This window comes from Poecilia reticulata, chromosome 12, assembly GCF_904066995.2.
Source record: "Poecilia reticulata chromosome 12, P_reticulata-male-v2, whole genome shotgun sequence".
Taxonomy (NCBI): Eukaryota; Metazoa; Chordata; class Actinopteri; order Cyprinodontiformes; family Poeciliidae; genus Poecilia; species Poecilia reticulata.
In genome coordinates this window covers 31,673,225-31,745,313 of record NC_088841.1, presented here as the reverse complement: position 1 = coordinate 31,745,313, position 72,089 = coordinate 31,673,225, and the positions used below count along the sequence as shown (strand labels likewise).

Here is a 72,089-nt window from a genome sequence, read left to right as displayed (position 1 = left end):
GATGTGTCTGCAATGGCGGATGTGATGGTGAACAGAAGTGACGGATGTTTGTAGCTCATCTGAAGGAAACAGAGGGGGCTGATAGCCAAGAGAGGACTCAAAAGGTGATAGGCCAGTGGCTGTTGAGGTGTGGCTGTTGTGGGCATACTCCACCCAAGGCAAGTGCACACTCCAGGATGAAGGGTGTGACGAACAGAGACAACGAAGGGTAGCTTCAAGCTCCTGGTTCAGATGCTCAGTCTGACCATTAGTTTGGGGATGAAACCCAGAACTGAGGGTTACCTTAGCTCCAAGAGCAGTGCCAAACTCCTTCCAAACTCTAGAAACAAACTGTGGACCTCTGTCTGACAGAATCTCAGAGGGGATACCATGCAGAAGAAACACATGTTTAGTTAGAAGATGGCCAGTTTGCATGGCAGTAGGAAGTTTACGTAAGGGAACCAGATGGCAAGCCTTAGAGAAGCGGTCAATGATTGTTAGAATGGCGGTGAAACCCTTTGAAGGTGGTAGCCCAGTAACAAAGTCTAAAGCTATGTGCGACCAGGGACGTTTGGGAACTGGAAGAGGTTGAAGCAACCCACTGGGGGGTTGATTGCGGGTCTTATTGCGAGCGCAGATGGGACAGGCAAGCACATAGTCCTTGACATCTCTATATAACGACGGCCACCAAAAGTTTCGTCTGATCAGAGAGACTGTTCTGTTAATGCCAGGATGACAAGAAAATTTTGCAGTATGGGCCCAATGAATGAGACGAGCTCTAACGGATGAAGGAATGTACAAACGGTTGGGTGGTCTATTTATGGGACCGGGTTCAGTCTGTTGAGCAGCCAGTACCTGGTCTCTAATCTTCCAAGAAAGAGTTCCAACAACACATGATGGTGAAATAATGGTGGTTTCAGGCATGTCATGATCAGGGGAAAACTGTCTCGAAAGTGCATCTGGCTTGGTGTTTTTGGATCCAGGTCTATAAGAAATAGTAAAGTTGAACCTGGAGAAAAAGAGGGACCAGCGAGACTGTCTGGGATTTAATCTCTTGGCCTGTTGAAGGTAGGCTAGATTCTTGTGATCTGTCAAGACAACAATGGGATGCTCCGCCCCCTCTTACCAGTGACGCCATTCATCAAAAGCCATCTTTATTGCCAGGAGTTCTCTATCACCTGGTGAGAGACGACGGGAGAAAAATGCACAGGGGTGCAATTTGTCATCAATGGAAAAATTTATGACAGGACTGCCCCTACCCCAGAATCAGAGGCGTCCACCTCCACAACAAACTGTTTAAATGGGTCTGGTTTAATGAGGATGGGTACATTGGCAAACCTCCTCTTCAAATCTAAGAAACTTTGTTCAGCTTCTGGTGACCAACTGAAACTAACCTTGGTGGAAGTGAGACGGGTAAGGGGAAGAACAGTTTGGCTATAGTTTTTAATGAAACGACGGTAGAAATTTGCAAACCCCAGAAAACGTTGAAGTTGCTTGCAAAATGTGGGAGTAGGCCAGTGCAAGACTGCTTGAACCTTTGCTGGGTCCGTCTTCACCTGCCTGCTCCCCAAAACATAACCCAGAAATGTCACTGATGAGGCATGGAACTCTCATTTCTCCGCCTTGACAAACAGCCGATTCTCCAAAAGACGCTGAAGAACCAGGCGGACATGTCTCTTGTGTTCCTCTAAAGATCTTGAAAAAATGAAAATGTCGTCAAGATAAACAAAGACAAACTGATTAAGATAGTCCCTGAAGACATCATTGACTAACGCTTGGAACACTGCTGGTGCATTCATGAGGCCAAAGGGCATAACTAAATACTCAAAATGGCCAAGTGGTGTCCTGAACGCTGTTTTCCACTCGTCTCCCTCCCTCATTCTGATCAAGTGGTAAGCATTACGGAGGTCAAGTTTGGTAAAGATGGTGGCTCCCTGAACGAGTTCAAAAGCTGAGGCAAGTAATGGCAGTGGGTATTTATTCTTTACAGTGATTTGGTTTAAGGCTCTGTAGTCAATACATGGTCTGACTGTTCCATCCTTCTTACCAACGAAGAAAAACCCGGCTCCCACAGGTGAGGTTGATGAACGAATGATGCCAGCAGCAAGGGACTCACTGATGTATTTCTCCATGCTCTCCCTCTCTGGTTTGGATATACCGTATAAACGGCTGGTGGGTAGTGGTGCTCCTGGAAGTAGGTCAATGGTACAATCGTATGGACGGTGAGGAGGAAGAGAGAGAGCTTTAGACTTACTGAAAACCATGCGAAGGTCATGGTATTCAGATGGAACACTGGTCAGGTCAGCAGGAGAGGGTTCATCTGCAGGATGAGAAACAACTGAAGGGAGAGCAGAGTGAAGACACGATGAAAAACATTATGTGCTCCAAGACTCTACCCGGCCACTCCTCCAATTAAGGTGTGGATTATGGCTGAGAAGCCATGAATAGCCTAGAACCACTGGTGACTGAGGTGAAGGGAATACAAAAAAGGTTATTGCCTCACGATGATTTCCTGAAACTAAAAGCTCAATGGGAACTGTGCGATGAGTAATGACAGGTAAGGCTTTACCATTAAGTGCAGAAACCAAGACTGGGACTCAAAGAGGAATGGTGGGTATCTGGAGTTGATTAACAAGGTTATTGTCGATAAGGTTTTGTTCACAACCAGAATCTATTAAAACAATTGTCTGAAAGGACTGATTACTAGTAATCAGGGAACATGGTAGAGTTAAACGGGAAGCCTTCTTTGAGTTGCCCACCACTTCTCCCATAGCTAATGATGGGCTTTGTCTTTTGGCAGGTTCTTACAGTTAGCAATGTAGTGCCCTGTTTGACCAGAGTAAAGGCAGGCGCCTGACCTCATGCGTCGCTGCTGTTCTTTGGGAGTTAGTCTGGTTCTTCCTATTTGCATAGGTTCCTCAGGGGTTTGATCTTGATTTGTGGGGGTAACGTTAAATTCCACTCTGTTTGGGCAAATATTCAGTTCTCTCTTGGATCGGGTTCTGTCTCTGACCCTATTGTCGATCTTAATAGCCATTGAGATTAGATCCTCTAATGAGGCTGGTTCATCTCGGTAAGCTAGTTCATCTTTCATGTTTTTGTTCAGAGCTTGTAGAAAAGCTCCCTTCAATGCCTCTGTGTTCCAACCAGAAGAGGCTGCCAGGGTTCTAAAGTCAATAGCAAAATCCGCTACCGCTTGACGACCCTGCTTTAAATTCCACAGCTTGCGGGTAATATCAGAACATGATTCAGTATACCCAAATGTCTGTTTAAATGCGGACACAAACGAGTCATAAGTCCCCTGAAAAAAGACTTGCTGTCCAAACTTACCCTCCGCCCATCTTAGCGCTCTTGCCCTTAACAAACCAATAACATACAAGATCTTTGCAGCATCTGTCTGAAAGCTTTGGGGCGAAAAAGAAAAAACTAAAGAGCATTGTAATAAAAATCCCCCACATTTACCTATCTCACCCGAATAGGGCTCAGGTGTGGGTGGGGAGACCTCTCTGAGACGAACGGACACTGGAGCCCAGTGCTTCCGCAGGGCTGGCGGAAGCGCTGGCTTGGGAAGGGAGTGGATCTGCGGCAGGAGGTGGCCCCAAAGCAGGAGGTGGGCCAGCAGAAACTAGCTTTTGGTGAAGCTCTTTCAACATTCCAGCAAATTGATCTAAACGCTGGTTAGTAATAGTTTGTTGATCGTATAAAGAGTGCAGCATAGAGTCATGACGGACCAGTACAGCATGATCTTGATTGGGGTCAGGAGTTGATTCTGCTGTGTCAAGTTGGCTGAATGATTCTGCCATGTTTGGCTTTAACCTTCTGACCCACATGCAAAATCAACTAGTCTGAATAAAGGTAAGGGTTTTATTTCCTTGCAAAAACAGACAAACAATTCTCCTTGATCCTTCCAGGAGCGGTTGAGTAGTGCAATCGGAGGTGCCTGGAATGAGAGCAAGGTTACTGGTGGCCCAAAATGAGGTGATCGGCGATACAATATGAAACGCTTACTTTAGAATGGTTCTGGTTGAAGCGTGGGGGAATGTGCCCAAGGTCCAGTGTGGAGAATGGTTCCTGAGATGAGCGTGAGGATGGTGATGAGCGGGAGCCAGAGAATCGATGGAGCGGTGTGGAGGGAGCAGCGGGCAGGCAGACTTGCAGGTGAGATCCACAAGACGAGGAAACAATGGAACTGATCCAGTTGAAAAATCCAGAAGCTGATCTAGAGACAGCAAACACAAGGACTTTGAAACCACTGGAAAATACTGAAGAGACAGATCAAAAAAACAAATACTGTAGACTACAGCTAGAGAGACTACCGGTGCACGTTAATCATCCAGCACTGAGTGAAGGTTCTGCTGCTTCTTTATCCCCAACACTGATGAAGCTGATGAGATCCACCCGTGTAGGCTGCCCAGGTTCTTCACCAAGATCTTCGCTGGAAAAGATCCATCACTCACACTCAACACACACACACAGGAACCCTGACAGTCTATTGCTTTATAGATTAATAGTTTTACTGGACAGAAATTACAAAGAACAAATCTGGTTCTTAATCAAATCCTAATGAGTAAAATTGAAAGTGTCATGGAGTCATCAGCCTCATGACATTAACACTGACATGAAAAATAATATTGAAGAAATAAATCTATCAAATCTAATTAAAAACATAAATAAGTGATCAGTTCTTTACTCTTATGGTCTGTAAGACATATTTATTCTCAGTATTAGATGTGGTCTCAACAAACCCATGGCACTTCAACAATATTATTTTACCTTTTATGTGGAAATAGTGTCTGTTTATTCTTGCCATACAGTCCTCTGTATTAATTATTCCTCGAAAGGTCTTGCCATACCAGTTTATTCCTCTGTATTTACTTTAGTTTATTAGTTTATTCTTGCATTTTGTTCTTCATTAATTTCCATTTAGTTTCATTTGATTATTATTATCCTCTCTTGGTTTATGCTATGTCCACTTTAGTTTCTTTCCTGTTGCTACATTTATTGATTGACGCTCACCATACAGTAATCTCATCACCTGCTGCGCCGCAAATCGTCCTGTGTTTCACATCATGTGTTGATTTTTCACTGTTCAGCGTCGGATTCTCTTTTTTTATGCCATAATTCACATCTAGTTTCTCGCTCCGTTTTATGTCCCGCTTCTCCTGTTTTGGAGTTTTGCTCAATGTGCTCCTCATTTTTTTTACCCCGTATGGTGCAGGGCAGTCGGAAGCGTATTGTGACGGTCCGACCAGTAAACCAAAAGGACAAAGGCATATATAAAAATATTTTCTATTTATTTTTTCCAAAGAATATCTTAACAAAAAGGTTCAACAACAAATCTAAAAAATATAACAAAATGGGCCCAAAAGAAATCAACTGAGGCAACATAACTCAAGATAACAAACCAAAAGACTCACTTAACAATGAACACACAGAGGGATTTATACAAACAGGCTAGCCTACACAAACGAGGAGGGGTAGGGAAGGTGACAAAGACAAATAATGTATAAACATAAATGACTAATTTAAACTAAACATTTTAACTTTATCACAACTATAAAAACCAAAATAAACTAATACCAAAAAGGTTTTAGCAATTATGCCATTAGTGGAGAGAGGCTATGCTAGATTGATGTGAAACAAGTCCCCTGCTTCCAGCAGCCTGATGGATTGTTCCACTTCCTGGTTTTCTTTTGAGCCAACCCCCTTCTGCCAGCCAGTCCTTAAACTCAGCAAAACAAAATAGTTAATGATCTTAAATAAACATAAGGTGTTTACTAACTGTGTGCACCCAAATTAGTAAACAACCTTATGCAATAACCACCACCAAAGAAAAAGTGAAATTCTAAATATATTATATGAAACACTTAAATACTAACACTTAGGAAAAGATGGAGGATCCTCCACACGTATCAATGGAGAAAAGCCAGACTGACATAAACCTTTTAAAACAACGGCAACAATTTTGGTATTCTGATTATTGAAATTTAAAAGTGTTGTGATACCGTTGTTCTATCACCCCCGGTTCATACCGGACCACTTACAGCACCGGTGTTAACGCTATAAAATGAACGCTCTCTATCGTGGTATCACCCATTGAGGGATTTCTTTATTTAAATGGGTTCATTTTTCAGAGGGATACACAGTGAGGGTATCGTGATTTTAGTAATTACATGTTTATAAGAGCAAATTTCTGTTGTCCTTCCATGGAAGAGGGCAGCCTTCAAACGGAAATAAAACACTTTTTAATGTAAGTTGCTGCTTTGACATGATCGCAGAACTGCCAAAACATATGTACAAAAATATCAGACAAAGTGAATCACAGCAACGTCATCAGCCGGTGTAACGCTGAACTGATGCGGAGAAGCTTCTAGTAGCAGGTGCGTAGCTGCGCCAAAAGCTACAAACACTGAATAGAAGAAGAGCTGCCATCAATACAGTTGCAGCCAAGCATGTTTTAATGTTACACAATACAATTTTACCAAGTTGCTCAAAGTCTAAACTGGTATTGTTGTCCATATAAGGTGGAAACTTTACCTTTTTTGACCAAACGCCCCCCAAAGGAATCCCAGCACCCCCTTTTGTAAAAATGTCCACCAGCGCCCCCTGCCATCCTCTGAACGCCGCTTGGGGGCGGTACCGCCCACGTCTAGTGCATAGTTTTTTTTTGTCGCTTTTACTACCACTAGATAATGGATATGTGTGGGATATAACGTCAACAGCGCTGTCAGAAATTCAATGAGTGTGCAGCAAGTGTCCAAATGATCCAATTGTCTTATTGTTGATTTCAATAGTACTTTTCCAGAAAAGCAGGTGCTGCCATGTGGGCTCTACTACAATCAAGAGTAGCCACACAGGCACAGCCTCCAGAATAGTGATTATCATTGTGGGCGGTATCGCCCCCCAGGGGGCGTACAGAGGACGGCAGGGGGTGCTGACTGACATTTTTACACAAGGGGGGTGCTGGGATGCCTTTGGGGGTGTTTAGTCGAAGATAAACTTTACACCTTAAATCCACAACAATGCCAGTTTAGACTTTGAGCAACTTGGTAAAACTGTATTGTGTAACATTAAATCATGCTTGACTGCAACTGTATAGATGGCAGCTCTTCTTCTATTCAGTGTTTTTTAGCTTCTGTTAGCTTCTTGGCGCAGCTCCGTTCTCCTGCTACTGGTAGCTAAAATCACAATACCCTCACTGTGTATCCCTCTGAAAAATGAACACATTTAAATAAAGAAATAAAGAAATCCCTCCATGGGTGATACCACAATAGAGAGCGTTCATTTTATAGCATTAACACCGGTGCTGTAAGTAGTACGGTATGAAACTGGGGTGATGAAACAACACAGCACTTTTAAATTTCAGTAATCAGAATTCCGAAATTGTTGCCGTTGTTTTAAAAGGTCTATGTCAGGCTGCCTTTTCCACATTGATACGCTTCCCAACTGCCCTGCACCTTAGGGGCATAAAAAAAAAAAACGCGCACATTGGTCAAAACTGAAACAGGAGAAGCGGGACATAAAACGGAGTGACGAACTAGATATGAATTATGGCATAAAAACAGAGAATCTGACGCTGAACAGTGAAAAAATCAACACATGATGTAACAGGAAAGAAACTAAAGTGGACATAGCAATAAACCAAGAGAGGATAACACTAAACAAAGACATAATGTCTTGCTTTCAGACTGAAAATATGTGCTCTCAACTTAGGGCAGTAAAATTCCCCCAGAAAACTACAGAATGAACCAGTTCACAATAAAGACCAATATAAAAATATATCAAATAAGGGAGGCCCTTAGCAAAAGAACTTAATTGACTGTAAAGAAATACATAAATTTTGATGAACAGATTTTCTCCCTTTTCTCCTCAGACTGAGTGACTGTAACCTCTCAGAGAGAAGCTGTGAAGCTCTGTCCTCAGTTCTCAGCTCCCAGTCATCCAGTCTCAGAGAACTGGACCTGAGTAACAACAACCTGCAGGATTCAGGAGTGAAGCTTCTCTCTGCTGGACTGGAGAGTCCAAACTGCAACCTGGAAACTCTCAGGTAAAATGTGACCAATCCTGGTGAAACCAGATTTCTGTCCTTTTCCTGCTATCAAATATGATATAAAGATCTTAGCAAACAATCTGCTGTAACTACAGGTAACATAAAGGTCAATAGGGCAGAATAAGTTATTGATCTGAAAACTATAATTAGGCTATTTCAATCAAGACATGTTGCAAGGTTTTACAACTAGCATTTTTTATATTTATTTTCTTAACAGTATGGATACAGCTCTGTTTTAGACATAACCAGAATTTTGTTTGTTTTTTTAACATATTAAAACTGGCTACAGACTTTAAATTGGCAGTGAGTGAGTTCCAAGCTGCAGATTCTCTGACAGAGAGAGAAATTCAAGCAAAAGTGGTTCTACAAAAGGGAACCTTACAATTGCCATTCATTGTTGCTCTAGTAGATCCACTGTTTCCCTGTAATTTAGGTACAAGTCTGTTAAAACATTTAAAATAAATTTTAAATGGTTATGACATATAAAACCAGAAAAATGCCAATTTAGCCAGAATGTAAGAGTGATTGAATCTGACTGGCTTTTGATATAAAACCTTCAAGGCCTGATTATAGACTTTCCTGGCTTGAGTATAGTTTGGCTAGTCTGTTCCATAGGACAGATGTCAAAGGATCATTGGGTTAAAGAAAATATCTGCATGGAGTGTTAGACCATTTCTAATAATTTTGAAACGGTTTACATTTGTTATAACAGCTTTGTGGATTTTATCAACTTGGGTCCTAAAGTTTAACTGAGCATCCAATATTGTTCCTAAATATTTTTCTTGTGATACTTGTTCAATAGAATTGCCATTGATCTGAATAGAACTGCCATGGTGCTCTCTTTATTAAAAAAGCAAATATATTTTGTTTTGATAAGCAGTCAAACAAGAATCATTTAGCCATTATGATAATCTCCACAAGCTGTTATACCTAGGTGGGGAGGAAAAAAAGGATTATTTTTCTAGGTGATCAGTTCTAATTTTCTCAATACACAAACTTGTTTTGAAAAATACACCAGGAGTGTTAGTCTTTAGGGCTTACTTGATGTCATAATATTATTTTTACCAGCAAGAGTTCTCTACAGTAGAAGGTGGGACTGGATATTTCTGAGTTGCTTTTTCATTTGTCTGCCATATTGGATTCAACAAAAAACATTTTGCACTTGCAGTGACCAGTTGTTGATAGTGTATTGCATGATGCACTAGTGTCCACTTGGTGCTCTCTGTGTTATAAATAAACATAAAATCCACAAGATACTGCATAGTGCAATGACCACTATGCATGAAAGAGTTTATTGGGGTTAAGCACCAGTTTCTTGAGTTTTTTCCTCTCCTATAAATGTCCAGTTCAGACCTTGGGCTCTACCTCAATGTTCTCATCTTCTCATCATGTGATGAATTGTGTGTCTGCAGCTTATCAGGCTGTTTGGTCTCAGAGGAAGGCTGTGCTTCTCTGGCCTCAGCTCTGACCTTTAACCCCTCCCATCTGAAAGAGTTGGACCTGAGCTACAATCATCCAGGAGACTCAGGAGTGAAGCTGCTGTCGGCTGGACTGAAGGATCCAGACTGGAGACTGGAAGCTCTCAGGTATGGAGGAACCTGCTGCAGGAGCAGAGAAGGTCTGATAGAGGAGGAAGAGGAGAAACGACTTTAGTCAGACTGATGGAAAATGTTTAGTTTAAGATAAATATTTAGTTTGATAATTAAATATTTAGTTTGGAAAAATGCCATTTACAAATGAATGAATAACATGGTAAAAATATGAAGTGATATTCTGAACCTCGTTGTATTCTGAACCATGTGCGCAGGTTACAATATGATAAACAGATCATGGAGGATCTTTTCCCTGATCTGTTTCCCAGCAGTCAGTGTAAAACTTGAGAGCTGGAGAAGTTTCCTCCTGTTGCTGCAGCAGCAGAGATGTTCTGCTTCATGGACTGAATCAGGTTGGAAAGAGGAGAGATCTTTACTGAGCTGCTGCTGATCAACGAAACATTTCAACTCTTTCTGGAAACTCATGAGACAGAAAAACTGGATGTTTTTACCATCCAGAACCAGTTCAGGTCAATAATTCAGTTGTTTCTGTGGAAGATGAACAGATTTGATGTGAAATGATGAAATTTTTCATTTCTATATGATGTTCCAGCAAATCTGTAGAAAATGGAGCTGCAGCTCTCAGATATTTCAGTCGTCATGTTTTCTACCAATGAATCCACTGATTAAAGCAGGAATCTGATCTCCATCTTCTCCTCCAGAGGTTCCCAATGTTTGTTCCTGGAAGCTGCTGCTGGTTTCTCCAATCCAGGCTCCGCCCCCTTTAGAGGAAATCTGTCCATATATGGAGCTGATTGCAGCAGCAGGACAATCCAACATTTTAGTCTGACTTCATCTGGAAATGTTTCTTTGACCTGAATCAGTTTGAAGGCAGGCCAGCTCCTCATCAGAGCTGAAATCTTCTCTGTCCTCCATGCTGGAAATGTACAAGTCCAGCAGCTCCTGGTCAGTGACATCAGAGCGTGACATCATCAGTAGAGTGATGATGTCATTTCCTTTCAGAGCAGCTTGGAAATCTGAGAGGAAAGATGCAAACAAAGACACTCTGGACTGTTGGATCTGCTGGTTCTGGTTCCAGATGCTCGTTGGACACTTTCACAAGCCATTACTGCAGCTGCTGGATTCAGGAAGCTGCTTCTTCTTCTTGGTCTCATTGTAAATGTGTGCAGCGCCACCTGGTGGTGCTGGTTGGTAGAGGAAGTGCTGAAAGGTTGGAGGTGTTTGTCAGAGGTGTGTGATGATGGAAGCCTCTCCCTGGTTTGTGAGTCTGAGCTCAGAGATCAAATCTTTGGTTCTTGTTGAACTCTTTGTTGAATGTGATGCAGCTTCTCCTTTTTAATGTTTGTATTTCTGGATATTACAGTGAGGCCACAGCAGGTTTTCAGCAGCAGGGCTGTTTAGTGTTTCATTCCTTCATCTGTGTTTGGGAGTGTGGATGGAGCAGGTATCCAGGTGTTTAATGGTTCTTTCTCTGGATTCTTACAAGTGGATTTTTCCAGATGTTGGACTGTTCCTGTCTCAGTGGAGGACAATGTGTGTCTGAGAGACATGTAATGTCCATGTTTGCTGCTGAAAGAGACTGATGGTCTGACCCCCCTCCTCCTTTCAGGGTGGAGCCTGCTGGAGGCCGATTCTTGACACCAGGTCTGAGGAAGTGTAAGTGTGTTTTTCATCTGATTCATGACAACAAAGCAGCTCACATTCAACCATCTTCAAACTGTCACATCACTCATTCAGGATCATCATCAAAGATCAATAAATGATCAATAACTGCAGCTGGATTGTGTTTGTTCTCTCCATCAGATTCCTGTCAACTCACCATCGACACAAACACAGTGAGCAGAAAACTCAAACTGTCTGAAGACAACAGGAAGGTGACATATGTGAAGGAGCTTCAGTCATATCCTGATCATCCAGACAGATTTGATGATCCTCAGCTGCTGTGTAGAACTGGTCTGACTGGTCGCTGTTACTGGGAGGTCGAGTGGAGAGGAGATGTTAATATATCAGTGAGTTACAGAAGAATCAGGAGGAAAGGAAACAGTAGAGATTGTTTGTTTGGATATAATGATCATTCCTGGAGTCTGAACTGCTTTGATGATGGTTACTCTGCCTGGCACAATGACACAGAAACTCGCCTGCATTCCTCCACTTTCTCTAACAGAGTAGCAGTGCATTTGGACTGTCCTGCTGGTATTCTGTCCTTTTATGGTGTCTCCTCTGGCTCACTGATCTGCCTTGGCACCTACATAAATCAGAGGTTCACTGAACCTCTGATTCCTGGGTTTAGGCTCTGGTGGTCTGGTTCCTCAGTGTCTCTGTGCTGAGTTGATTATTTGCCTCTGTTGCTCTTGATGAAAGCGGACGCTTTTTTCCTCTGCTCCTTCCCTGCAATTGTCTGCCCTGCTTGCTCTGTTTTTGTCCTGTCTTTTTCTATATTTTTGGAGCCTTTCTTTGCACTTCCTCCAAACCTGCAAATTATGGATCTGGTCAACCGGTCTCTCAATGCAATTGATCAGATTTTCTCAATGAGAAGACTGGGCACAGGAGAGCCTCTTGTCCTGAAGGGACACACCCGGCAGGATTCACCTTGGATTTATTAATGCTGACAGGATTTCTGCTGTTTAGCCCTACCGGGCCGAAGCCCGCTGTGGAGCGGGCAAGCACGTGACACATTTATAAGACTTCGTAATTACACAGACGGCATACCGAGTGTTCATTTCACCTCTGGTGGACAGTATGGATTTCAAACTTTATAAAAGTTGTGTTTTTAGATTGGTTTTGTGGTTATTTACTTGAAAATAAAGCCAGGAATATGATCGATCATTTCCGCCTTACTGTGTGGGGGTCTAACTGTACCACATTTCGACACAACCAATGAAAATGTGTTGACGGTCTGTTGCTAGGTAGAACGGAGACATGTGGGGACAAACGAGGGGGGGGGAATTTGGATACGGCAAGAGACTAGGGAGTATTGATGCTGTGGATTTTACTAAGAGTGTTCGATAGGTTTTTTATACAGTAAGTATGTTATTTAGAGTTTGTGGTGTGTGTAGTGTTAGTAGTAGTTTTGCTAGCGATCGCTGCATGGCTTCGTAGCGAGTTCTGACGTACTGAGAAGAGAAAGACTGCGTGCCGGAATGGCCATTTAGACCTTGGCCTACAAGGGTTAGAGTTTGCAGATACCTGGCTTATCGACAAATTTGTGACAGACTTGGCCAAACTAGCAAACACTCAGACTGTTGATGTGGACAGAGACGTAAGTTGGATGTGAGTCTCTCTGAGACTCGCAGCCCAGGACTCTTAAACTCACTAACAAAATGGAATTGATCTTGGAGAAGTTTTTAGTTTACGTTCAGAGGAATGGCCAAAGTTATTCGGATAATTGGGAACTGAGATATATTGGAGAGACTTTAGGGAAGATTGAAATTTATAATCAATCCAACCTAAGACATTCTGTATCTGAATTGACATTCCCTGTGTTTCCCTGGAAGGGCTGCATATTTGTAATCTCCTTGAAGATATGTAAACACAACACTCCTTCCCACTTCTTCACCCCCCTTCTGTTATCCATGGAGCTTTGCGCTGTCAAAGACATTCCCTGATAACATCTTATCAGACTTCTGACGGGACGCTGAGCAACGTGGTCTCATGGTCCTGTGATGTCACCACCTTCACTCATGTCTTTGTTTTGTCTGAATGTTGCCATGTGTCCTTTCCTCTTTTTACTTTACTTTGTTAGAAACTGTGGAGTAGTCAATTTTAACCTACAAAAGGAATTAGAACAATCTTGGAATCCAGAAACTCCAGAAAGTCACTCTTTATCTTATTTTTTAGAGTACTGTAGAGTACTCACTGCAATGATATACCAATATTATACTTAGATTAATTTTTAGATTATTATGCAGAGAGACTCCTATTATTGCAACCCAGAAAAGGACTTAGAACAAATTTAGAATTCATAAAACATTATTCCAGAACAGGAACACTTAGTTTTTATTACTACTTAGAAACTGTGGAGTATTCATTACTCATTAATTTTACAAATTTAGAGCTTACTTAGAAAGTTCAGAGGATACTTACTTACTTACACTTATTTAGCAACCCAGAACAGGGATTAGAACTTGGAATCCAGAAAAACTACCTTAGCAACTACTTTTTAGACTCCTATTTGTCATGTTGGTGTCGAGTTTCCTAACCCACATGCAGAAACACTCCAGAGACAGGGAATACAATGATTTGATTTATTTACAATGAATATAAACAGTGAGAAATTGAATCCAAGGTTCGTCTGGCAGATCTCAGGGCAGCTAGGGGAGGACAGAGATGATTAGTCAGGATTCAGGGAATTTGTCGTTTGGTGGAGGTTGGTGACGTATACCTGTTCAAGGGGGGTTTTGGACCGGGAGGGAACCTTGGGAGTCTAGAGGCTGGTCAGCAGGTCGAGAGCAGGGGTCAGCGGCGGAACCCTCACCGCTTGGAGACAGGAAAGACTCCAAGCGGTGAGGGTTCCGTCTCGAGGGTAGGCTGCTGACCTGATAATTCAGGACAAGGGCAGCTGAGGAGGATGGTGTAATGATTCCTCAAGTGAACAACACCTTCTACATCCAGAGGAACGAGTCTGGGGTCCAACTTTTTGACTGGACTGGGTGAACCAGTGTAACGAGAGGTTTCGCTTGTGAACGCATAGACAAGAAGGTCAGAATTTGGGAGCTGATCTAGGTAGAAGTAGCTCAAGGTAAGCCGGTACCATAACTGGCTAACACTCTGGCAGAGAAGTGTCAGCATCCTTCTCCACTTTATACGCCTCCAAATGAGTAGATGGAGAACAGGTGTGCAGACGCCAACCCATGCCTTCAGGAGGAAGGTCTCAGGTTCCAGCTAGTGAAGAAAAGCTGACAAACCTCTGGATCCCAGCACTATTGTTCCAACCCAGAAAAGGAATTAGACCAGAGGACACATATTTATACTTATCTAGCAACCCTGAATAGGAGTATTTATTTACTTTGGAACAATATTATTACCTATTTCTTCTTTTGCTCTTTCCTTTGATTTAATTAGTTTGTATTTCCTTTTAATTCCTGTAAAGCACTTTGTATTGCTGTGTTGCTGAAATTCTGCTATATAAATAAAATTACCTTTTGCCGTTGAGAGTTTCATCCTGTCAGAGAAACTCTCACTTTTGAATAGATGGTTCAGTCTCTACATGTCTGTATTGTTCACTCAGAAACATATTGTTAGATTCATGGATTTCTTTTTTCTTGTTATAACTCTTCGTCTTTTCTCCTTCTGAATTTGATTTATTTGCTGCTCGTTAAGTTCTGTTACTTTGTTCAAACTGAACATTCTCAATAAATTTATTTTAATGTCAACTTAGCCTTCCAGAAAGTCTTTAGTTAATGTAAAACATTCCCATCACATGAAGTTCAGAGGTCAATGCTTTAAAGAATAAAGTGGGAAAATCTTAACATTTTTGTTTCATTCAGAATATTTACCTAAAACTCAGAACCTGCAAAATACTCGGAGAGAATAAATTCAAGGAACTGGAAGATCAGAATGAAACTGGGGCCTTCATACCTGATAGTACCAGTTCCACCGGTACTATCAGGAGAAATGGACCAGAATGCTTTAGTGTTGCTATAGCAACATATGAGAACCTTGTGGAGTACATTTGACAAGTCAAAAAGTATAAGTTAAATTCTTCCAAAACCTGAGATGGATGAAAACTTCTTAAAATTAAGGTATATATATATACCTTAATACCTTAATTTTAATATATATATATATATATATATATATATATATATATATATATATATATATATATATATATATATATATATATATATATATATTATATATATATATATAGATATGTGCCGATCAGGTTTTTTCCTGCCGATACCGATTCCAATCACCATGAGGGCCGATCACCGGTACCAATCACATAATAATTTTGTTTTTAATCAAACACTGCCGGATACATTATGTGGAAAAGGGAACCATGAATTCACCTTAATTGAGACAAAAACTTGTTTTTATTAACTTTTTCCAAGAAGAAAACTAAACAAAACAGGCGTTGTGCAAATTGTACTGCTATCAGTAATATCATCTTTAACAGACTGAAAACATATGAAGGCGCTGAAGAGGCTAAATAATACAAAGTCAAAATAAAACCTCTCAACATTGCCAAAAAAATTCAAGTATAAAACTTAACATTCAAAGGCAAATGTAGGTTCCATTACAATAAACAATCCTGAGTTACTGAATGAAAACTTCCTGATAGCATGGCGGCTAGCTGATTACTGTTAGCTCTGATTGGCTGTTTCTGACTGAGCGAAGTAATTATGCAGAACAGGGAGGAGATTGATTATTTTTCATAGATTTTCTGTCTCATGTTAGGCCAACGAAAGTTTTAATACGCATGTAAAATTTATTCTTTTAGGTTACTGTGACCAGCAGGTGGAGATCTTTTTAAAAGTAACAAGATGCACCCGAACACAGACTTAGCAGTGCACAATATTTTATTAAACAATTTCTTTAAAGCATTTATCTTGTTAAAAATAAGGCTTCAGGCCCACTACTCGGTCCCTGGAACAAAAGGAACACATACGGTACAGGACGGACAAGTTCAATTATTCCAAACGAAATAAAACATGCAATGCAAAAGAAATAAGTAAATCAAACAAATAAAATGAAACTTTTTTTAACTTCAATCACAAAACTGTAGAAGAAAACAATTCAAACAATGGAACAAATCGTTGTCTTCCGCTTCCAAATGCCCTTCTATTGGGCCAGAGAAGTAACGCCCCGCCCACACTGTAACAGGTTTAGTTGAGGACGGCCAACCAAACAACAGCAAGACAAGACAGCAGAGCGTCCAAAGTGCTGCAGCTCCAAACACAATCAGGTGCCTGAAACAGAAACCCATTAGCGGTGGATCCAGATAAAGGAAATCAAAAGCTAAATGACAGGTAGCTTACACAAATAACAGGTAGCTTACACAGGGGCGGAAACACAGCCTAACCCGGGAGGAAGCGGGTCAGCAGGTGATGACCAGACGGAAGCCGCATGCCACCACAACCCCCAGCTGCAGCCGGCATCGCCATCAGAGCAACACTGCAGAAACGCACGACAGGTGTAGCACCCAAAAACCAACCATGATCCCAGCCACGGATAGCAAAACTGCCACTTACAATCGCAGACCATTCGACCAAACCCACAAGCGGACATGTAGCTGCGGCGCCGACCGTAGCAACAGGGACACACGCACCCTGCAGCGGCCCGCCCAACTATAAAGGCATTCGCCATTGTTTTTATGTCGTATTAGATTATTATGTTTATGCATTTTGACGTGCTTCAATTTTCCACCGTAACACGCAAACGTGTTGCTGCGTGCTTGCGCAGTGTGAAGGAAAGAGGAGACCAGCTGCACAGGCAGGCTGCGAAATGAGATGCAGGTGATCAGTTTGTGTGATCGGCAACAAGAGACCGTGATCGGCGATCACCGATCATACACTTTTTCACGGAAATCAGCCGATCATGCATGATCGCAGGCCGATCGATCGGCACACCTCTAATGCATATATATATTTTCTTATTGTTGACTTATGAGGCATTGCACATTCTTGGATAAAAAGTTATCACAGATCACAGATATCAACATGTACAAACAAATAATTTAAATTGTGATTTACTAAAGTTTCTTGTGGATTACCACAAGAGTCAGAGCTGGTTCCTAAACTTTCAACGTCCCGAGTCGAGATCAGCAGCACACCATCCCCACTATAAACAGTGTTGGTGCTGCATTGCTTCCCCCCTGAGACACCGGATGGTGAACCAGAATCGCCTCGAAGCCGTACTTTCTCCACGTCCCCTCCGAACTCCTCCCACGCTCAAGTTTTTGCCTCAGCAACCACCCGAGCCGCATGCCACTTCACCTGCTGGTACCCATCAGCTGCTTCTGGAGTCCCACTGGCAAAAACTGCCTGATAGGAGTCCTTCTTCAGCCTGACAGCATCCCTCACCGAAGGTGTCCACCAACTGGTTCAAGGTTACCGCCAACGTTGTGGCCGACTCAACGACGTGACGCCCAAATGTTTGTCTGACTCTGCTTTTTACAGTAAAAGGTTAAACTCATAAGAAGAAACCATAAATATGTACTATATCTCCCAAATAAACACCTTCTTTAACCTTTCAAAAGCTGTTCATTTTTGGCCATTTTTGTGGTCTTTGAAGGGCCAAAATGTCATGCGGTGCTACTGTTTCAAAAATCTCTTTAAAATTACATTAAATCTGTTCAAATATATTTTCTTTCCTGTTTGGCATAATTTCCAAAGTCTTTTCTTCATCCTGTACAAATTTTCAAAGCATTTTTTGTTATAATTCCATATAACATTTAAACAAACTTTGTCCAAAAATGTCATTTAACAAGATATCATGTGGTGCGTCCAACAAGAAATTCCCATTTTTGGACTTATATTTTGAAATCCAGTCAAAAACAGGAGGTTGAATCATCCAACAGTCTGCCAAGAATCCCTGGAGACAGTAAACAGGTTTGTTTATTTTTCTTAGATTTGAGATTAGTGTCACTTTTAGCAGTAGGTATGTAGTTGCCATATTCGGGTATCATGTGGTGCGACCACCAAAAAACTATTAATATTTAAATATACCTACTATTTTCTGTTTTGATTATAAATGTTATATTTGCCTTGTATTTGAAGCTAGGTTGTTTTTTTAAGTAGGCAAATTATTTGCCTGTTAATGACTAAACATGAAAATATAATTTGGTGTTACCGTTGTAATGACACATTTATGTTTTGAAAAGGAGATTCTGGGCTTTTATTTTTGATTTCAAGACTCAAATGCAAAAGCAATACTTTGTATTATTATTTACAGTATAGGTTTTGTGCATGTAGGAGGCGGTACTGCTCCTCCTTCCTGGTCGCCTCCTCTTCCGCCTCGTTCAGCTGCCGCTTCAGCATGCGCATCCCTGGGTCATCTGACAACCACAGACAGCATGTTAGCATGTTGCTAACGTTCACATGCTCTGTCAGAGTTAAATAACGTAAATTATATTGTTTGGTTCTCCTTCTTCCACCGACTCTGAATCTCCTCAGAAAAGTTTCTCATGTCTGTCTGTCTTAATGCTTTTCACAGACTCAATGTCCTCAGAAACAGGAAGTCGTCTGCAGCCAGAACAGTAGAAGAGCTGATGGGTTTGGACCATCATGATGTTGGAATAATAATAGTGCCGACTGAATACCAACATGAATCAGCAGCATTTTAATACTGGTGGAAAAAAGACCCAAACAGGCGACAAGAAGGTGAATCAGTGACAAACAGTCTCCACAGCAGAGAGATGAATCACGGCTCTTCCTCCTCCTCATCCTCCACCACCTCCACTGAGTTCTAATGGGTCGGTTCAGATCGTGTGTGAAGATCAGACACCAGAACAGAGGCGGATCAGAACCAAAGCCAGCAGCTCTGCTGAAGCTCAGGAGAACTCTGAGTCCAGATGTGGACCCTGGTCTCCTCCAGAATCTCCTCTGTTCTGCTGTGGAGGAGGAACTGTGTGGCTTCAGTTCTGCAGCAGGACCTTCTCAGCTGCAGCAGAAGAAGAAAGGACTTCCTGTGTTCAGGTTGGATAGAAACCTGGATCTTTTTCTAGCTTGTGGCTCTGCTTCCAGCGTAGATGTTCTCCAGGTTCTGGTCTGGATCTAGTGGACTGTAGAGCTCATCAGGTTTCCTCTCATCACTCTGAGATCTTCAGCTTCTTTAGATTCAACCTGAAGCTTCTTATGACAGCTGCAGCTAATATTTAGCATGATGTTTATTATTCTAGCCTCAGTGTTTCTGTTCTTCATGTGACTCCACTGAATCCAACTGTGATGTCGTCACTTCACAAGTGATGAAGATCCATTTTTCTTTCACTTCCTGCTCATTTCTTTCCAAAGCTCCATGTTTTCCAGGAGGAGCTTCAATGTTCTCCAGCTCTTTAGATGATGAAGGAACTCAGACTGACTCCTCTCGGCTGGTGCTCCAGGTGAGCAGAAACAAACATGGAACAGTGGAGAACCTTCCAGGAGAGGCCGACCCACCAGAACCACTAAGAGCTCATCAACGACTCATCAGGAGGTCCAGAAGAACCAGAACCACAGCTAAGTTCAGAGGTATATATTGATTTATTTTATTTTTATGTCATTTGAACTTTTACATACACAAATCAAAAAAGAAAACAGAACAAAACATGTATAGAAATAACATTTAAATTCTTGCCAAAGGCAGAAACACAAACTTATTAAAACTTCACTTTATTATACATAAAACAGAAACAAAATCAAAAAAAGAGAATCTTTCCTGTATATTTTTCTAAAACTTCTCCACAGTATCAGCTTAGTCTGATACCAAGAGAAAACATAATCAAACCAGACATAAAATTACTGTATGCACTTTTTAAAGAATGAAATACAGTTTTAAGGCCTCACAATTATTCCAAATCTGAATCTCTCTAACTGAAGCACAATTATTTTTAATATTCATTGTAATGTTTAGATTTTACAATACATTCCTCTCTCTCAATTCATAGTTTATGGAAGATATCTAAGATTTTTGTTTACACCACAGAAAGCGCTTATTACCGGTTTTGTATATTGTCAATGCTGTTATAATCTTTACTAAAATGTACAATTTTAAAGTTTGCATTGGAAAAATTGTTTCATTACTTGGATGAAAGTAATCAGATGCAGTTATTTGGATATTTCCTCTGGAGTATATAGACAGGTTCAGTGTTGGTTTTGTTTGAGTTTCCTCCAATATCTACAAAATAACTAACACGTGGACTAAAACTGCAGGAAATATACAAAATAAAGATTTATTATTAAAATCTGACGAGTTTAGAAAAATATGAGCCGACAGAAACAGAAAATGTTCAGTGATTGAGAAAAACTGATCAACATTTCAATGAAATCTGATGAATAAAAGGGAAAAAATAAGAGAAACAAAATGTTGATATTCAGTGTGAAGTTTTGACTGGAAACAAACAGGAAAACATGAGGATCCTGGGATAATCCTGGAATAATCCCAGCTTCCATCTTTAAAGGACTGGAAGAAGAAAAAGTTTCCAAGGACTCAATCAGAAAAGTTTCACCAAGAAATAGATTGTAGAGATGAACTATCTGTTCAACAGTGAGAGAGTTTCTCTGACAGGAGGAAAATCTTTAGACTCTTTAGACTCAAATCAGCTCAGAAACACTGAAGAACTATGAGTCCAGAACCCAAATCCAGGAATCAGAGGTTCTGTGAATGTGGTGTTGAAGGTGTGGAGGTGGATCAGTGAGTCAGAGGAGACTCTGTAGAAGGACAGAATGCCAGCAGGACAGTCCACATACACTGATACTCTGTTAGAGACAGAGGAGGAGGAGGAGAGAAGAGTTTCTCTGTCATTGTGCCAGACGGAGTAACCAAAACCATCAGAGCATCTCAGACTCCAAGAATGATCATTCCCTCCAAACAAACAGTCATCACTGTTTCCTTTCCTTTTGATTCTTCTGTAACTCACTGATATATAAACTCCTCCTCTCCAATCAACCTCCCAGTAACAGCGATCAGTCAGACCAGTTCCATACAGCAGTTGATACCAGTAATCAAATCTGTCTGGATGATCAGGATATGACTGAAGCTCCTCCACACGTGTCACCTTCCTGTTGTCTTCAGACAGTTTGAGTTTTCTGCTCACTGTGTTTGTGTCGATGGTGAGTTGACAGGAATCTGATGGAGAGAACAAACACAATCCAGCTGCAGTTATTGATCATTTATTGATCTTTGATGATGATCCTGAATGAGTGATGTGACAGTTTGAAGATGGTTGAATGTGAGCTGCTTTGTTGTCATGAATCAGATGAAAAACACACTTACACCTTGTCAGTCTCCATGCACCTGGTGTCAAGAATTGAACTCCAGCAGGCTCCACCCTGAAAGGAGGAGGGGGGTCAGACCATCAGTCTCTTTCAGCAGCAAACATGGACATTACATGTCTCTCAGACACACATTGTCCTCCACTGAGACAGGAACAGTCCAACATTTGGATTGCAAATTGCAGTGGATGTAGGAAGGACAGTTGGTGCTGCTGCAGCACAACTCATTTCTCCAAACACAGGAAAAGCTCCAACAGAGAGGCGAAAGGAAATCCCTCTGTAACAACCTGAAGAAACTCACTGAAGCCTAAAAGGACATCAGGAAACTAAGGAAACATTTCTGGATGTAGAATATTGACTGGGCACACATATTGGGCTTTTACAAATGCCATATTTCTTGTTCTGCACATGCACGCGCATGGGATAAGCGATGTCACTTGTTCTGGCACTTGGGTTTGTTTCCACGCGTTACTGTTCTGTATGCTATTGGCTAACGGCTATTATTAAACCAAGACATCAAACTCGTCAGGACTCTTTATTACCACAACACATGACATGGTGTCAGAAGTTATGGACTTCAGTTGTCTTATGGACTATCTCGTGTTGTGAGTGCATTGTGTGGAACAGTTGTGCTTCTTCGCATCATGGCGGACGGCTTCAGACGGCCCAACTCTCTAGTATTTGATGGCAACGTAGCGGAGAGCTGGCGCATATTTGAGCAAAAATACGACATTTTCATTGCCGCAGCGCACTAGGACAAACCGGCGAGTACACAAGCTTATATTCTATTGAATCTGGCCGGGCCTGAGGCTATTGAACACGAACGCTCATTTGTGTATGCAGCTGAGATACGGGAGCCTGGTGGAGATGAGGAAGAAGGACCTGTCCTGGTTCCTGTGGAATCCAGGGAGGACCCTATTTGCCTCAAAAGAAAGTTTTGTAAAATGTGCAATCCCCAGACGAACATCACTATGGAGAGACATAAATTCAACACACGTAACCAACGGGCTGGTGAGACTATTGAATCATACGTCAGTGATTTGAAAATAAAAGCCAAGAGTTGCAATTTTGGAGGACTTTGTGAGGAACTCATAAGAGAAAGGCTGGTCTGTGGCATTGATAAGGACCACCTCAGGAAAGTGTAGTTACGTGATTATGATCTGATACTGGCCAAAGCCATTTCAATATGTCAGATCCTTGAGATGACCGAGGAGTATAATAAAATGCTGATGCCACAACATACCCCTGTCACAATTGTTGATGTCGTTCAAACCATGAGTATCCAGAGAGGGGGTGCTGACAAAATCAGGTTTGACAGCAAACTGAACAATAACACCACACAGTTTATTACTGACTGCAGTAATTGTGGTGGTAGTCATGTGGCAAGACGACACAAATGTCCTGCTTTTGGCCAGCAGTGTAATGGATGCAAGAAGATGAACCACTTTAGAAAGTGTTGCAGGTCCAGCCCACAGTTAGACAGGCAAAGACAAAGGAAGTCTGTCCACCAGGTGGACACTAAAAGCACAGAAGCGAATGTCAGCAAGATTTACTATGTAAATGGCCTGAAACTGGATATACCTGTTGATTCAACTGTCACTCAGAGACATGGAAAGGATGAGGTCTTTGCTACAATAAGAATGAATGACATTTCTGTTGAAATGAAGGTAGACACAGGTGCCAAAATGCAATGTCCTCTCGGCAAAGACTTTTGAACATGTAAGACAAAACAAACAAACAAAGCCTTGCAGCAAACCCACTGACTTTGCAGCACATGCTGGTAGTAAGATTGAAACTGCTGGATGTGTTAACCTATGCTGCCATCTGGGGGCCAAACAATATACTGTACTTTTCTACATTATCCATGAGACTGTATTACCACTACTCGGACTAAATGCTTCACTGGAAATGGGACTTGTGACACTCAGGACTCAAACAAAGCGCAGCCCGACGACCCCGATGAAGATAAATAACGTTGGTCTTAGTGTTCCCTCACCCAGGTCACAGGGGCCCCACTCTGGAGCCAGGCCTGGAGGTGGGGCACGATGGCGAGTGCCTGGTGACCGGGCTTATACCCATGGAGCCCAGCCAGGCTCAGCCTGAAAAGGAGACGTGGGTCCCCCTTTCAATGGGCTCACCACCGGTCGGAGGGGCCAAAGGTTTCGGGTGCAATGTGTGATGGGCGGCAGCCGAAGGAGGGGACCCTGGCGGTCCGATCCTTGGCTGCAGAAACTGGCTCTTGGGACATGGAACGTCACCTCTCTGGTCTGGATGGAGCTGGAACTGGTGTGTGAGGCTGAGAGGTTCTGGTTAGAAATAGTCGGTCTCACCTTGACGCATGGATCTGGTTCTGGAACCAGTCTCATTGAGAGGGGCTGGACGTACTTCCAACTCTGGATTTGCCCACGGTGAGAGGCGCCGAGCAGGAGTGGGCATACTTGTTGCCCCCCATCTCGGTGCCTGTACGTTGGGGTTTACCCCGGAGAACGAGAGGGTAGCCTCCCTCTGCCTACGGGTGGGGGTACGGGTTCTGAGGGTGTACTGGAGAGTGCCCCTCCTGGGGACTCCCTTGTTCTGCTGGGGGACTTCAGTGCTCATGTGGGCAATGACAGTGAGACCTGGAGGGGCGTGGTTGGGAGGAACGCCCCCCTGATCGGAACTAAAGTGGTGATCTGTTGTTGGACTTCTGTGCTCGTCACAGATTGTCCATCACGAACACCATGTTCAGGCAAAAGGGTGTCCATATGTGCACTTGGCACCAAGATGCTCTAGGCCGCAGTTCATTGATCGACTTTGTCATCGTTTCATCCGATCTGCGGCCGCATGTCTTGGACACACAGGTGAAGAGAGGTGCGGAGCTGTTCACTGACCACTACCTGGTGGTGAGTTGGCTCTGGTGGTGGGGGAGGAAGCCGGTCAGACCTGGGAGATCCAAACGTGTAGTGAGGGTCTGCTGGGAATGTCTGGCGGAGTCTCCTGTGAGGCGGAGCTTTAACTCCCATCAGAGCTTCGAACACGTTCCGGGGGATATGGGGACATCGAGTCTGAAAGGACCATGTTCCATGCCTCCATTGCCAACATAGCTTATCGGAGCTGCGGCCACAAGGTTGTCGGTGTCTGTCGCAGCGGGAACCCTCGAATCCGTTGGTGGACATCTTCAGTGAGGGATGCTGTCAAGCTGAAGCAGGAGTCCTATCGGGCCTTTTGGCCAGTGGGACTCTGGAAGCAGCTGATGGTACCAACGGGCAAAATGGCATGAGGCTCGGGTGGTTGGTGAGGCAAAAACTCGGGCATGGGAGGAGTTTGGAGAGGCCATGGAGAAAGACTTCCACACGGCTTTGAGGCGATTTTGGTCCACCATCCGGCAACTCTGGGTGTGGGGGGGATTCAGCACCAACACTGTTTATGGTGGGGATGATGTGCTGCTGACCTCTTCTCGGGACATTGTGGGCCGGTGGGCGGAATACTTCGAAGACCTCCTCAATCCCACCAACATGTCTTCTCTTGAGGAAGCTGAGCCTGGGGACTCAGTTGGGCTCTCCAATCTCTGGGGACGAGGTCGCCAAGGTGGTCAAAAAGCTCCTCGGTGGCAGGGCCCCGGGGGTGAATGAGATCCGCCCAGAGTTCCTTAAGGCTCTGGATGTTGTCGGGTTGTGTTGGGTGACTTGACTCTGCAATATTACATGGACATTGGGGCAGTTCCCTTGCATTGGCAGACTAGGGTGGTGGTTGTTAACTAGACATTTGTCTGCCAGTCTACCATTCTGACACTGTGCAGAAAAGGGCATTTTTGGAAAGGTATTTAAATAAATGCTGAAATTTGATGACGCCGTTTTTTGTTTTTGTTCTTTTTTTTAAGTGACCACAATGAATTGAGTCATCACCGACTATGATAATTCCTAAAAGGGATTCACCAAGTTTGAATTCATGAAAAGACTTTCACTATGATTAACTATTGCAAGAACAGCTGTAATTTCTGAGCATTTCTGGACACCTTCAAAGAGCTGCTTCCAGAAAATGAAGACAAAGAAGATCTCCTGTTTTCAGAGCATTACAGGAAGGCTATTAAGAAGGAGATGGCTGACATAATCAAAGCAAAAATGTTACTGTTGAAAGAACCAATTTATAGTTATAGAATAAGTAATCCTGTTTTAGTTTTTCTATCAATATTTCAGAGTAACGATATACTTACCAGACGTTAAACCCTCTGTTATCTTAGAACAAGTTATCTTTTGTTTTATTCCAATGTCAAAAGGGTTTGTTCTACAGTTATGATGGTAGTTATAAGTAGTTTACACTTCATTTGAGGTAAGACTTAATATCAATGACTCTGTTAGCATAGCAGTTGACACTGTGATACTAAATTACATCTTTATAATTGTTGCTACTAGTTTCACTTTACTTGAGCTAAAAATTAATATTAATGACACTGTAATGACACTTAATGACATCTTTATACTGTAACTGTTGCTACTTATTTCTCTTTACTTGAGGTAAAAGTTACTAATGACACTTAATGATATCTTCAAAACTGACTTGTTTCACTACTTAATGACACTGTAATAACACTCAATGACATTTTCATAATCATTGCTACTCGTTTCACTTTACTTGAAGTAAGAGATAGTATTGATGACACTTTAATAACATTTAGACCAGTGGTTCTTAACCTGGGTTCGATCGAACCCAAGGGGTTCGATGAGTCGGGTCTAAGGGGTTCGGCGGAGCCTCTGCCGCAGAGGTAACAACACACTTGTGTAAAGTCGTGATGATGCCCCGCTTTGCCATCACTTGCTGCAAAGGATTACATTACATTGCTTAGCCAATCAGTGTTGCGGAGGAGCACTGATTGAAGGAGCTCCACTCTCAGCATGGATTTGAACTTGTGTCTTTAATTACTTAAGCAAAGCTCACCGTTGTTACCAAATTCTGTAGCTTTCGGTGTACTTCTAAATCTGCACCTTAGTCGCATCTTTTTGGGGTTGCTAATGCCTCTAGTGGCGTGGGGGTGGTAACACAACTAATATAATTACATTACTAAATCAGAATACCACAAAGTCTTTATTATTTATTATAAATTTTTCATTTTCTTAAGAATGTAGAGCTAATTAAATGATCTAAACAGACCTTAAAGTAGTTCCAATTTCTCTCGAAGGCCAACCTGTTGAAACTGTGGCAAATTTTAAATACCTTGGGTCGTTCCTGGACAGTCAGCTCAACTGCTGAAAACACTGACTATATTTGGAAGAACTGTTCTCAGAGACTACCTTTTAAGAACACTTAGTGATTATGTAAAGCACATTGAAATGCCTTGCTGCTGAAATGTGCTATACAAATAAAATTTTGATTGATTGATTGATCTTGGAGTGACCCAACTAGACTTTAGTTGGGTCACCCCTATGTCTTGAATTGGGGTGGGGGGAAAATCATATTTTATTTATCACTACAGAAGGGTTCAGTGCATGCGCATATGGGGGTTTGAGTTTGAACCACATCGTATAACAGGAAGTCCCCGCACCCCACTCACACACATCATTCAACTAGACAGCAGGAGTCTAACTCTCCCAATTTGTAATCCATAGAGGGGGCCCAGAAAATGTTTGGAAACCATCAAATCACTACGTTGCCTGTAGGGGCTTTTAATGTCCAGCAGGTGTCAGTATGCAGTGACACAGTATCAACACAGAATTAATACAGTTTTGTTATGGGTCGAAACGATACATGACACCTCATCTACCCATCACTATACATCAGTAATGTGCCATTTAATGAACAATGCTGGGTTTTCCAACATGAAGGGTCTCAGCTATTTCCAAGACGTTGGGAATGTTTCCCAAACTTTATTGAAAAATACCCAAATGTTTTCCCAACTATTGAAAACCTAAACACAGATTTTCTTGGAGCATTCTAAAAGGTCTTATTATTGTTTTTAATTTCTACCATTGTCAACAGAGAACAATTCTACTTTTTCCTCTTCATTCGCTGCAATTCTTCCTTTCCTCTAGAAACAAGGAATTTCCTTTATCTCCTGATTGTCACCAGATGACTCTGAACCCATCCAATCACTGAATAGATGCTTAGAACAGATCAATGTGTGGATGTGCCAAAACTTTCTCCAGCTAAACAGAAACAAAACTGAAGTTATTATCTTTGGACCTAAAGATGAGCGAACTAGAATCAATGCACAGCTTCAGTTATTACAACTAAAAACCAGCGATCAGTCCGAAACCTGGGAGTAGTGATGGACTCTGACCTGAACCTTCAGAACCACATTAAGACAGTCACAAAGTCGGCCTTCTATCACCTGAAGAACATCTCCAGGGTTAGAGGACTGATGTCTCAGCGCGATCTAGAGAAACTCATCCATGCGTTTATCTTTAGCCGCATTGATTACTGCAACAGCGTCTTCACAGGTCTGACTAACAAATCAATCAAACAGCTGCAGCTGATCCAGAATGCTGCTGCTCGCGTTCTCACTAAAACCAGGTAGATAGAGCATGTCACACCAGTTTTAAAGTCCCTACACTGGCTCCCTGTAGCTCAGAGAATAGACTTTAAAATACTGTTGTTAGTTTATAAATCACTGAATGGTTTGGCACCACAATACTTTAAAGATCTGTTATTACTGTACCAACCGTCTAGACCCCTCAGATCTTCTGTTCTGTTCTGCCCTGCATCCCCAGAACCAGAACCAGACGAGGAGAAGCAGCATTCAGTTTCTATGCACCACAGATTTGGAACAAACTTCCAGAAAACTGTAAAACAGCTGAAACACTGGGTGCCTTTAAATCTCAACTTAAAACCCACCTGTTTAGAGTTGCTTATGGCTAAATTAGGGTTAGAGTGCGGGTTTGGATGTCTTCCATGTTTTATGTCTTTAATGTTTTTAATTTCTTTTTATTTCTTTCGACGTTTTAATGATGTAATGTTTTTGTTTTTTATTTTTTTAATCTCTCTCTTTCTCACTGATTATTTCTGTTTTTATTTTAATTATGTAAAGCACTTTGAAATGCCTTGCTGCTGAAATGTGCTATACAAATAAAATTTGATTGATTGATTGATTGATTGATTGATTCCTCTCATTCATTTGATCATTTTCCAGATGTCGCCTCCTGGTGGGGAACAAACTACAAAATAGATGAAATGGCTAAACTTTTCACTTTCTTTCTTTGTCTTATGAATAGTTTTCTTTAGTTTTTATGTATTTATCAAATCCTGAAAGTTGAGTTTTGTCAAAATCTAAAGTGATTTTTTTTCTCTCTGAACTTTTAAACATCCATCGACCAACATGGAGTTAATTTTCTTCTCATCTATGCTCCTTGGGGCTGATTGGTCTGGAGCTATTGTTTTAAAGTCCTTTCTGTCATCAGTAGATCATCATGGAAATCTAACTGAAATTTTATTAATTTAGTCAGAGTCCCTCTTAAACTCTATTAAATCCATCCCACTCTTTAATTTTTCTTGTGAGCCGTTCTTAGTCAGGAGAATATTCCAGAAAATTGGGTAATGATCTCTGCCTCCAGATGAGGCATCTAATAAATCTAATTTCACAATCAGCTGAAATCTTCCTGGACACTCGTGTTAAATTAAGGACTGATCCATTTCCTGATCAGTTCCTCTCCTTATTTATCTGAAAATAGATTCTATTTTCTAGATATTGTTCATCCTGCTCCTGTTCATTCATTCCCATCACTGAAATATTTTCACTTATTCTAAAATCTACATTTGCTCTCAGTCATGTCTCTTCAGCACCAATATATATCAATAATATCTGCTTTACGGTGTCATTTATCTGCATATTTTTATCTTTCTGTCCATCAACCAATCAGCTTCTTGCATTTACTCAGTAGACCAATCGGTGGAAGCCCCACCCAGCCCATGATGCTCCTAATTTGTGAAGACGGAGACAAACTGAACTCTGATAGGAAACAGTTTTAACAGATTTTCTCTCTCCAACCTCTTGGTTCTATATGGAGCTATATTTGTCCCCCTACGGTTCTGACTACCACGTCATTGTGGTACCAGTAGATGGGTTGGCTTCCCAGGTTCATTCACCACCATGTGAAAGATTCCTACAGTTTAAATGGGCTGCTGTTTGCAAAGTTAAACAACAAAAGTTAACAGCAATAACTTGAGTTATTTAGTCTGCCATAAGAGACAAAAGGGGTTCAAAATGTTATCCATTAATTTAGAAATGCCATGGTTGTAAAGTAAATATTTATCTTCAAACTAAATATTTAGCTTCTAACTAAATGTTTTCCAGCAGACTGACTAAAGACATTCCTCCCTCTTCCTCCTCTATCAGACCTTCTCTGCTCCTGCACCAGGTTCCTCCATACCTGAGAGCTTCCAGTCTCCAGTCTCGATCCTTCAGTCCAGCCGACAGCAGCTTCACTCCTGAGTCTCCTGGATGATTGTAGCTCAGGTCCAACTCTTTCAGATGGGAGGGGTTAAAGGTCAGAGCTGAGGCCAGAGAAGCACAGCCTTCCTCTGAGACCAAACAGCCTGATAAGCTGCAGACACACAATTCATCACATAATGAGAAGATCAGAACTTTGAGGTAGAGCCCAAGGTCTGAACTGGACATTTATAGGAGAGGAAAAATCAATAAATTGTGCTTAACCTGTCAATAAGATGAAATTTACTCTAATTTTGTTCTGTTGAGTAATAAAAAAATCTACATTTGTCATGTGAAGAATAGATCAGAATAGAAACATCCTTCATTGTTCCACACCTGGGGTTCAGGTTTATAATCAACAAGTTTAAGGTAGAAGGAAGAATCAGATATTTAAGAAAAGATAAAAACAAACATAAGACTCTAGAGTAAAGACACATTTACAACAGAAGAAAAATAATACTGTACATTTAATAAAAACTATCATTTTAAAAGAAATGTGCAGCTGAGTAGGGCAATTTATAATCATATATAAGATGTGTTTGTTTGTTGAAGAAGTAGTTGACTATGTAAAATAAACTAAGAGACTGCCTGTAACAGCTAGGATGTACATAATTACTTAGTTTGTTTGGAGAAGTTCTGGTTATGAAGTCTAACAACTGCTGCAAGGAAGGATCTGTAATGATGTTCATTTGTGCACCTAGGATCCAGCAATCTGTCTAGTATCCAGGGTTACACTATCAATTGCAGCCTGACCGCTGCCTTTCCAAATATCTCTGTTCTTGGTTCTCTCAGCCTGGAATAAATGAAAACCAGTAGCGTTTGTGTGTAGAGACTGGTTAGTGACAGGATTCCTGAGAGCAACCCATTATTTCACAAATGTTTGTAAAAACAGCCTGCATGCCTAGGTGCTACTTTCATACACCTGATTCTGATCATTTGGATGGTGGTCAAATACTTTTGGCAGTAAAGGCTCTCTCTTTTAGCAGTTATTGGACAGAAATCTGGTTTCACCAGGGAGGAGAACATTGTACCTGAGAGTTTCCAGGTTGCAGTTTGGACTCTTCAGTCCAGCAGAGAGAAGCTTCACTCCTGAATCCTGCAGGTTGTTGTTACTCAGGTCCAGTTCTCTGACACTGGATGACTGGGAGCTGAGAACTGAGGACAGAGCTTCACAGCTTCTCTCTGAGAGGTTACAGGCACTCAGTCTGAGGAGACAGAGAGAAAAATCGGTTATGAAACAATTAATTAAAATGTATGTTTTTTCCCATCCAGTCAACAATGTTGTTCTTTGAAAGACTGAAGGAATAGTCTAAATTTACACATATTTAAATATATATATATTTCCTTTTGTTGGAAATTGGTTCATTCTATCGCTGGGTCTACAACCTCGACAGACTGAACTAAAGGCAAGAAGGAGGCTGGCAAGATAAATTATAACTTCTACCATGAACTGCATTAATCGACTTTCAGTGTTGCCGCTTCAATATGCATCATCAGGGCCAGCTGCCAAAGGAAGTCGGCCTTTCTTAATCATTGTCTGCTAGTGGCCGACATTAGGGAGATGCACCAATAAATAAACTGAAACAATGTGAATCAATATTTACCTCATTAGTAAATTTCTCTCTATCAAAAATAACTGCAGTAACAATCTGTGTCCTTACAGAGCTTTGTTGGAGGCTTTAACCACTGGCAGCAGCCTCAGAAGAACCTCCTCTGAAGCAGAGTATTTCTTCAGGTCAAACACATCCAGATCTTTTCCTGATGACACTAAGATGAAACCCAGAGCTGACCACTGAGCAGGAGACAGTTTATCTGTGGAGAGACTTCCTGAACTCAGAGACTGTTGGATCTCCTCCACTAGAGAACGATCATTCAGTTCATTCAGACAGTGGAACAGATTGATGCTTTTCTCTGCAGACACATTCTCACTGATCTTCTTCTTGATGTACTGAACTGTTTCCTGATTGGTCTGTGAGCTACTTCCTGTCTGTGTCAGCAGACCTTGTAGGAGTCTCTGATTGGTCTGCAGTGAAAGTCCCAGGACGAAACGGAGGAACAAATCCAGGTGTCCATTTGGACTCTGTAAGGCCTGGTCAACGGCTCTCTGATTTAAAGACTTTAGTTCAGGTTTGTTAAAAAATGAAGAAATTTTATGTGTTTGTGTTTCTTCCATCAGGTTGACCCCAGAGTTGATGAAGGTCAGATGAACATGAAGAGCAGCCAGAAACTCCTGAACACTCAGATGGACGAAGCAGAACACCTTGTCCTGGTACAGCCCTCTCTCCTCTCTAAAGATCTGTGTGAACACTCCTGAGTACACTGAGGCTGCTCTGATATCGATGCCACACTCTGTCAGGTCTGATCCATAGAAGATCAGGTTTCCTTTCTGCAGCTGATCAAAAGCCAGTTTTCCCAGAGACTCGATCATCTTCCTGCTCTCTGGACTCCAGTGTGGATCTGTTTCAGCTCCTCCATCATACTTGACCTTCTTCACTTTGGTCTGAACCACCAGGAAGTGGATGTACATCTCAGTCAGGGTTCTGGGCAGCTCTCCTCCCTCTCTGGTCTCCAACACATCCTCCAGAACTGTAGCAGTGATCCAGCAGAAGACTGGAATTTGGCAAATGATGTGGAGGCTTCGTGATGTCTTCATGTGGGAGATGATCCTACTAGCCTGCTCCTCATCTTTGAATCTCTTCCTGAAGTACTCCTCCTTCTGGGGGTCATTGAACCCTCTGACCTCTGTTACCATGTCAACACACTGAGGAGGGATCTGATTGGCTGCTGCAGGTCGTGTGGTTATCCAGAGGAGAGCAGAGGGAAGCAGTTTCCCCCTGATGAGGTTTGTCAGCAGAACATCCACTGAGCTGGACTCTGTAGCATCAGTCAGGATCTCCTTGTTGTGGAAGTCCAGTGGAATTCGACTCTCATCCAGGCCATCAAAGATGAACAGAACTTGGAAATGTTCAAAGCTGCAGATTCCTTTGGTTTCAGTAAAGAAGTGATGAACAAGTTCCACCAAGCTGAAGTTTTTCTCTTTCAGCACATTCAGCTCTCTGAAGGTGAATGGAAATATGAAGTGGATGTTCTGGTGGGCTTTTTCTTCAGCCCAGTCCAGAGTGAACTTCTGTGTTAAGACTGTTTTCCCAATCCCAGCCACTCCCTTTGTCATCACTGTTCTGATTGGTTGATCTCTTCCAGGTGGGACTTTAAAGATGTCTTATTGTCTGATTGTTGTTTCTGGTCTGTGTGGTTTCCTGGATGCTGTTTCAATCTGTCTGACCTCATGCTCATCATTGACCTCTCCAGTCCCTCCCTCTGTGATGAAGAGCTCTGTGTAGATCTGGTTCAGAAGGGTTGGACTTCCTGCTTTAGCAATCCCCTCAAACACAGACTGGAACTTCTTCTTCAGACCAGATTTAAGTCGATGTTGACAAACTGCAGCAAGATGTTCTAAATTAACATAAAAAGTAAAATCAGTATCCAAAAGCATAATCGGTAACACTTTATTTGAAGGCGGGTGAATAAGACTGACATGACACTGTCATACACCTGTCATGAACATGAATAAGCCTTCATAAATATTTATGACTGCTGTCATAAATATTTATGAAGGCTTATTCATGTTCATGACAGGTGTTATGTCATGTTTTATGAAAGTGTCATGGCAGTCTTATTTACTCCCCTTCAAATAAAGTGTTACCACATAATCTTCTGAAAATGATTAAATAAATGTGATTCCATATTTTCAGACATCAGTAAATGTGTCATTTATCCATCTTATCAAATCTATGTAGAAATCCTCTTACTGCTCTGCAGACCGTCAGCCAGCTCCTCCTCCTTCATCCTCATCAGGAAATTCAGTGTGATCTTCATCACTGCCTCTCTGCTCCTCCTCTGCTCTTCATCCTCACCTTCTAACACCTCATCATCCTCTCTCTGGTTCTCTGAGCATTCTGGGTAATCTTGACTCAGAACTGTCTGGATCTTCTTCAGCTCATTTTTCACAAAAGTGACAATGTTTTCCTCCAGCAGCTGGAACAGAATAATAGATGAAGGAAACATCAGACTGAAATCATGGAGCCAAACACCAGATGGATGTTGGACAGACTGACAGTCCTCTGGTCTACAAAGTGCAGCATGGAGACGACTGTGAACAGAACCATGGAAAAGTAGTTGTTGTTCATGTACAGACCATAAATATGGAGTCCAGCTGTGTTTGATGCTGCTGGGCAGACGGACCACTGGGAACCTCTGAGCTCTGCTGGTCCACTCTGTGGAGGAACCAGGAACAATCAGGAAATCAGGAAATATTCATCCAGCAGGTTTCACAGAGGAAATAGCAAATATATTTATATTTAAAGTCCTTAAATAAAAAAACACACCATCACAAGAACACAATACAAAAAAGTTAAAAAATAGGAAGATGAACTACAAGGATGAAGACCAGTAACACCAAAATAACCATTAGACATTTTAAAAAGTTGGTGCTGAACTTGGACTTGAAACTGTCCACACTGTCAGCAGATCTGATGTTGGTGGAGACAGAGTCCCAGAGCTTGGACAGTGGAAGTGAAGGCTCTGTCCACACAGGTCTTCAGGACAGTGTGGGACATCTATCAGGTTCTGATGACTGGATCTGAGATGATGTGAACATGGAGGAGGTCTGAGATATGTGGGTGTGTCCATGTGGGATCCTCTCCTGGATGTTAAAGAGGATTTAAATGGATCCTGTAGATCCTGGAAGCCAGTGAGCTCACATTATATCTGTCCACACAGAGACAATCAGAAGGTAAAGGTACATGAATTGATATCTGGACGTGAGCAGTGAACCAGATGATCCAAGTAGCTGTAAAGATTTAATGTTCCTGCTCATCCCACTAAGAACCAGCAGAACCTCTGATGGTCCACACCAGCTCAGTCTGGTTGAGTTCCAGCAGTTCTCACCAACCACATCATGAAGCTTTCCTTCCTGCTGAACTGATCTCACAATGCACACAGGAACCAAGTCCTGATGGACCAGACTGGTTTACCAAGTATTTCCCAGTGGGTGGTGGAAATGTGTTCCACTGTTAGTCTGACATGGAGCCAGGAAGCAGCAGAACCTCATCATCATCACCCAGAGATGAAGATATGAAGATGTTTTCATTAGAATAGAGCAGCTGATTTCTGTAGATAATGTATCAAACCTCTCTGTAAATATAACTGGAAACGTATGAGTTCTTACTGGAAGGAAAGTATATGTTTGTTTTTGGTTCTTAAAGGAATGTAGCTTCACATTTCCAGAACTTCAAACTTCCGTTTGACAAGATTGCCTGAAATATCTCAACATGATTCCTTCAAAAATGTATTAGTTTCTCAATATAACAATCAAGCTGCTCAAGAAAAACATAGTGAAGCATTCAGACCAGAGCGTTTCTGAACACACTGTCATCTTGTTCAGTTCAGCAAACTTGTTGGAAATGCTACTGATATGTTTGATATGTTTAAAATAAGTGTGAGCTCACGTTAAATACAAGTTGGAGTAAAAATATCTCAGACTGACTGTGTTCCAAAGTTACAGCTGTTAGAAACAGCTCTCGTCTTTGATGGTGGTGCTCCAGGAGATTTAATGTCAGGGGGAATGACCCTTTGATCTGTTGCTCTTAAGGGACATGCAAGTGGGTTCTGGTTAGTCTCTTATGGATCATAAAAGAAAATATTGAATTAAATAACAGCATAGTAACATTATGTTTCATCTGGATCTGCTGCTGTGCGTAGTGCAATATGATGGTGACTAGGCGGCAGTGTTGTGGTCAAGACCACCTAACCCGAGACCAAGACAAGACCAAGACTTTTAGGGTCCTAGACCAAGTCAAGACCAAGACCAGCGCCCCGCGCTACATGATACGTTAAAATGTGAAATATGATCAAAATTAATTCTCAAATTGATTTGAAAGATCCATATTCCCATAAAAACACAGACATTAAATACTTAATAAATTTAACCAATATTAAATTTAACAAACTCTTTGTTCTGCTTTGTATTCATCTGTGCTATGATCTGCGGTGGTCTCGTGCCATCCCTAAAAAGATAACGCCCTGGGTGTTTGCCCATGCTGCTCATATCAGAAATCACCACTGTCTGCACCATTAAACACAGCAATTGAGGAAATGCCCTGACGCTCAACTATGAACACTGACCAAGGAGCAACAAGCAAGAAGTAACCAAGCACAAGACACTCACCGTGACTGTTCTCACCCTCTCTCCCACTACTTGATGCCAGATAGTCTGTCACCGTGGCAGACTACCATTAAAGCTGCCACTTGGAACAAAAACAATCAAAGAGCAATGTGCATGCTCTGTGTGCTCTTTTGTTCTCGTGTTTTATTTATTTAATTAAAAAATATCAATGTACATAATTAAATAAAATAATGATAGCTACTGCAGTGTATGCCGAGGATTTCAAGAACAAAGAAGAGTGTTCTGTCAGGTCAGCATGCGCTGTCAGATCGTCATACGCTTAGCACAAACTCACGGCTATATCTGTCAGAAATGTCTTTACCACATGATTTTATTTAATTAGCAACATAGAATCATGACGTAGATCACAATGGTGCTTTTGGAACATCACAAACCAAACTTATTATGAACAGATCCCGTTTGGTTACAGTTGAATTCAACAAAGCCTCCTGCTGCTCTGAGCCATGATGTCCAGTTTCACAAAGTAAGTCGACCCAACCTTTAGTAAAGTGTGTGTTACCGCAAAGTTGAAATGTTCTTACCTTATGTACTCTTATTTGTTTAGTCATATCTTTTAAGAAATGTTTCTGTATTATTAATCATTCTGATTTCCTTTCTCACTGTCATTGAAGAGCAGTGACAGCAGCTCTTCACAGAATGCCCTGCTTTTGACCTGTTAGATAGGTGTAAAACTATCGCCGTGAAGATGTACGACTTGCTCCGTTTGACCTCGTGTCAGGAACTAGATAATCTAGTGCAAGAAAGATTGTGTTAGTTAGTAATAATCATTGGCGCTGTAACTGTGTGATGAAAGTGTTTCTCCCCTCCCTTTAGAGTTACAGCGCTCTCTGTGATCAGGGATCCTAAAGGCAATAAAAAGAGAGGAGCAAGCAAATGTGCTTTCAGAGCGGTAGGAGATTGTAGCTGAAAGCACATCTCTGTCTGTTCTCCTCGCGAGTATTCAGAATCTAACTCTCTCTCGTCTTTTCTGTGTTATTTGGTATATTTTAATAGTTGTCAACTCTGACAGGAGGCAAAATTCATGTGATCACATGTCATTCACACATTTCCACATGTGAATCACATGTGACATTCACGTGTGATTTTCATGGGAATTTTTGTAAGGGGCGTAGTGTGTTACTGACAGTAGCCTTTATAACATTGTTCTCAGCTTTCTGAAGGTCATTCACTAGGTCCCCCATGTAGTTCTGGGATTTTGCTCACCATTCTAGTGATCATTCTGACCACGTGGGCTGAGATCTTGGTGGAGCTCCTGATGGAGGGAGATTAGCAGTAGTCTTGTAGGTCTTTCATTTTCTGATTATTGCTACCAGATAAGATTTCTTCACACCAAGCTGCCTGCCGACTGCAGATTAAGTCTTCCCAGCCTGGTGCACCTCTTTGGTCTTCACCATAGTGGAACTTTGAGTTTGACCGTTTGAGGTTGTGGGCAGTTGTCTTTAATACTGTTAATGAGTTCAAACAGGTGCAATTGATACTGGTAATGAGTGGAGGACAGAGGAGCCTCTTAAGGAAGAAGTTACAGGTCTGTGACAGCCAGAAATCTTGCTCGTTTTTAACTGACCAAATACTTATTTTCCACCGCATTTGCAAATAAATTCTTTAAAATTCAGACAATATGATTTTCTGATTTTTTTTTTTCTCTCATTTGTCTCTCAAAGTTGAGGTCTACCTGTGATGTTAATTACAGGCCTCTCGTCTTTTTAAGTGGGAGAACTTGCACAATTGGTGACTGACTAAATACTTTTTTTCCTCACTGTACTTATGTCTCAGTGCGATCTAGAGAAACTCATCCATGCATTTATCTTTAGCCGCATTGATTACTGCAACAGCGTCTTCATAGGTCTGACTAACAAATCAATCAAACAGCTGCAGCTGATCCAGAACGCTGCGGCTCGTGTTCTCACTAAAACCAGGAAGATGGAGACATAACACCAGTTTTAAAGTCCCTCCACTGGCTCCCTGTAGCTCAGAGAATAGACTTTAAAATACTGATGTTAGTTTATAAATCACTGAACGGTTTAGCACCACAATACATTAAAGATCTGTTATTGCTGTACCAACCGTCTAGACTCCTCAGATCTTCTGGTTCTGGTTCTGCTCTGTATCCCCAGAACCAGACGAGGAGAAGCAGCATTCAGTTTCTATGCACCACAGATTTGGAACAAACTTCCAGAAAACTGTAAAACAGCTGAAACACTGGGTGCCTTTAAATCTCAACTTAAAACTCACCTGTTTAGAGTTGCTTTTGGCTAAATTAGGGTTAGAGTGCGGGTTTTGATGTCTTCCATGTTTTTATGTCTTTAATGTTTTTAATTTCTTTTTATTTCTTTTCTACGTTTTAATGATGTAAACCCCCCTGGAAAACGTGAGAGTTAAATGACGTTTAAAGTTCTACGCGGTTTAGGGTCCCAGTTGACGGAGTTTCAACTAAAAACCTAGAGGTTGGAGTCCTTGTCAAACGGTGTTTTTGACTAAAGTCCCTGAGGGTTAGAATCCCAGTTATACAGCATTTAACTGACGTCCTAAAGGGGTGCGGGTTTTGATTTATTTTTTTATCTTTCTCACTGTTTATTTAATGTCACATGCGGTTTTTATTTTAATTATTGATTGATTAGAGTACAGCTTTGATGTATTTGATGTTTTTAATTTTTCATCTAGTTTTTAACTTCTTTTTATTTCTCTTCACACTGTCCATGTAAAGCCCCCCGGAAAACGTCCCAGTTAAACGAATCCATTTCTAGGGGTGTGAGAATCCTTGTTAAATGGCGTTTTAACTAAAACTCTGAGGTGTGAGAATCCTTGTTAAATGGCGTTTTAACTAAAACTATTAGGTGTGAGAATCCTTGCTAAATGGCGTTTTAACTAAAACTCTGAGGTGTTAGATGTTTAACTGAAGTCAAGGGGTGCGGGTTTTAATGTTTTCTTTTTTTTACCTCTTTTTTTATTCTCTTTGTCTTTCTGTTTATGCACTGTCACATGCTATTTTTATCTTAATTATGTGAAGCACTTTGAAATGCCTTGCTGCTGAAATGTGCTATACAAATAAAATTTGATTGATTGATTGATAAAATAATAAAGATAGAGATTTTCCAATACGTATTAAAGATAACATTATAGTGGAAAAAGCAGGGGATATTGTTGAAGTCTTTAATAAGTATTTTGTTAATATCTGACCTAATTTAGTAAATGAATTGCAAGGGTTAGAGATGGAAAACATAATTCTAAATTTGATAATAGTACAATGTTTCTGGGAATAGTGAGTTGAAGTGATGTAATAGATGTAGTTAAAAAACAAGAAATCCAAAGATTGTAATGATATTGATATGGATATCATGAAAGAGATCATTTATAGTACTATTAAACATCTCTCTTATATTTGTGAGAGATCATTCTTAACTGGAACCTGACAAAAGGAAGATAGCAAAGGTTTTTCCAGGCCATAAAAGTGCTGACAAGCAAATATTAACAAATTACAGGCCGATATCATTGCTAACGCAATTTTCAAAAATTTTGGAAAAATTATTCATAAAAAGGTTGGACTCTTTTCTTAATAAAAATAATATATTGAATGAGCACCAGTATGACTTCAGAACAATGACTCCACAGCTTTAGCTGTGATGGAGTTTGTGGAGCACATTGCTGCAGCAGTTGACCAGAAGCTTAAAACAGAAGGTGTGTTTATTGACCTATGTAAGGCATTTGACACTATTGACCATGCACGACTATTAGGCAAATGTGAACTGTATGGCCTACAGGGGGTTGCATATCAGTGGTTAAAGAGTTATTTGAATAACAGATTACAATATGTACAAATTAACAACACAAAGTCACAGACCAAAATAGTTAAATGTGGTCTTCCTCAAGGCTCAGTCATAGTATCTAAATTATTTAAAGTTTACTTAAATGATATTTTTGCAGTTTACCAATATTTTGAAGTTTATAATGTTTGTGTCAGGAAAATTATGCATATTTTTAATCACATTCATTTATCTGTTTTCTTGTACTTTGAGTAGCATGCAGACTTTTTAGGATTTAAGTTGTTGTGGTGTTGTGGAGCAAATGTTGCAAGAACGTATTCAGGTATTTATGGCCTTGAGAGGGATGCAGAAGAGCCATTTGCGGGGGACAGCTGTGGCCGGAGAGCACCAGAAGGTCAGAGCTCAAAGATCAAAGCCTATGACCCAGAGAGACGGAAGATTCGGACTGCAACCATAAATGACGGCCTGGAAAGTTATCTTAAGTGTACCATGTGTAAAAGCTCCCATTGTTTCTGTGAGTTTTATTGCTGCCTTAAAGGAGGCAGACAGAAACTGAGAACTGTGTTTTGAAATCTGTAACATGTCAACCGTGGGAACAGTTTGTTTGTAGGAAAAGAAACCTGACATTATGTAATTAACTCAGGCTTATCTAATGTGTAAATTTGGGACCGCCCCTAATTAATTAAAGAGCAGGGGTATGGCAGGAGAGCTTCTAATGCGGTAGGAAACCTTGTAACTAGATGCATTCCTGTCCATACTCCTTGCTCAAGTAAAGATAAGATTTAACGCCTTCTCTCTTGTTTGTGTGTCTGTTTTTTTAAATATTCTGGGTGGCAAACCTAACAGTTTGTCCTTTTTTCTGGAAAAAATATGGCTGAAATAATAAACACAGTAGAAAAAGAATTAGCTGAGTTGAAAACATGGTTTGATTACAATAAGTTGTCATTAAATGGAGGAAAAACTAAATTCATGGGTATTCTCTGGTAATCTGATCTATAATAATGTAAAGTTCCATAAATGGAGTTGACAAAATTTTTAGGCATCATTACAGACAATAAGCTTAGTTGGAAGCCTCACATAAAATATATTAGAAATAAAGGTGCAAAAACTATTGGAATATTGTTTAAAAAAAATATTTAATAAACGTTAAAGGCCTGCATATCATATATTCCTCTTTGGTTATGCCTTATTGGTCTTCTTGCTCAGAAATCTGGGGAAATGCAAGTAAAACAAACACTGATATATTAGTTAAGTCGCAAAAAAAGCTATAAGGCTTATAAATAAGGTGGGATACCGTGAACCAACTAATAAACTCTTCATTCAAAGTAATATATGAAAATGTAAAGATATAATTTATATAAAAATACTGGAAATAATGTTGAAAGCATTGAACGCAAGTCGTCCTTCTGGTGTTCAGAAATTATTTAAGCTAAGTGATAAAATATTATGCTGGTATGTAGATTTGTATATGTTTTGTGAAGATATCTTAATAGGTTATTAGGTATAAAACACGGTAGGCAAGAATAAGCTTGGCTTCAGCCTATTCCAGTTTTGGTAAATTGTGGGGGGTTTTTTTCTTTCTTTTGTTGTTTTCTGTGGACAAAAGAAATGTGGACAATTTACTAAAATAAAGTGATTGACCATTAATCCTCCAGAATAATGTCATTTCCACTGGAGCTTTGCTACCAACGATCCAGTTGGACTTTATTGTCACTGATGTAATACATATGAAAATAAACTAATCTGACTGCCAGAAATTTACTCTCATATTCCCATGACAACAGAACCCAACAGAACTTGATATCGTCACATGGCCACAATGACAGATATAAACAGAACAGTTACAGCAGTTAGAAACAGCTCACCTCTCTGATGGTGGAGGTCCAGAAGATTTATAGTCAATGATCACATCCTTTGACATGTTGCTCTTAAAGGACACACAGCTGGGTTCTGGTTCTGGTTCTGGTTTGCATCTCTTATGGATCCTGACAGAAACATGATGATTAAAATTTTATCTGTTCAGTCTGGATGTAATAAAGGTCTTCATTACTTTGGCTGTACAACACTGGAAATGTGTGTTAAATGATAAAAGAAAGGCATGTTGAATGATAAATGAAATGGATAGAATCAGATTAAAGTATTTTATTGATTGTGTGTTTTTATGCAGTGGCATCTCAGCTAGAACTGATAGTGACCTGTTAAAATACAACAAACAATGGGATAATATAAGTATTGTGATTGAAATGCACTGAAATGTTTGAAGGCTTTGTGTGGGTGTGGCTTACCACTGTCTCTTCCCCTGCAGGGTGTTCAGGCTAAAAGATTCCCCGGGGGCCTGAGCACCTTTTAAAGGTTCCAGAAGAGGCCAAAGCAGATGGAAGAGGGGGAGCAATAGAGCTATGCATTTTATAAATTTAATGTTGGATTTATATTTATATTGATAGAAATGTGTTTTTAGAGATGCTTAAAATGAATAACATTTGGGAATATATATTATTCTGAAGATTTGGAGGGTTTGTCAAACTTTGTGTGTGTGTGTATGTATTTTGTTTTACCCTGTTTCTTGGTGGGTTTGTGAATTGGAACAGTCAGCCACTATAAAAGGCTGCATGTTGGTCACATTGGAAAGTGTTGCTGCTGAGACCCTAGGCCACTGTAAGCAGGGCTGTTTGTCTGTTAAATGTTGGTGAATAAACACCCAGTGGGATTGCACCGTTTTCTCTGCCTCAAGTCTCCTACTTCCTCCAGCCGCTAAGGGCCATTCTAACACTGGATGAAGAAGCAAAGAGGAGCCTGACAGAATTTTGCTTTAAAATATTTTTAAAGCAAAATTCCTTTTGTGGAATTTGGCATTAAAGATATTTTTAACTTGACTGATTGTAAAATAAAAAGCGTAGAAACACACAAAAATACAAAATGTTGTATATCAGTCGTTCTCAAGCTGCAGTACCAAAATTTCTAGTGGTCCACAAGGCACTGCATGTAAAGAAGGCACTGCATGTAAAGAAGGCGTAGAAGCCTAAATTCAATTTCAGTTAATTTAGACCTTTAGGATATATTATGTTTTAGTTCTTATGATAATTTGTTTATTTGGATAAAATGATTACTAGTTAAATCTCTATTGCATACTAATTTGTTAAATTGGACTATACTAAGGCCTTCTTGTAAATATGCATATCTAATTGGCGTTAAGGAGTTAAGGGTGTGGCCAGGCAGAATTAGTTGGGCAGTTGGAGTAGAGCCACACAGTGTTTTGACATCTCTCCGTCTTGCTTAGGACTTCCTTTTGTTTACGCTATTATTTTTGTGGAAAAGTAACATTTGTACCGATTTTATTTTTGAAGTAAACCGTTAACCTTTATAAAGAGGATCCAGTCTGGTTGTCGTTTTCGTCATCAAGTGGACCGAAGGGGAAGGACGGAGAGCGTCAAGCTTATGGCTTCATTATTGAGGAACCAACAGAAGGTACAGCATGTAAAGCAGGTACTGCATGTAATGAAGGTTTATTAAATGTAAGTGGTCCTCAGCCTGAAAAGGCTTGAGAAACACTGCTCTAAGTGATTCTGATCAGAACCGGTCCAATCCTCCAACATGTACCTGATCATTGATCCTTCTGAATAATGTCATTTCCATTGGAGCTGTGGTACCAATGATCTACTTGGACGTTATAGTCACTGATGTAATACATATGAAAATGAACCAACTCGACTGCTGGAAATTTACTCTCATGTTCCTATGACAACAGAACCCAACAGAACTTGTTATTGTCACATGGCCACAATGACGGATATATAATAATATTATATAAACAGAACAGTTACAGCAGTTAGAAACAGCTCACCTCTCTAATGGTGGAGATCCAGAAGATTTATAGTCAATGATCACATCCTTTGACATGTTGCTCTTAAAGGACACACAGCTGGGTTCTGGTTCTGGTTCTGGTTTGCATCTCTTATGGATCCTGACAGAAACATGATGATTAAAATTGTATCTGTTTAATCTGGATGTAATAAAGGTCTTCATTTCTTTGGCTGTACAACACTGGAAATGTGTGTTAAATGATAAAAGAAAGGCATGTTGAATGATAAATGAAACAGATTGAAGTATTTTATTGATTGTGTGTTTTTATGCACTGGCATCTCAGCTAGAACTGATAGTGACCTGTTAAAATACAACAAACAAAGGGATAATATAAGTATTGTGATTGAAATGCACTAAAATGTTTAAAGGCTTTGTGTGGGTGTGGCTTACCTCTGTCTCTTCCTCTGCAGGGTGTTCAGGCTAAAAGATTCCCCGGGGGCCTGAGCACCTTTTAAAGGTTCCAGAAGAGACCAAAGCAGATGGAAGAGGGGAGCAATAGAGCTATGCATTTTATAAATTTAATGTTGGATTTATATTTATATTGATAGAAATGTGTTTTTAGAGATGCTTAAAATGAATAACATTTGGAATATATATTATTCTGAAGATTTGGTGAGCTTGTCAAACTTTGTGTGTATGTATTTTGTTTTACCCTGTTTTTGGTGGGTTTGTGAATTGGAACAACCAGGGACTATAAAAGGCTGCATGTTGGCCACATTGGAGAGTCTTGCTGCTGAGACCCTAGGCTGCTGTAAGCAGGGTGTTTGTCTGTTCAATGTTGGTGAATAAACACCCAGTGGGATTGCACCATTTCTCTGCCTCAAGTCTCCTACTTCCTCCAGCCACTAAGGGCCATTCTAACACTGGATGAAGAAGCAAAGAGGAGCCTGACAGAATTTTGCTTTAAAATATTTTTAAAGCAAAATTCCTTTTGCAGAATTTGGCATTAAATATATTTTTCACTTGACTGATTGTAAAATAAAAAGCGTATAAACACACAAAAATACATAATGTTGTATATCAGTCGTTCTCAAGCTGCAGTACGGAAATTTCTAGTGGTCCGCAAGGCACTGCATGTAAAGAAGGCACTGCATGTAAGAAGGCACTGCATGTAAAGAAGGCACTGCATGTAAAGAAGGCACTGCATGTAAAGAAGGCACTGCATGTAAAGAAGGCACTGCATGTAAAGAAGGCACTGCATGTAAAGAAGGCGTAGAAGCCGAAATTCAATTTTAGTTCATTGAGACCTTTAGGATATATTATGTTTTTAGTTCTTATAAAGAGGATCCAGTCTGGTTGTCGTTTTCATCATCAAGTGGACCGAAGGGGAAGGACGGAGAGCGTCAAGCTTATGGCTTCGTTATTGAGGAACCAACAGAAGGTACAGCATGTAAAGCAGGTACTGCATGTAATGAAGGTTTATTAAATGTAAGTTGTCCTCAGCCTGAAAAGGTTTGAGAAACACTGTTCTAAGTGATTCTGATCGGAAGTTCTGGTCCAATTCTCCAATATGTCCCTGATCATTGATCCTCCAGAATAATGTCATTTCCACTGGAGCTTTGCTACCAACGATCCAGTTGGACTTTATTGTCACTGATGCAATACATATGAAAATGAACCAACTCGACTGCTGGAAATTTACTCTCATGTTCCTATGACAACAGAACCCAACAGAACTTGTTATTGTCACATGGCCACAATGACGGATATATAATAATATTATATAAACAGAACAGTTACAGCAGTTAGAAACAGCTCACCTCTCTAATGGTGGAGATCCAGAAGATTTATAGTCAATGATCACATCCTTTGACATGTTGCTCTTAAAGGACACACAGCTGGGTTCTGGTTCTGGTTTGCGTCTCTTACGGATCCTGATAGAAACATGATGATTAAAATTTAATCTGTTCAGTCTGGATGAAGCAGCAAAGAGGAGCCTGACAGAATTTTGCTTTAAAATATCTTTAAAGCCAAATTCCTTTTATAGAAATTTGCTTTAAAGATATTTTTAACTTGACTGATTGTAAAATGAAAAGCGTAGAAACACACAAAAATACATAATGTTATATATCAGTCGTTCTCACCCTGCGGTACCCAGAGTTCTAACGGTCCGCAAGGCACTGCATGTAAAGAAGGTGTAGAAGCCTAAATTCAATTTTAGTTAATTTAGACCTTTAGGATATATTATGTTTTTAGTTCTTATGATAATTTGTTTATTTGGATAAAATGATTACTAGTTAAATCTCTATTGCATACTAATTTGTTAAATTGGACTATACTAAGGCCTTCTTGTAAATATGCATATCTAATTGGCGTTAAGGAGTTAAGGGTGTGGCCAGGCAGAATTAGTTGGGCAGTTGGAGTAGAGCCACACAGTGTTTTGACATCTCTCCGTCTTGCTTAGGACTTCCTTTTGTTTACGCTATTATTTTTGTGGAAAAGTAACATTTGTACCGATTTTATTTTGAAGTAAACCGTTAACCTTTATAAAGAGGATCCAGTCTGGTTGTCGTTTTCGTCATCAAGTGGACCGAAGGGGAAGGACGGAGAGCGTCAAGCTTATGGCTTCATTATTGAGGAACCAACAGAAGGTACAGCATGTAAAGCAGGTACTGCATGTAATGAAGGTTTATTAAATGTAAGTGGTCCTCAGCCTGAAAAGGCTTGAGAAACACTGCTCTAAGTGATTCTGATCAGAACCGGTCCAATCCTCCAACATGTACCTGATCATTGATCCTTCTGAATAATGTCATTTCCATTGGAGCTGTGGTACCAATGATCTACTTGGACGTTATAGTCACTGATGTAATACATATGAAAATGAACCAACTCGACTGCCAGAAATTTACTCTCATGTTCCTATGACAACAGAACCCAACAGAACTTGTTATTGTCACATGGCCACAATGACGGATATATAATAATATTATATAAACAGAACAGTTACAGCAGTTAGAAACAGCTCACCTCTCTAATGGTGGAGGTCCAGAAGATTTATAGTCAATGATCACATCCTTTGACATGTTGCTCTTAAAGGACACACAGCTGGGTTCTGGTTCTGGTTTGCGTCTCTTACGGATCCTGATAGAAACATGATGATTAAAATTTAATCTGTTCAGTCTGGATGAAGCAGCAAAGAGGAGCCTGACAGAATTTTGCTTTAAAATATCTTTAAAGCCAAATTCCTTTTGTGGAATTTTGCTTTAAAGAAATGTTTAACCTGACTGATTGTAAAATAAAAAGCGTAGAAACACACAAAAATACATAATGTTGTATATCAGTCGTTCTCAAGCTGCGGTCCCCAGAGTTCTAGTGGTCCACAAGACACTACATGTAAAGAAAGTACTGCATGTAATGGCATGACCTCACAGTGCGACACATACAGTTAGCTTACCAATGGATTGTGTTTAAAAATAATATTGGATAAATGCAGGGCCTACCAAAGCCTCCATTGGGTCCTAAGCAAAATTTGGTTTTGGAGCCCTTTATCTCTGCTAATGACTTTAATTGCTGCAAACAACAGACGATTAGATCTTTCACACACTTGCTATTAGGCCTGTCATGATAGCAAATATTGCCGAGTTATTGTCTAAAAAAGTATTGCGATAAACGAAAATATAGTTTCAAGACCTTTTGACACTGATTTAATGGAAATGACTAATAATGCATGCGATTTCCTTCCATAGATAGATACATGTTCTTTTGAAAATAAGGTGTAACACTGGAACTGATCAAATAAACTAAACAACCAAAAATAAAATGGATTCTCAGTCTCCATTAACAAAAAACGTACTTGAATAAAAACTAAACAAGATAAAGCCAAAGTGGAAATAAATACTGCATTCAACCAAAAGAGTGCAGATTATGAAGTCTGTATACTATATTGCCCTTCAGTAATCACTAGATTTAGATAGAGAAGATGAGCACATCCCACTACCTAATGCAATAGTTCATACTACACTGTTTTTCGCCCCTATTTTCCCTTTGCGACAATCTTAGATCGTTGGCCGATCTAAGATTGTCGCTGGTGATTTTGTAATCGATCATCCTGCAGTCTGGTGTTTAGTCCAGCAGACATTGAAGATGATTTGTGGAAACAACATTAATGTTTAATGTTCATTTCATCCAAAGAATATATAAATGACAAGGACAGAAGTTGGAGCCAAATTGCTACCGCAGCTGATAAACCCAGAAAGTTTTCAGCTGTTCTTCGTTAACGTGACATAAATAGGTAATAATGATATTCATTCAATCAGGACCAGGGGCGGATCTACTGGGGTGGTAGTGGCCACCCCAAATGAGAGCCTTGCCACCCCTGTTGCCGCCCCAAATAGTTATGGGAAATCGGAGATTAAGCGCACAAATCTCTTTTTTCCGACAACATTGAATGCAACACAACGTAACCTGACACCTACTTCTGAGTCGAGGGAAGTGCGAGAGAAAGACAGAGCCCGAGACAGCAGCATTGATCGATATGTTACTGGACTGGACTTATTGTGCGCCACACCTGCACCATTGCTGTCCATTGAGTCAACATTATGGGTGGTCGGAAAATACCACAGTCACGCAAAGAATCTGAAAAATGGACGCAATAGTTAGCGGTTAATTCAACCCTATTAATTGGATAACAAGGGCTTCAGATTTAACAGGTGAGGAAAATGTTTTAACTTAAAAAAAACATTGAACAAGTGAGCAGTGGGTCAGGTGTGCTAGCCTAACTGTTGCTAGCTTTCTATTAACTTTGATAACCTTAACATGTGCTGCGCAGTTCGGTGTGTTTTGGTTCCGTTAGAACTAAAACAGGTCAACCCGCACACCACGTCATCAGTAGAGCTGCTGTTTAAATCAGCTAATCAACCACCGCTGTGCTCAGGCGAAAACTTATTAATAATGACAATATAGACATCAAGCCTGACACTGAATGCTATGTTTTGGTATATTTGCTTCTTTTTTGTGTGGGAAATGTTTGTTTTTTGGTGTTGATTCCCCTGATCGGTAATCTCTGCTCTATGTGCTCGTTGAACAGTAGTCTGTCGGTTGCCATGGAAACGGGTCTGTGTAAAACCGACACACAGAGCGATAAAAGGCAGAAAAGAAGTGGTGTTTGGTTCTTCACCTGTTTATCAGCTTTATTGTACCTTTATTGTGGTGCCACTGTCTGCAGGCGCTGCAATTCCTAAAAGTTAAACAAGCAACAAAAACTGAGCTAATCATCAAACTACGGCTCCTACAGCATATTTAAAATAATACGATAAGAGAAATTCGCCCCTTCTTGCATCTTGACAGAACTAACAGAAACAAAATTGTTTATAGATTTGTACCACGGAGAATTTATCAAACATCAGTTTTCTCCTCTTTATTTTAAGTCGTATTTAACAGATATATCTGATAACAAATGATGGCGCTACAAATATTTTTGTGACAGATTTCTGCTCGTCCTGCTTTGGGATGAAATGGTTTTCTGGACATAACTCAATGAATCACATGGCGACTAATAGGCGCTGTCCAATCCAGTAATACATATCAATTAGCAGGAGTATGAAAAACATAAAAATAATTAACTATACTATATTAAGAAATTATATGTAATCCTCAGTGCTACATGAATGCAAGTTAAAACATTTTGCAACAAGTAAATCAAGTAAATTAAGTCCAATGATAGGTCTGTGTAAGCTAAACGTGAGAGTGAGATGTTCCATTTTATATATATACACACACACACGCACATATATATACGCATATATATATAATTCCCTTCTCACCCTCCGTGGGTGGTCTGTTTCATCCTCTGAGCTCGGGTCCTCTACCAGAGGCCTGAGAGCTTGAGGGTTCTGCGCAGTATCTTGGCTGTGCCTAGAACTGCACATTTCTGGACTGAGATGTCTGATGTTGTTCCTGGGATCTGTTTAAGCCACTGCTCCAGTTTGGGGGTGACTGCCCCAAGGCCCCGATGACCACAGGCACCACTGTGGTCTTCACCTTCCAGGTCTTTTCCAGTTCCTCCCTGAGGCCCTGGTACTTCTCCAGTTTCTCATGCTCCTTTTTCCTGATGTTGTAGTCACTTGGTATTGCTACATCCACCACAACGGCTTTCCTCTGTTCTTTATCCACCACTGCAATGTCCGGTTGGTTCGCCATTACCATCTTGTCTGTCTGGATCTAGAAGTCCCACAGGATCTTAGCTCGGTCATTCTCCACCACTTTTGGGGGTGTTCCCCACTTTGATCTCGGGGCTTCCAGTCCATATTCTGCACAGATGTTCCTGTACACTATGCCCACCACTTGGTTATGTCGTTCCATGTACGCTTTCCCTGCCAGCATCTTGCACCCTGCTGTTATGTGCTGGACTGTCTCGGGGGCCTCCTTGCACAACCTAAACCTTGGGTCTTGTCTGGTGTGGTAGATCTGAGCCTCTATTGCTCTGGTGTTTAGGGCCTGTTCCTGTGCAGCCAGAATAAGTGCCTCTGTGCTGTCCTTGAGTCCAGCTTTCTCCAGCCATTGGTAGGTTTTCCTGACATCAGCCACTTCAGTTATTTGTCGGTGGTACATCCCATGTAGGGGCTTGTCCTCCCATGATGGTACTTCCAGCACCTTGTCTTCTGTTCCCCACTCACTGAGACATTCTCTGAGCACATCGTCCGTTGAGGCTTTGTCCCTGATGTATTTATGGATCTTGGATGTTTCATCCTGGACAGTGGCTCTCACACTCACTAGTCCTCTGCCTCCTTCCTTACGGCTCGTGTACAGTCTATATATATATATATATATATATATATATATATAGAGAGAGAGAGAGAGAGAGAGAGAGAGAGAGAGATACACACACACATACTGGCATATGCTGCCAAGCCTGAAAAATCTTTATAGGAGTAATTTCACATAACTTAGAAACTGATGTAAAAATAATGTTTGTTTTAGCCACATAAATGTTCATGCTCAGCAGCAAACATCATATCTCCAACTACAGCTTAGTTGGCTGCTGCACTGACATATCAATGTAGCCTGATGTAAAAACATTTTGTTACACAATGTCAAACACTGAGAAGGTTTAATTATCGTTATCAAACATTATCGAACACACCATTTTAAAGCCAAAAAAAACCTCAGAAACATTGAAGGCCAACAAGGAGAATCAACTCATTCAAAGTTAAAACTCAGTTTCACTCAAACGTTGTGGCATAAATGTTTCGCTGTTGAATGAGACCTCCAAGGTTGATGATAACCTCCAAGGTTGTTATCAAGCCAAGTTTCTATTAGCAGCTCCACAAATCTTTCTGACAAAGATTACATTACCAAAAACATGAAAGCATACCTTTATATTGGTTTTTTATATTCTTCCTCTTTCTTGTCTCTTTCCCTCAAGGATAAATCCTTTCTTGAAACATTTTTTTAACTCATCTTCCACAGGATCTTTGGAGGTTTGGATACGCTCTGCATATTGCACAGCATCTCATATTATCGGTGAAGCCTGACCCACAACAACCACCCCAAGAACAATGCATTATTTTGTTTTTGCCCATATAAATAATAATTTCTACAACTTTATAATAAAATTGTGTGTTTTTTGTTAATATAATCATATTAAAGTCATTACTAAAAGAAATTTGTTTCACTTAAGGGACCCCTGGTAGCCCCAAGGCCCCAAGCGGCCGCTTGGTTTGCTTGTACCATGGGCCGGCCCTGCGTGAATGGCTTAAGACCGGGTCATTCAGAAGAAACTCTGAAGATATTGGTGGAAAGTTTCTCAGGGCGAGTTGCAGAACTTTGGTTTTTCAACTTTATTACAATACATAGCATGCCACCTGCATGCAGATGTAGGTCTGCTGCAGTGCCGAGTGCAATATGATGGTGACTAGGCGGCGAACAGTGCTGCGCCTCGTGTTGATTAGCTGCATCCGAACACCTAAAATAAAATTATTTACGTTGGGCTAAGTGCTGAAAGAAAATGCTTGTCTTTGCCAAAGCAACTCAAGGTTTTTTTTATTTTTTATTATGCTTCGTAATTACAAGTAGCCCCAAAACGTTGTTGAATCACACAACACTAATAGTAAAGAATGTTTTTGATTTTCATGCGTTTTCCATCATTGGAAAACGTAGAATCCATACTTTCAAAATCTTTAAATAACTCAAAATGCCCCGAGTAGCAGTAGTTCATGCTTTTACCAGTGCCATTCACATTTACAAAACAGCATCACCATTCACATTAACATGAACAAAGACAATGAACTAAGGGGCTAAATTTTTCATTTCATGTTGTACATATTAAGATGTTGTGTCATTGTGGGGCAATTTCAAATTAGGTGGTCTGCGAGTGTTCAATGTAAGTGGTCCTCAGCCTGAAAAGGCTTGAGAACCGCTCCATTCCTCCAACATGTCCCTGATCATTGATCCTCTGGAATAATGTCATTTCCACTGGAGCTGTGGTACCAACGATCCAGTTGGACTTTATTGTCACTGATGTAATACATATGAAAATAAACTAATCTGACTGCTGGAAATTTAATCTCATGTTCTTAAGATAACAGAACCGAACAGAACTTGGTATCGTCACATGGCCACAATGACAGATATAAACAGAACAGTTACAGCAGTTAGAAACAGCTCACCTCTCTGATGGTGGAGATCCAGAAGATTTAAAGTCAATGGGACGAACCTTTGACCAGTTGCTCTTAAAGGACACACAGCTGGGTTCAGGTTCTGGTTCTGGTTTGCGCCGCAGATGGATCCTGACAGAAACATGATGATTAAAACTGAATCTGTTCAGTCTGGATGAAGCAGCAAAGAGGAGCAGCAGCAGCTTCATCACCACGTCTGTTTTGGCCTGATATAGTGAACGCTGTGTGAAAAGGGCTGTGGACAGTTAGAGATGGTGACCTCACCTCTGACCTTTGCTCTGGCTCTCATCTTCCCCACACAGAGTGGTTTTAGAGGGAGGGACTCCCTCCTCTCTGTCCTCACACTGATCCATGCTGCTGAATTCACATCAGCTCACACACACTTTCTAGCTTCACCTGCAGAGGAAACACACATCATTCATCTGCACATCAACTCTGATCATCCTTTACATCATTAGTGCTGGAAAAAGATCAGCTGCTCCTCCTCTGATTGGCTCTTCTTCTCTGCTTCATATCAGTGTCAGGTGAATGCAGTCAGACAGCAGAGAGGCAGAGGAAGCTGCCATCAGCTGCTGCACTTCTACTATCAGTCCACTAGATGGAGACATGGAGCAACATTTACATTCACTCACTATGGAGTCTCTGCTTCTAATTGACACACTTATTCACTCTGATTGAATATCAGGAATTATTTTTAATCAACTCTACAAGCCGATTATCTGTCCCATCAAAGATTAATTATTTAATAATCTGACTGAATCAAACACATTTTATTTTGAAAGGAAGCAGAAGAAAACTGTTGTCTGATTGTAATGAGTTAATACCAGGAAATAAAAACATGACGCAGTTTGTTCAGCGAAGAAAAGAAACATCAGCTTTTCATCATGTCTGTTTCCAGTTCAACATTTCTAATAATCCTGTAGATTCATCTTCAAACGGCAGAGAGATTAAACTGTGAGCTGAAACCAGAATTTGACATGTTCTCCAAACGTCAGAGAGAAGGAAAAACTGGACATTTCTCGAAGACAAAGTCTAAATATTAAACAAATCAAACTTACAGTTTGTTCAAACGGTCCAAAAAGTTGAAGAAGGACATTTGAACAACAAATAGACACATCAACCGGACTGCGGCCACGCCGAGAAAGGTGAAAACTGAAAGTAAATGTGACGGATGTTGCGTAACTGATTATGTGAGCTTGTAGTTCTTCTTCTGCCTCTTCTTCTTCTATAGCATTTTCTGTATGGCAAGCCGTTTTAACATAAATTCGGTTTTACCGCCCTTTCATTTCAGATATCTCAAATTGTTTTATTATTAGATGTTTTGGCGATTTAAGATATTTCTAATTATATTTCGACTAGGCGAAATGACGTCAGATTTACCATTGACTTTTATGGAGACTTCAATTCAAGATATCTACAATGAATTACTGACTATCTGAAATACACATTTCAGATATCTACAATTAAATTATGACTAGTCCTAAGGTAAATTCAAGATATCTCGATTTTAATTTTGCCTAGTCTTAATTCTAATTTAAGATACTGTATCTCGAATGACTCCATAATTCAAGATATCTTAAAAAAAATTTGGGATAGGAAATATGCAGTTTTGACTAGTGAAAATTAAATTATAGATATCTTAAAAGGAAATTATGACTAGGCAAAATTAAATTAAAGATATCTTGAACTGTAATTTTGACTAGTCAAAATTACTTTTACAATATCTGTTGTGGAAAACATTATTACCAAGCACTGTTCAGGTAAAATCACTCAATCAGGTTTATTTATGAATTGTGCACAACTCAGAGAGTTTGTAGGACAATCAATCATGAAGCAGGTCTGGATGCAAAGCTCTGCCAGTCAGAGGCAACACATGAGTTTTATACCAAGGATAAAGGATTCAAAACAAGGGCGAGACAGTCTGGTTCTCATGCAGCTGTGGGAAACAACTTTCAACCTTGTTCATGTAACCTAAATAGATCTGTTGGTGAGAGTTCACAAGCATTTCATATAACATGATCAGCAGATGTTAACTTATAGTAGTTTTCCACCACAATTCCCCCCTTTATGTAAAGATGTAATGTCCATCTAGATCACAACGTTAAATCTGAAACAACAACAGAGTGAGCAGCCAAACTTCACTTTACCAAGTACCAAGTACTTCAGTTTCTCATACCGACGAGGACGACATCCAGAGCAACAGCTAGTTTAAATGTTTCTGGAAGGTTCTCCACTCAAAGAACTATTGCTGGTCCACTGGCGAGTGGCCGAAGCGGAGAGTGAAGATTTACACTTTTCTGACAGGAGGGACAGGAGTGTTGTACATCTTCCTGAGCAGACAGACAATCCGTGTTCCTGCTTCTATGCTTTACCTGCTTTCCAGATGGAATGTCTACGCTTTCTTGTTGGGTTTGATTGAACTCTCATCTATACCTTCACTGAATTAATGTAAACTTTTTATTTATTTATTTATTTATTTTATTTTTTCTTTTTGTTGTGGGGTTTCCTAGAAAACACATGAAATTGGGTAACTTAATTATGATCATTCTTAGTTGTTTGACTCCTAAGGAAGTTTAAGAGTTTAAAATTCATTCTTCTAGGCATTAGAGAAGTCAACTTAAAATGTGTAAAGTTTGGACTTAGTTAATTACAAGTTAAGCATCAGGAATACACTATTTTATTTCTGTTACCACATAAAAAAACAAATTTAAGGTTTAGACTAAACAAATTAACTAAATGTCTTAATATTATAACTTTAGTCTATAACACCAAAATTAAACTGTGCACAAATCAAAGTGAAGGAGTTAACGTAAAAAGCATGTATTGCATGTTGAGATTTTTACTAAAGTAGCATAAAAATCTGATTTGATAAAACCCTTAGTAAAATACATAAAAATTAAAACTCAATTTTCTAACTTTTCATGCTGAATTACCAATTCAGCATTAAATTAAATGACCAATGAATGCATTATAACTTCATGCACTGTTTTATAATTATAACTAGAATTACTTTCCTAATACAATGCTTTACTTGCCTATGTTTCATAAAATATATCCCTCTCCTTTTATCCTTAAATATGTGTTCTAAAAGACAATCAACTTCAGAAATCACTTAGTTTTTTATGTTAATTTTGACCAAAGAGCATGAAGTTCAATTTGAAATTGTTTGTTTTATTTTGAAGTGGGTTTATTTAGAATCAAATGGGACAACATTAAAATTTACTTGTTGATTATAATACAACGTGGGTTATATTAAAATCAAAGAGGATGATATTATATTACATTTTAATTAGATTTTCATAAGAGGATGACTTACTATTACCTGAACTTTAAATTTACGTTTAGGATTAAAATTAGTATAAAACTTATATTATCATTAACATAAGCAACATAAAATAAAATTATTCATAATTATCGTGTTAGGGAGTCCAAGGATTGCAATAGATGCACTTATTTTGCAGGAAGAATTTGGGATTCAAATAATTACTTATTTAAACAATTAGAAATATTACTTAGAAAACGGTTTAGTATTCCACTGGTACTTTACTTCCAAATACATTATTTCAAATTTCTCCTTTTGAAGGTTCCTTAAAGATAACGAAACATATAGATGACAAAACCTTTAGAGGATTATCTCCCTGGCAAGGAGAGGTTGCACGGTAACTTTTCCTACTTAACAGAAGTGAAACAATAAAGGGGTGAATGGATGACTGCCTGTAGGTTTTTCGTATCCTGCGTATGTTTCAATGACTGAATGAAGATGTAAATGTTTTAAAATGTACAGGACAATTTTTCACGTCTCACCATAAAAAATGTAGAAATGTCCTTTCATATAATTAGTGGGAATGGAATAAGATTTGAAATGTTGATTAATAGTAAATATTACATATAATTTCTAATTAAAAGGGGGAATTGTGGTGGAAAACTACTATAAGTTAACTTCTGCTGATCTTGTTATATGAAATGCTTGTGAACAGATCTATTTGGGTTGCATGAACAAGGTTGAAAGTTGTTTCCCACAGCTGCATGAGAACCAGACTGTCTCGCCCTTGTTTTGAATCCTTTATCCTTGGTATAAAACTCATGTGTTGCCTCTGACTGGCAGAGCTTTGCATCCAGACCTGCTTCATGATTGATTGTCCTACAAGCTCTCTGAGTTGTGCACAATTCATAAATAAACCCGATTGAGTGATTTTACCTGAACAGTGCTTGGTAATTTTTTTTTTCCTGAGATAAATGGTAGATTTAGTTCGTTCTTTGTTTCTTTTACCCCCACCTCCAAGATTTACGCCTATGAATTCAGATATCTAAAATTGAAATTTTGACTAGTCATTATTGTATTGAAGATATCTTAAATCGTAATCGCAGATAAGTGTCCCGTCATATGATAGATCCAGTGACGTCATGAGATATATTGAAAAGATTTTTGACTTGTCAAAATGTAATTGAAGATATCTTGAATTATTATTCTTACTAGTCAGAATGTAAATACAGATATCTTAAATTACCATCCCGGATAGTCAAAATGTAGTTTTGTCTAGTCAAAATGCATTTTAAGATATCTGGAATGTAATTACGGATAGTCAGACGAAACCAAATTTATGTTAATATGGCTTGCCATATTTTCTGGCGGTTTACAAACTTTGTGTATTAACGCCATCAACTGGACGGAGATGTAATTCAGAAATTCACTTTTATTCTATACATCTTCAAACCTTAAAATAACTTTATCATATACATACTTACACACTAAATCCTTTCACCTAATTTTGTGTCTTTTAAATATTTAACAAGTGCTAGAATTACGTCACATGATTGATGCTTCCCTCATAAATTAGCCAGTTACTGAAATCCCCATTATTCTTTCTATTTCTTTCCTCTCTCATACATTTCCTACAATAAATCAACACATGTTCTACTCCTTCTGTTTCCCCACAATAAGAACAATCACCTGATGGATGTTTTCCTATTATTTTTAAGCCACTATTTAAGCTAGTATGCCCAATCCTCAGCCTGTTAATCCACATTTCCTCTCTCCTATTCATTATACTACTATTATTTCTTATGATTACCTCTCCTGTATTTTATGTAAATGCATTCCTCTTTCTTCTAAATTCCATCTCTCCTGCCATGTGTTATTTATTTATCTTTAATAATTATTACTTTTATTTATGCTTTACTTTACATCATATTCAATTTCTCTTGCCTTAACTGCTTCTTTAGCCAATTTATCTACTTTTTCATTACCTACAATTCCTTTATGTGCTGGAACCCATGTGAATTGAATATTTATATTTTGTAGCTTTATACCATATATCAAATAACTAACTTCATCTAAAAGACATTGACGGCTTTCAGATTTTACACTGATGATACTAGTTAGGCATGACATTGAATCTGAACAAATAACTACCTTACTGGGCTTTATCTCCACCACCCATTGCAATGCCAAAATATTTACCAACATTTCTGCTGAAAAAAATTATAAATTTTCTGTTGTTCTTCTTTTTATAAAAACTTTTTGTTTCGGAATATATACTGCTACTTCTGTTTGACCATTTTCCTCTTTTGATGCATCTGTATATATGTGTGTCATATTTTCAATAATTATTTTTAGATAATTTAACCATTCTCCAAACTTTAAACTGTGCTTTTATGCATAATATTAAATTATCAAATGAATTATTTAATTTTAACCTTCTAAATGCTTTATTTCTAACTTTAATAGCTTCTTTAGATTTACTGTTCCACCAAGGAATCTTTTTCTTTTCCTTTAATCCATTAGATTTGCCAATGGCCTTTTTGCAGATTCACATATTATATTTGTAATCTTTGAATTTAATTCTTCAGTATCATTGCTTAAATTAGACATAATATCCATAAGTCTGTCTCTTGCTATCGTATTATTTATTGCCCAATTAGCCTCCCTTATTCTGCATTTAGGATACCAGTTTTCCTCAACTACTATCTTAAAATTTTGTAGCTTAAGCAAAATAGAATAATGATCACTTCCAAGGGGTTATCATTAATTACTTGCCATTGACTAATTCCTGCTCTGATCTGACACTATAGTAAAATCAAATGCAGATTCTGCTCCATGTCCTACATCAAATCTAGTACAACTTCCATCATTTAGACAAATTAACTTATAATCATCCATAAACCCCTCAATTATATTCCCATTTTCATCAGTTCTTTTACTTCCTTAAAAGGTTTTATGAACATTAAAATCTCCACATAAAATATTTCTTCCACTTTCCTTCACATAAATACTATCAAGTATTTCTCTACTTATTTTTTTTACAAGGAATATAAAAAATATTAAATTAAATTTAGATTTACTGATCCATACCTCTACTCCTATTACTTCTATTTCTTCATTTATAGTCAAAACTTTATAATGAATATCCTGCTGAACAAATATAGCAACACCTCCTATATTTTGATTTCTATCTTTAAGAAGTGCTACATATACATTAAATATAAAATCAAGTGATGGTTTTAACCAGGTTTCTTGAACACAAACTATTTGGTTTAACATGCTGTCCTTCAATAAAATATTTAAACTCTTGACTATTAGCAAGTTACCCTGCGACAGACTGGCGACCTGTCCAGGGCTACCCCGCCTCTCGCCCGGTACGTTAGCTGTAGAGGAACCAGCAACCCTCCCAACCCCACTGGGGGACAAGGGTGTAAGAAAATGGATGGATGGATGGATGGATTATTAGCAATTAAGTTTCTTGCATTCCACTGTAATATGGATAAAACCACCACATTTCACCATTACAAGACTGTTGACTTTCATTTATCCCAGTTGTTAAAACTGCACTGATTGACTCAAATGACAAGTCTTCCATCTCAAGGTATTTTTCTGCTGCTTTTTTATTTTAATTCACTCTGTTCTACTATCTGTCTGTACTGAACAATTTATTACTTCCACAATAAATGCAACAAATTTCTTCTTCTCCACAATTATTGTACTTTGACTCTTCAGTTTCTCTGTTATTTAGGTTGAGTTTTGGGCAAAGAAATGCTGTAAGCGTTAGCATTTGAATTGCTTACCTTTGTTACTGCATCTGCATATGCAATTTTTTCCTTCACATGTATATTTTGCACCTGCACTGCTCTTAAATGCGCTTCACATCCTTTAAATGCAGCACTATGTTCCCCACCGCAATTACAACACTTTAACTTATTTCTTCAGAACATCTTCCATATTCATGCTTCCCTCCACACTTAGCACACCTGGCCTTAGCTCTGCAAGCAGTAGCAATATGTCCAAACCTTTGGCATTTGTAGCATGTGGTTGGAGGAGGAATGTATTGCCTTATTGCATAACTGACATACCCAATCATCACCTTTTCAGGTAATCTATCCGCTTCTAGGATTACCATCTCTTAACGTTTTGACTGGTTTCACCTCACCTACTATTTATATGTTGTATTGCTTATTTTTAAAGGATTCAATGGGTTCTGGAATCCAAGAATCCCTTTAATCTAATATCTTTTATTGTCCTTTCTTCTTTCTTCACCAGATTCATTTCCTTTTCTTGTTTTCTCCATTCACTGTTTGCCAGTCTCCTGCTTTTGTACTTTTTTTACAATAATCACTGCTCATACTACAATTATCTGAATCATCTAATTCTTCACATTCTTCCATTTCACTTGCTTGTTTAATTTGTTATAATCAACTCCAAATTAATTATAAATTTATAATTATAAAATTCTGTCTTTCAATAAAATATTTAAACTCTTGACCATTAGCAATTAAGCTTTTTGCATTCAACAACACTATAAATTTATAATTAATTTGGAGTTAATTATAAATCTTTTTTTTTTTTAAAGTTCCTGAAGTCAAAGTTCAAGTAGGAAACTAAACAAACTACAGTTTGTTCAAATGACCAAAGAGTTGAAGAAGAATATCTGAACCGCAGACTGAGACCCAATAGAACCGCGGCAGAGCCAGACTGGTGCCACACATGAAGAGGTGAGTTTAAACTGAAAGTGTTTTCAGGATAAATGAGTCCAGAGGACAGAGCTGCTTGTTGCTTCTTGCAACTGGTCTGACTGGTCTGACTGGTTATAAGTCTAAGGAAAATTAGAGGAAATTTCAGAGGAAAGTTTTACTGCTGACATCTGAAGACACAAAGCATTATCACAACTCCCAGTGTGAACACAAACACTCTGCTGCTGTTATTCTGCTGATCCAGGTTCTGTTCATTTCTAATAGAAGCAGAATCTGTTTTTACTTGGAACCAATTGGACTCTTCATTGGTGGGGATTTGTCTCCCTCTGGTGGTGAAACTATAACCTGCTTGATGTCTGATTATTAAACCCAGAAGAAACATTTTAAATGATCTAAATATATCAGTGATGGTAAAAGTGAACAGAACCAGAACCAGTTGTAAAGTTTCATTCATCAGAACATGAATCATCTGTTCCTCAGCAGCTCTTGAAATGAGCTCAACACAACAGCAGCACAGATGAAATGAATCATTATTAATTGAACGGAAGAACCAAATTCCTGAAGCAGTGAGTAAAAAAAAGAGCCCATCCTTTCTGCTTCCACAACAGGTAACAGGTCACCAGCTGAATGAAACAAAGTAGAAAACTAAACTGTAGTCTTTAATATCACCACACTACTGCCATTTAATCCACACGTAGTTACAATGTAGATTATTACTACAGTTCCTAAATAAGAGCTGAGTTTCTTTACACTGAAAGCTGGGAAATGTTCACTCCTCCCATTCAGTGATGTTGAAAATGTAACAAACACCGCAGGACTGGATATGAATCAGCTCACACACACTTTCTAGCTTCACCTGCAGAGGAAACACACATCATTCATCTGCACATCAACTCTGATCATCCTTTACATCATTAGAGCTGGAAAAAGATCAGCTGCTCCTCCTCTGATTGGCTCTTCTTCTCTGCTTCATATCAGTGTCAGGTGAATGCAGTCAGACAGCAGAGAGGCAGAGGAAGCTGCCATCAGCTGCTGCACTTCTACTATCAGTCCACTAGATGGAGACATGGAGCAACATTTACATTCACTGATTCAACCTGAACAACAAGTATTAAAGTTCACAATCATTAAACTCTACAAGTGGATTATCTGATTCATCAAAGCTTTGATAATCTGACGGGATCAAAATCCATTTAACAATACTACTATTTATTTTTGAAAGGAAGTAATAAATTCAGACACCACAGTCTTCTAACTGTGGAGACCAGAGTTTGACACCAGGAAATACAAACACGAAGCAGTTTGTTTAGAAAGGAAAACAAAGAAACATCAGCTGTTTATGTTGTTTGATTCCAGTTCATCAGTAATCTAATAATCCTGTAGATTAACCTTCAACAGCAGATAGATTAAAGTTTGAGCTGAAATCAGAAGTGAAACTGTTCTAGAAACATCAGAGATTAGAAACAATCAGGAAAGTTCCTGTTGAAAACGTTCAAGTAGGAAACAAAACAAACTTACAGTTTGTTCAAATGGTCCAAAGAGTTAAAGAAGAAAAGTTAAACAACAAATTGAGACCCGACGATCGGAACGGAGCCGCGCCAAGAAAGGTTCGTCTTCTTTAGATTTTAACGGCAGCTTGCATCCATTATTGCACTACTGCCATCTGTTGGATCCCAATACCTATTCCTAAAATTTTCCTAATGAGCCCAGTATTTAAAAAAAATATTCATATCTTCCATCATTAATATTTAGCTGAGCAAATTCATTCTCAAATTTCAATTCCCAACCAAAACCTAATTCCGTTTTTAATAATCTTCTTTGACTTGCATATTTTCTACAACTAATCAAAACATGTTCCATCGTTTCTACAGCATCACACCATCTACATAAACCAGTAAGATGTGTCCCCATCTTAAACAGAGTTCCATTTAAAAAACTGCCCGGTTCTTATTCTATATATTATTATCTCCTCCCTTATTCCTCTGATCCTTACTACATCGACTGTATTTTGTAACCTATATAAATGTCTTCCATTTATTTAATTTACCCACCTAGCTTCCCATATCTTCTTGCTTTCTTTCTAAATTATACTTTTGCCTTCAGATTTAGATAACTTTATTTGCATATCAATATCTTATTTTTTTAATTGCCTCCTTAGCCAACCTATCTGCTCTTTCATTGGCCATAATAATACCTACATGAACAGGAGTCCAGAATATTAAATTTTTATTTTGTTCACATATTCTATGATGAACAGCCATAATCTCCTATAATATAGTTTGATCATTATTTGTACGTCCCTTTTCAATACTCAACAATGCAGATAGAGTCACTACAAACTATTATTTTATTCTTATTAGTTTCCTCCACCCATTCTAAAGCTAATAAAATAGCACATAATTCTACTGCAAATATAATCAAATGATTAGATGTTCTTTTTGAAGTATTAATATTTTACTCAGTAATCACTACTGCTATCCTGGTTGCTTCATTTTTTGGGTCTTTCAAACCATCACCATAAATTTGAAAATAATCATGTTTATTCTGTATTTAATTATAAAATTCTTGGTAAATATCTATATTTCTTTTCTTAATATTTGATAGTGATCTGTCTACATTAATATATTTCCACGTCCACGTAGGTCTCAAAGGCAACAATACTGTTGGACTAAATTCTTCGTAGTATACATTAAATATTTTTGCTCTGTCATCCCCAACCCATTTCATTTTTTTTTCATTTATTTATTTATTTCGAACAGACATTAAAACATTCAAAAAAGAACAAGAAAACAAAATAGAATGAGACAAACTCAAAAATAAAATATAAAACAAATCATTCTGCCCATGTGACATGCAATTCCACATTCTCTGTTCGAAAAGGAGCAGGTAGAAGATACATCTTATAATATCCTGCCCCCCTCATACTTGTCGATGTATTTATCAATTGACTTTCAGACCATCAACAAGAGACAACTTGTTTCCACTTTTCACTATGTTTAACTATGTACAATTATTTTAAGTACTATCTATATAGTCATCTACACCATAAACCATCAAACATGTTATATAGCATATTTTGATATGAGTTCTGCTTTAATCAATTTTTAAACTGGTTTACATTTGTCATTTTTTTAATCTCATCATTCAATCCATTCCAAACATTTACTCCACACACAGATAAACAAAAACTCTTCCTTTTTTCACAGATCAGCCTTTTTTACTAGGCTGATCTGTGGTTTCCAGTTGATTTTATCGTCTAACATGACACCCAAGAATTTTATTTCATGTACTTGTTCTAAATCAACACTTTCAATTAATATTTTAATTGGATTATTTTCCTGTTTTTATTGTTTCCGAATATCACGAATTTAGTTTTATCTAAATTTACAGCTAGTTTATTATTTTTGAGCCAATACTGTAATTTTCCATTTCTGCGTTGACCACTTCTGAAAGTTGTTGAATATTTTCTCCAGCACAGAAGATACTGGTGTCGTCTGCAAATATAATGTATTTTATAAGGTGTGATATATTGACTATGTCATTTATGAACAAATTAAACAATTTGGGTCCCAAGACTGATCCCTGTGGAACTCCACAAGTTATATTTAGTATATCTGACCTCTGACCATCTAATTCTACAAACTGTTTCCTTTCTCCAATGTAGCTCCTAAGCCAATTTAATGCCACCCCTCTAATGCCATACCTTTCTAGTTTTTTTAACAACATGTCATGGTTAATGGTATCAAAAGCTTTTTTGAGATCCAGAAATACAGCAATTGCTAATTTCTTTTTATCCATATTGTCTATAATTTCTTCTGTTAATGCCATCAGTGCCATTGAAGTTGATCTGTTTTCTCTAAAACCATATTGACAATCTGTCAAAATGTTTTGCTTTTCAATGAAATTATCTAACCTTTTATTAAACACCTTTTCTAGTATTTTTGAAAATTGACAAAGAAGGGACACAGGTCTATAATTACTAATAATATGCTTATCTCCAGATTTAAATAGAGGCATAACCTTCGCTATTTTCATTGCATTTGGAAATGTTCCAGTTATGAATGACAAGTTGCAAATGTAAGTTAGAGGATCTGCAATCTCATCAATTATCTTTTTTATAAGTGACATGTTAATGTCATTCCAGTCCATTGATTTTTTATTGTTGCATTGATTAACTATTTCCTTAATTTCAGTTTTGTCTACAGGTTTCAGGTACATAGATGATGTATTTTGTTTTATACAGATTTCCGGTGTGTCCACATCCAGTGGATTTGAGTTATTTATTTGTTCTGCTAACTTAGGCCCTACATTTACAAAATATTCATTAAATCCATTTACTATCCCAGTTATTTCGTTCAGGGTTTTATCATTATAAGTAATATAGTTAGGGTGAGTAGTTTTAGAAGGATTCTTTCTTATCAAGCTATGTAAAGTTTTCCAAATTCCTTTAATGTTTTGTTTATTATTTTCTAATATTTTAGAATAATAATCTTTTTTGCATTTTCTCATAATAATAGATAATTTATTTTATAAGTTTTATATTTATGCTCTGATTCGAGCGTTTTATATTTTATAAATTTTTTATATTGATTATTCTTTTTTGTACATGCTTTTTGTAAGTCTTTAGTTATCCATGTCTTATATTTGTTTTTTTGCCTGTAATTGCAAGGTACAGTTGGACAGTTTTTATCATAAAATGCTTTAAATATTTTGATAAATATCTCAAAAGCTTTATCAATATTTTTTCTTCATACAACCCTTCCCAGTTCTCCGAATGTAAATTATTTCTTAATGTTCTTATTGAGTCCTCTGATATTATTCTTTTGTATGTGATTTTAGTGACCTTATTTATTTTCCTGCTAACATCTTCTAGGATAACAAACACTGGAAGATGGTCACTGATATCGTTTATGAGAAGTCCACTTCTCAATTTACTTTCCATGTAATTGGTAAATATATTGTCAATCAGGGTTGAACTGTGTGTTGTTATTCTGCTTGGTTTAGTAATTATTGGATATAAGCCTAAACTATGCATAGTATCGATAAAATTAGATGCACTTTTAACCATTTTTGGATTCAACATGTCAATATTAAAATCTCCACAGATGAATGTGACCTTTTGATGCGTCTTAGCTAACAATGTTTCCATGTAATTTGTAAAGACTTCAATGTCAGATGCTGGTGCTCTGTATACACAGCTGACTATTATATTTTTCTGCTTCTCAAACTGGATTTCAATAGTAATGCATTCCATTACTTCCTCAACTGACACTGACATTTTTCTACCACCTTATATTTGAGTTCATTTTTTATATACAAAGCTACACCTCCACTTTTTTTATTCTTTCTATTTACATAATTGAACTCATACCCCTCCAGTGGGAAGTCTGCTCCCTTCTCAGAGGTGATCCAGGTTTCTGTTATTGCTATGACGCTGAATGACTTTTTTAATTGATCTAAATATTCTTTGATTTTTTCATAATTAGCATAAAGGCTACGGCTATTGAAGTGAATAATTGACATTTCTTGATCCAAATTAAAGCATTGGCTATAATTATCATCAGTGTAGTAATGACAGTTGACATTCAAATAATCAAGGAAATTGTTGTCTGGGTCAATATCTGTGTCTATGTTCATGTGTATATTTTTGTTTTATTAATGGGATTCAGTAAGTTGATCAGAAATTGCCTGGTTGTCCTGTTTCACTGATATTTATCCAACTCTTCAATTTGTCTGATGATCAGTACCTTGGCTTCTTCTGGGGAACCGTTTAATTTGATATAAACCTTGCAGTTTGAGGTCCATGTTGACTGTATTTTCTTTTGTTTCCTGAGAAAACGAGCTCGTCTTGCTATATCTGCGTTAGTTTTGGTAAGATGCTCATTTATATAAACATTTGATCCTCTTAATTTCCTCCCTTGTTTTAGGAGTTCAGTCTTATGTTTCCTGTTTGTAAACCTCATTACAATAGCAGGTTTAACTCCTTTGTTTTTTTGTGGAAGTGGATGGCAAGCTTCAATGCCTTTATTATCAATGCTGATTCCCTTGTTACTGAAGAATGTTATTAACTGTTTTTCAAAAGTTTCTTGCTCTTCATCCCTTTCTTCAGTATTGTTTGCCTCTGTCACGGCCCGGGCATATGATCGTGGCTTCATTTCCAACCCAGTAATTATAACATCATTCATTCGACTGTATTGTTCTAAGTCAGCCACACGATGTTCCAGGAAGGCTATTTGTTTGTCTTTCTCTACATTCTGTCTCTTCAATTCTTTAACCTCCCCCATTAAGTTCATTATTAGTTTTTGCTGTTGTGAGATTTTTGCTATCTCCTCAGACATAAAATCCAAGGATTTCTTTATCTCCTCAAATTCTTCCTCTGTCATAGATCGACTTTGCTTCGTATTTCTTTTCGACATTTCCGTTTAATCTGTACAAGTTGATGGTCAGGCGTTAGAGGTCCAGCTCAGGAGTTGCCGCAGCTGCCCAGCGCCAGTCAGATGTTGTAGTGGGAATCCAGTGTTGTTGTAGCCGAAAGGCGTTGTCTCAGAAGCATTAGCCCAGCGTTACAGCCGTAGCTCAGGTATGGAGACCCACCTCAGGTGTTGTAGCCGCAGATCCGGTGTTGTAGCCGCAGGTCAAGTCGCCGCCCAGTCCATCGATGTAGCCGTTAGCAGGTGTGGAGACCCACCACAGGTGTTGTAGCCGCAGATCTCAGTTGTTGTAGCCGCAGATCCGGTGTTGTAGCCCACCCAAAACTATTAATTTGTTTCTTTCCTCTTTCCCAACAATTTTCTAATACTTTCTTAACTGGATGATCTTCATTATGTCCTTTTAAATGTATCCAATAATTAATCATGATCTGTGGTCTTCTGATGCATAATGGCATTTTCTACTTGTAAATCACATACTGGAGTTGATTTAACTGCCCCTAAACAAATTATCATTGCTCTGGCTTGAATAACATCTAACTTTTTTAACCTAGTTTTGGCTGCTGAACCATATACCACACTCCATAATCTATTCTTGATCTAATTAGTGACACAAATATTTTTAAGTGATTCAAGCTTGCACCATGTAAACCCTGCTAAAAACCTCATAATGTTAAGAATCATTTTACTTTTCTCCATAATATGCTCTATATGATTTTCCCAAGTTACTTTCTTATTAAAAACTACTCCCAAAAACGAAAACAGTCAACCGTTTAGTTCTTTCCCATATAAATACAATTTTTTATCAACCCCAACTTTTTATTTAATTTTATGTAAAAACATCATTTTGTCTTCTCAATTAAAAATTTTAAATCCCACTCTACCACTTAATCTATGCCTTCCTGGAGTTTTAAAATAAAATGCTCTACATTTCTCCCCCTAATGAAGTTTCTTTGTGGATGGCGAAAGTTTAAATGCTGAAAATAGAATAACATTGGGACATGCTTGCTGCAGCTCCAGTAAAAACAGGAAATTACCCAACAGGAAATTTTTTGCTGACACCACGATGGTTCTTCAAAATAAAAGCCTTGAAATTTACTGCAGCTACATGTAACTTAAAATGTCATCAAACCTTACAATATCCATAAAAATATTAAATAAAATGCTGTAAAAGCATCACAATAACTGTAAATTAGTGCATAAAGTTAAAGATGGAGTTATTTAAGCTTTTTGTCAAATCAGTCTAATTTATTTTAGTGAAAATCTATACATTCAGTTCATGTTATCTATGTTAACTTCACTTTTTGATTTTATGCACATTTTAATTTTGTTGTTACATCCTAAAGTTAGCATTATTAAGACCTTAATATATTTATCTAATCTAAATCTTAGTCAAATAACTAAAAGTTATTATGATATACCAATTTCATGTGTTTTCTAGAAAATCCCACAAAAACCTTACATTTGCTCACTGAAGGCATAGAAAAGTGTCTGCAGTGTAAATTATTCAAAACCCAACTAGAAAATATAGATGTTCCCTCTGAAAGCAGGTAAAGTATAGAAACAGGAACAGAGACAGTCGATCTGTTGGGGCTCCTGTCAGAACCAAGTTGGTCCAAATCTTCTCTCTCCGCTTTGACGACTCGCCACTGGACCAACAATAGCTCTCTGGGTGGAGAACCTTTCAGAAACATTTAAACCAGCAGTTGAACTGAACGATGTCCTCTTTGGGGTCAGGTCGTAGTACTTGATACTTGGTAGAGTGAAGTTTTACTGCTCACTCTGTTGCTTTGGATCTGGAGGTTTGATCCAGATGGACGTTACAGAGAGGTTCTGGTTCTCCCTCACAGCCTGGGGGATTCAGGTTGTTCCTTCCTGGACTTTAGCAGTTTGTTGGTCATCAGCAGAACCTGGACTGGCCTCTGGATTGAACTCAGCCAGCATTTGGAGTCTAGAGCTTCCTCTGAAAATCCTTCATCCCGACCCGTCAGCTGGTCTGATGGAGGCAGCAAGACTTTGGGAGGAAGGTTTTCACTGTCTGAAGCTGGACATGTTTTAACAAGACAACACAGGAGGAAACTTTTATTATTGTTTTATTTTTAACTTGGTGAGATTTAATAAAACTCCAACATTAAGTGGTCAAAAGGTGAGTCAGGTAGAGAATGTGCAAAGGCTAATCTGAATTCTTAATGTATGTTAATTTATGTTTTTATCCTTGTCTAAAACTGTAAAGTCTCATTAGGATAAAATGTTGTTTTCATACTTTTAAGGATTTGAAACATTTTGTAAAAATCCAATAATTTTAGCAAACAGATCCTCTATTCATTATTTTACCATCTACACTGTAAATTGTAACAACATATTTATTTAAGTACGATGGAGAATCACTTGAATTTGGTCCAGATTTATTTTGTGGTAAAACGCCAGTTAAAGGAAGCCTAGTGAAGGTTTAAGTATTTTGTAAAGTTTAGTTTAAAAAAAGTAAAAAGTGAATCTGTTTTCAATGAATTTAATGAATCCAAAACATTATATAACATATTATGTGACATTGGGGGTCAAGCAGGAAAGCATCCCATGATGCATTTCACCAACAGGTTCTCTGCACTTTAAAACAAGTTTTGTTCAGATGGTACATTATATTATACATTATTTCATAACAGAAGCCATTAGCTGTTTTTATTAAGTAATTCCCAAATAAATAATTTAAAATGTTTCAGAAGCTTTGAGTTTGATTGTTTTGTTTTTTTAAGCAAAGAGGAAGGAATGGAATCTAAAGCAAAGATACAATTTGAATGGTTTTTGAAAAAATTTGAATACATGGTTTTCTTAAAAGTGTTAAATGTCATAAGGGGACAATAAACAGGAACATTTATTAAAACCAATTTTGGGGGATCGGCAAACTTACAGTGAAATGTAATGTAAAATGTGGTTTAAAGAGTTTTTAAACCACATTCAAGCTGCTGGACCAAAAACGACTAGTAATGCAAATCAAACGTATTTTTCTAAGTAACCTATTGAGAAACAAAAATAAAACTCAAATATTGCTTCTATATGAGTTTTGTTCAGTCTGACTGATCTGATCTCTGCTACACCTTCACAAAATTTTAAGGTTCTAAATAAAAAAGCTTTAATGAGTAACTCCTATTAATAAAATTCCTCATAAACAAAATGGCTCCCAATACAAGTTATGGGCTATATTATAACTTAGGTTGCTTTATTTTTAAGCTTTTTTTAGTTTTGCCATGTCCTGGGTGACTGAGATCAAACAAGTAGATAGAAATGAATATCTGGGAAGAATCATAACTTAAACATAACACTTAACACTTAAAGCACCAAGGTTTATATAGAAAAATATTCTGATTTTATTTTGTGGTCTTAAACTCTACATATTGAAGACAATGAGAAATAAAAGCATGACTTTCTGTTTTTTTCTATCTGATCTCTCTTCTGTTCTCGGCTCCCACTCTGAGTCCGTCCTCTTGCTCAGCCTCTCCTCCCGTTTCAAACTCTTCTAATTAACTAAACTTAAAGAGTTAAATATGAATGAGATGTTTGCTACCTTTAATGTAAACGCTTAAGTCTATGAAAGCAGTATAGCGGTTTAGCTAATGAGGCAGTTTATCATGATTCAGCCAAAGTAAGAAATTAACAAACTCCAGTCTGATCTTTATTGTTGATGTGTTTCTTCTTATTGAGCAGTGAAAGTAAATAAAAGGTGTTACATTTCTCTTAAGTATTTACTTACTGGAGGGTTTTATGTTTGTGCTGCAAAGCCACAGCTAACAGCTAGCTGCAAAGCCACAGCTAACAGCTAGCTGCAAAGCCACAGCTAACAGCTAGCTGCAAAGCCACAGCTAACAGCTAGCTGCAAAGCCACAGCTAACAGCTAGCTGCAAAGCCACAGCTAACAGCTAGCTGCAAGCCACAGCTACAGCTAGCTGCAAAGCCACAGCTAACAGCTAGCTCCTCACTTCAGTGGCTCTGATGAGCCTACGCTGTTCAGCGATGTTGTTGCTTCCTTTAAGTTGGACTTAATCATTGTTCTAACAATGGTAGGGGGACCTAAAATGAATTCTTATTTTTTCTTAGATGAATGGCAGATTTAGTTCGTTCTTTGTTTCTTTTGCCTTTTCAATTTGATGTTATTTAAATGCAAAAGTTTTGGGGGGGTGGGGGGGCAATTCTAGACTTTTCCAAGATTGAGGGGGCCCCCTGGGATTTACGCCTATGCCCACATGCACACATCAACTTGTATTTGACCTGCACCTGCAGCTAACCCCTTGCATCACACAAGCTCCCAAGCACAACAAAAAACAATCTCAGACATGATAAAAACAAATTCAGTATAGAGGATTTAAAGCTCCCCTAAATCAAAGTTTCCCTAGTTGATTGCTTGCTGAAGCTGTGAGTACATGTTTCACTTTCCAACAGGTCATAGTTTGTACGTTCCCACATACTGTCCTACATAAGATGTTGAACACCCTATATAATTTTGCAGGATGTTAAACATAAGATTTTGAACATCGTATGGACAGCATCTTATGTTGAACATCTTTAACATTTCATGTTGAAGGATGTTGTAAGGAGAGAAGTATTTTCATAATTGACATCCTAAACAGTATAAAGAATGAACTGTTGACAAAATAGTTACCGATTGTTGACTTTTTTCCATTTCAGTATAGTTAATTCAGAAGTAATTCACATTTATATAATTACAATAATAAACCTTTACTGTGTAAAAGAAAACTTATGACAGTTGGTTTGTCGTTAAAAGTGTAATACGTTGTTTTGTGTAACAACAAAATACATGATAAAAATGAATTAAATTGAGTTGAATTGATAAATAACTGATTGTTTCATCATGCAAAATAGATTTTGGATTTAAAATTCAAGTAAAGTGCTTTATTTTGGGGCTTTTGTTAGGGCGGGTTATATTTAACCCATAGGACAAGGGGAGTAAACATAATGTTAAGATCGCACAAGGGTTAATCCAAGTTTGTGACATTTGGTCTCCAAGCATCAGATAAGTGGAGATTAATCTGCATGGCAGGAAAACTGGGATGATGAATGGATGAATGCAGCTCTGCCACTAAATAAAACAACTTATTAGCTCTTTATTCATAGTCTGACCAGTTACAGGAAGGAACCAGCTGTTCTTTTCTCTGAGCTCATTTCACCTCATGACTCCATCATGAAACATTTTCATCTGAACTTCTCTTCTTCCTCATGAAGACTTTATTAACCTGTCTCACTGCAGACATTCTACATCTTGGTTCTGCTGCTCTGAATTAAGAAACTACAAACCCGGTGAGTTGTCACA

The 72,089-nt window shown here is 38.9% G+C and overlaps 1 protein-coding gene, 2 long non-coding RNA genes and 1 pseudogene across 4 annotated transcripts in view; 1 reads left to right on the top strand and 3 right to left on the bottom strand.

The window, feature by feature from the left end:
- Positions 1 to 11,909, top strand: part of LOC108165980 (NLR family CARD domain-containing protein 3-like) — a 92,063-nt gene extending 80,154 nt beyond the window's left edge. Inside the window, exon 9 of the mRNA XM_081613315.1 lies at positions 11,386 to 11,909. Within this exon, the coding sequence (XP_081469441.1) occupies positions 11,386 to 11,909 (524 nt within the window). The remainder of the gene's footprint in view (positions 1 to 11,385) is intronic.
- LOC145554212 (uncharacterized) lies at positions 3,839 to 4,411 on the bottom strand. Its single transcript, XR_014090244.1, has 3 exons — positions 4,296 to 4,411; positions 3,988 to 4,198; positions 3,839 to 3,919 (listed from the first exon to the last, which is right to left on the bottom strand). It is a non-coding gene; the product is annotated as an uncharacterized LOC145554212 (long non-coding RNA).
- A 7,838-nt stretch (positions 11,910 to 19,747) lies between the features above and the next one.
- LOC145554193 (uncharacterized) lies at positions 19,748 to 46,838 on the bottom strand (annotated as a pseudogene). The gene is made up of 11 exons (XR_014090230.1): positions 46,729 to 46,838; positions 45,522 to 45,635; positions 43,742 to 43,861; positions 41,766 to 41,885; positions 34,091 to 34,169; positions 33,705 to 33,930; positions 31,557 to 33,348; positions 30,927 to 31,100; positions 29,837 to 30,010; positions 21,499 to 21,554; positions 19,748 to 21,351 (listed from the first exon to the last, which is right to left on the bottom strand). The product of XR_014090230.1 is annotated as an uncharacterized LOC145554193 (transcript).
- A 5,324-nt stretch (positions 46,839 to 52,162) lies between these two features.
- Positions 52,163 to 53,559, bottom strand: LOC145554207 (uncharacterized). The gene is made up of 3 exons (XR_014090238.1): positions 53,435 to 53,559; positions 52,641 to 52,772; positions 52,163 to 52,487 (listed from the first exon to the last, which is right to left on the bottom strand). It is a non-coding gene; the product is annotated as an uncharacterized LOC145554207 (long non-coding RNA).
- Between the last annotated feature and the right edge of the window lie 18,530 nt (positions 53,560 to 72,089).